The sequence below is a fragment of the Procambarus clarkii genome, chromosome 30 (genome assembly GCF_040958095.1).
Source record: "Procambarus clarkii isolate CNS0578487 chromosome 30, FALCON_Pclarkii_2.0, whole genome shotgun sequence".
In the NCBI taxonomy this organism is placed as follows: Eukaryota; Metazoa; Arthropoda; class Malacostraca; order Decapoda; family Cambaridae; genus Procambarus; species Procambarus clarkii.
In genome coordinates, this window is record NC_091179.1 from 23,528,656 (window position 1) to 23,600,744 (window position 72,089).

At 50.0% G+C, this 72,089-nt stretch overlaps 3 protein-coding genes across 3 annotated transcripts in view; 1 reads left to right on the forward strand and 2 right to left on the reverse strand.

Moving 5' to 3' along the window:
* LOC138369953 (paternally-expressed gene 3 protein-like) overlaps positions 1–1,519 on the reverse strand; it is a 1,551-nt gene extending 32 nt beyond the window's left edge. Inside the window, exon 1 of the mRNA XM_069333707.1 lies at positions 1–1,519. This exon is cut by the window's left edge and continues 32 nt beyond it. Within this exon, the coding sequence (XP_069189808.1) occupies positions 1–1,519 (1,519 nt within the window).
* A 1,204-nt stretch (positions 1,520–2,723) lies between these two features.
* On the reverse strand, positions 2,724–3,977 carry LOC123749676 (paternally-expressed gene 3 protein-like). Its single transcript, XM_045731797.2, has one exon. The coding sequence runs from the start codon at positions 3,975–3,977 to the stop codon at positions 2,724–2,726; it is 1,254 nt and encodes a 417-aa protein (XP_045587753.2).
* Positions 3,978–25,117: 21,140 nt separating this feature from the next.
* On the forward strand, positions 25,118–42,730 carry LOC138369954 (collagen alpha-1(IV) chain-like). The gene is made up of 16 exons (XM_069333708.1): positions 25,118–25,160; positions 29,494–29,631; positions 29,836–29,937; positions 30,268–30,369; positions 30,466–30,621; positions 30,718–30,837; positions 31,545–31,700; positions 31,905–32,006; positions 32,337–32,438; positions 32,967–33,194; positions 33,686–33,787; positions 34,316–34,543; positions 34,909–35,082; positions 35,233–35,424; positions 36,205–36,384; positions 42,489–42,730. The coding sequence occupies exons 1-16, from the start codon at positions 25,118–25,120 to the stop codon at positions 42,728–42,730; spliced, it is 2,367 nt and encodes a 788-aa protein (XP_069189809.1).
* Positions 42,731–72,089: the final 29,359 nt, after the last annotated feature.

Below are 72,089 nucleotides of genomic sequence, written 5' to 3' on the forward strand. Positions count from 1 at the left end.
CCCTAGTATGAGCAGTGTCCCTAGTATGAGCAGTGTCCCTAGCATGAGCAGTGACCCTAGAATGAGCAGTGTCCCTAGTATGAACAGTGTCCCTAGCATGAACAGTGTCTCTAGTATGAGCAGTGTCCCTGGTATGAGCAGTGTCCCTGGTATGAGCAGTGTCCCTGGTATTGGCAGTGTCCCTAGCATGAAGAGTGTCCCTAGTATGAGCATTGTCCCTAATATGAGCAGTGTCCCTAGTATTGGCAGTGTCCCTAGTATGAGTAGTGTCCCTAGTATGAGCAGTGTCCCAAGTATGAGCAGTGTCCCTAGTTTGAGCAGCATCCCTAGCATGAGCAGTGTCTCTAGTATGAGCAGTGTCCCTAGTATGAGCAGTGTCCCTAGTATGAGCAGTGTCCCTAGCATGAACAGTGTCCCTAGTATGAGCAGTGTCCCTAGTATGAGCAGTGTCCCTAGTATGAACATTGTCCCTGGTATGAGCAGTGTCCCTAGTATGAGCAGTGTCCCTAGTATGAGCAGTGTCCCTAGTATGAGCAGTGTCTCTAGTATGAACATTGTCCCTGGTATGAGCAGTGTCCCTAGTATGAGCAGTGTCCCTAGTATGAGCAGTGTCCCTAGTACGAGCAGTGTCCCTAGTATGAGCAGTGTCCCTAGCATGAACAGTGTCCCTAGTATGAGCAGTGTCCCTAGTATGAGCAGTGTCCCTAGTATGAGCAGTGTCCCTAGTATGAGCAGTGTCCCTGATATTGGCAGTGTCCCTAGTATGAGCAGTGTCCCTAGCATGAACAGTGTCCCTGGTATGAGCAGTGTCCCTGGTATGAGCAGTGTCCCTGTTATTGGCAGTGTCCCTAGCATGAAGAGTGTCCCTAGTATGAGCAGTGTACCTAGTATGAGCAGTGTCCCTAGTATGAGCAGTGTCCCTAGTATGTGCAGTGTCCCTAGTATGAGCAGTGTCCCTGGTATGAGCAGTGTCTCTAGTATGAGCAGTGTCCCTAGTATGAGCAGTGTCCCTAGTATGAACATTGTCCCTGGTATGAGCAGTGTCATTAGTATGAGCAGTGTCTCTAGTATGAGCAGTGTCCCTAGCATGAACAGTGCCCCTAGTATGAGCAGTGTCCCTGGTGTTGGCAGTGTCCCTGGTATGAGCAGTGTCCCTGGTATGAGCAGTATCCCTAGCATGAACAGTGTCCCTAGTATGAGCAGTGTCCCTGGTATGAGCAGTGTCCCTGGTATGAGCAGCATCCATAGCATACGTGTCCCTGGTATGAGCAGTCTCCCTGGCATGAACAGTGTCCCTAGCATGAACAGTGTCCCTAGTATGAGCAGTGTCCTTAGTATGAGCAGTATCCCTAGCATGAACAGTGTCCCTAGTATGAGCAGTGTCCCTGGTATGAGCAGTGTCCTTAGTATGAACAGTGTCCCTAGTATGAGCAGCATCCCTAGCATGAGCAGTGTCCCTATTATTAGAAGTGTCCTTAGTATGATCAGTGTCCCTAGTATGAGCAGTGTCCCCTAGCATGAACAGTGTCCCTAGTGTGAGCAGTGTCCCTGGTATGAGCAGTGTCTCTGGTATGAGCAGTATCCCTAGTATGAGCAGTGTCCCTAGTATGAGCAGTGTCCCTGGTATGAGCAGTGTCCCTGGTATGAGCAGTGTCCCTAGCATGAACAGTGTCCCTAGTATGAGCAGTGTCCCTGGTATGAGCAGTGTCCCTGGTATGAGCAGTGTCTCTAGTATTGTAACACCATTGTAACACCTACTATATAATATGAACCAATAATGTAAGTAACACTACTATTTATCCTGAGTAACACTTCCCATAGGTTGCACTTGGTAACACTGTTATTGAACACTGTAATATGAGCTGACATATGCTGGTTACACCGGAACCAAAGGTACACTGCCAACAAGGAAATGCTACACAGGATTAAATACGCTGCCACCATCTGCCTTTGACCATTGAGACTATATCAAGCAACGAGGCAAGAAACATTGCTTGACTTGGAGAGTACTTTCTATGACTGTCATTAATTAAGGGACGGTTGTCAGCCACTATATCCAAAAGGCTAAGAGGATTCAACAATTGAGACAGACGGGAAATTTAACATGAGTTTATTGAGAACCAAATTATGCTAATCACCACTATAAATCCTACTCTAACACTGGCCAATAGTTAAGAAATTTAGACACGGAACAAAACCCTCAGAGATCACACTTTACCTTAAGACCTCTGTCTCTCCCTCCGGTGGATTCACTGTCACTCCCTGGCTATGCGATGTTCTCACAGATCCACTCTGGACCCTGGTGTCCAGCACTCTGTCTCTAAGTCTCTACAGGAACAATATATACACCCCAAAAGGGGGGGTGGGGGAGATTTGCTGTTGCTACCTACACCAAAGATGCAAGAGGTCGGCCACACGTGCACAAACACTCAAGAATTTTCCATCAAGCTTGTGTGACATTCACCATACACTGTTCAAGAGAGGAGTTATTAATTACGTGTGTGACTGACCTTTGACCTGGCCAAAAGGGGAGATCCATGGATGTTTACACATAAGAATCTGGGGTGTAATTCCATTGCAATGTTTGACAAGAGTATCATGAAATATTACATACTTGAAACTAGCTGACTAAGACTAACCCAGGAATTTTTTAATTAACATATAAGATAATCCGGAGGTCATCTGGGCTGACCTCTTGGAGAAGGCTTCCCTGGGTGAGAACTCTAGGGGAGGGGGGGGGTCATGGGTGTTACAGTATGAGCAGTGTCCCTGGTATTGGCAGTGTCCCCAGCATGAATAGTGTCCCTAGTATGAGCAGTGTCCCTAGTATTGGCAGTGTCCCTAGTATGAGCAGTGTCCCTGGAATGAGCAGTGTCCCTAGTATGAGCAGTATCCCTAGCATGAGCAGTGTCCCTAGTATGAGCAGTATCCCTAGTATGAGCAATGTCCCTAGTATGAGCAGTGTCCCTAGTATAAACAGTGTCCCTAGCATGAGCAGTGTCCCTAGTATAAACAGTGTCCCTAGCATGAGCAGTGTCCCTAGCATGAGCAGTGTCCCTAGTATGAACAGTGTCCCTAGCATGAGCAGTGTCCCTAGTATGAGCAGTGTCCCTAGCATGAGCAGTGTCCCTAGTATGAGCAGTGTCCCTGGTATGAGCAGTGTCCCTGGTATGAGCAGTGTCCCTAGCATGAGCAGTGTCCCTAGCATGAGCAATGTCCCTAGTATGAACAGTGTCCCTAGCATGAGCAGTGTCCCTAGTATGAGCAGTGTCCCTAGCATGAGCAGTGTCCCTAGTATGAGCAGTGTCCCTGGTATGAGCAGTGTCCCTAGTATGAGCAGTGTCCCTGGTATGAGCAGTGTCCCTAGTATGAGCAGTGTCCCTAGTATGAGCAGTGTCCCTATTATGAGCAGTGTCCCTAGTATGAGCAGTGTCCCTAGCATGAGCAGTGTCCCTAGTATGAGCAGTGTCCCTAGTATGAGCAGTGTCCCTAGTATGAGCAGTGTCCCTAGCATGAGCAGTGTCCCTAGTATGAGCAGTGTCCCTAGTATGAGCAGTGTCCCTAGTATGAGCAGTGTCCCTAGCATGAGCAGTGTCCCTAGTATGAGCAGTGTCCCTGGTATGAGCAGTGTGCCTAGTATGAGAAGTGTCCCTAGCATGAGCAGTGTCCCTGGCATGAGCAGTGTCCCTGGTATGAGCAGGGACCCTGGCATGAGCAGGGACACTGGCATGAGCAGTGACCCTGGCATGAGCAGTGACCCTGGCATGAGGAGTGACCCTGGTATGAGCAGGGACCCTGGCATGAGCAGGGACACTGGCATGAGCAGTGACCCTGGCATGAGCAGTGTCCCTAGTATGAACAGTGTCCCTGGCATAAATAGTGTCCCTAGCACGAGCAGGGACCAAGGCATGAGCAGGGACACTGCTCATGCCAGGGACACCATTTTCTGAAGTGTGTTTAGTCCTCATAAACAACATTACCCCTTGGTCGTCTCTCAGTGCCAGCTGCTGCCTGACCTCTGCAATAATACATCAGATTTCATCGACAAAATTCCCCCAACATCAAAATATGATGTATTATACATCACAGCGGCTGGCCAAGACGGCCGGGCTGGGACCTGAGACGCTGGTGGCCAAACCATTTATGTTTGTTAAGATGCAAGAACTTCTTCATAATTCTCACTGTCCTGCTCGCCTCTCTCAGACCTTAATAATTCCTCGTCTGCTGATCAGTCCCATATTCCTGTCTAACTGTTGAAGCTGTTATCGTTGTGCTGTGGTACTCTAGTACCACAGCACAACGGTACTCCAGCTCTGTGGTACTCCAGAGTACTGGAGTAATGGAGTACTGTACTCCAGTACTCCCTGCGATGTATATGGGTCAGATTCTCTCAAACAAATCGTCTTTCACAGAACATTTATCGCGCTAAGCTGTTTACTTTAATAATAATAACACCATTGGTGCCCTAAGGGCGCGTGGCCGGGGTCGTCTGAGCCCCTCGGGGACAGCATCAGAGTCGGTAGACCTTAATATGGGTCAGGGAGCTTCTTATACCTTATCCCAGACACTTGGCTTGCTTCCCTGCTCAGCTGACCCCTCCACGCTCTCTCAGCTCTTAGTAAACATGTAAATGATTTTAACGGCGGCAGAGTTCTCTGCGGAAGCAGAATAAATATGAGCACGATATAGCCTCCAAAGCTGAGGACCAACCCACACCGATACATGATCACATAGAATATTTTCTAGTAGACTGTAATATGTATATATATGGAGGGTTAAGAGTAGGGTGCCAAACAGGCTTGACAGTGAAGCCTGAACACCTACTGGACACAACAGGGGCTGGAGACTAGACACATGTCAATATTAGTAACTTAGCATAAGGGTCCATCACACTCGTGGACTTTACAAAATATAATCTGTGGCACCTGGCATGATCTTATAACAATGGATCATATAAGAAGCTGTTAAGACCTTGCAAATCACATTCAATGATCTTGAAAGATACCAGTGTACTAGTATCATACCAGTGTACTAGTATCATACCTGTGTACTAGTATCATACCTGTGTACTAGTATCATACCTGTGTACTAGTATCATACCTGTGTACTAGTATCATACCTGTGTACTAGTATCATACCTGTGTACTAGTATCATACCTGTGTACTAGTATCATACCAGTGTACTAGTATCATACCAGTGTACTAGTATCATACCAGTGTACTAGTATCATACCTGTGTACTAGTATCATACCAGTGTACTAGTATCATACCTGTGTACTAGTATCATACCAGTGTACTAGTATCATACCAGTGTACTAGTATCATACCTGTGTACTAGTATCATACCAGTGTACTAGTATCATACCTGTGTACTAGTATCATACCAGTGTACTAGTATCATACCTGTGTACTAGTATCATACCTGTGTACTAGTATCATACCAGTGTACTAGTATCATACCTGTGTACTAGTATCATACCTGTGTACTAGTATCATACCAGTGTACTAGTATCATACCTGTGTACTAGTATCATACCTGTGTACTAGTATCATACCAGTGTACTAGTATCATACCAGTGTACTAGTATCATACCTGTGTACTAGTATCTTACCAGTGTACTAGTATCATACCAGTGTACTAGTATCATACCTGTGTACTAGTATCATACCTGTGTACTAGTATCATACCTGTGTACTAGTATCATACCAGTGCACTAGTATCATACCTGTGTACTAGTATCATACCAGTGTACTAGTATCATACCTGTGTACTAGTATCATACCTGTGTACTAGTATCATACCAGTGTACTAGTATCATACCTGTGTACTAGTATCATACCTGTGTACTAGTATCATACCAGTGTACTAGTATCATACCTGTGTACTAGTATCATACCTGTGTACTAGTATCTTACCAGTGTACTAGTATCATACCTGTGTACTAGTATCATACCAGTGTACTAGTATCATACCTGTGTACTAGTATCATACCTGTGTACTAGTATCATACCTGTGTACTAGTATCATACCTGTGTACTAGTATCATACCAGTGTACTAGTATCATACCAGTGTACTAGTATCATACCTGTGTACTAGTATCATACCAGTGTACTAGTATCATACCAGTGTACTAGTATCATACCTGTGTACTAGTATCATACCTGTGTACTAGTATCATACCTGTGTACTAGTATCTTACCAGTGTACTAGTATCATACCTGTGTACTAGTATCATACCAGTGTACTAGTATCATACCAGTGTACTAGTATCATACCAGTGTACTAGTATCATACCTGTGTACTAGTATCATACCAGTGTACTAGTATCATACCAGTGTACTAGTATCATACCTGTGTACTAGTATCATACCTGTGTACTAGTATCATACCAGTGTAGTAGTATCATACCTGTGTACTAGTATCATACCTGTGTACTAGTATCATATCTGTGTACTAGTATCATACCTGTGTACTAGTATCATACCAGTGTACTAGTATCATACCAGTGTAGTAGTATCATACTAGTTTGCAACATGTGAGATATGCAGGGATTGCACAACCATGTGCCGGCGTCCTTGCAGGTGAGCCTTGCAAGTTACTAAGCACAATTTTCCAACCAGTGAATGAAGGCAATTAATATTAAATATTAAGAGTGTTGGTATTTGACAAAGTAATTGTTACCTTTGACTCAACACCTTCCACTGGTTCCAGCAAGATTACCTAACTTTACCTGTATGTTTAGAGGGATTATTTAAGTTCTGGTTTTATTAATAAAACTTAGTCAGGTAATAATCTAATTTGGAAGGAAAAAGGGAACACAAACTAATGGACATAAAATTCATAAAGCATAAATTTAGATAAATTTATTATTAAAATAAATATATTTATTACTAGCATTACCCAGCCGCGTGTTGCTGTGGCTCAGCAATGCATGTGCTTTGCTGAGCCACAGCAACTTTCCCTGTACCCCAGTCCTCCTCACCGTTCCCCCCTCACCCGTCTCCACGTCATCCCCACCATTCCCCACTCCCTCGTCCGATGTCTTCCCAAACGGTCTGATGTTCCCATCAGAAAATTGGGAACATTAAGTGATCTGATGTTCCCATCACTGAAATTTAAGAAAAGCAGTTAAAAATGAAATGAAAATATGAAAAATAAAAAAATAAACTATACTCACGAAATGAACGGTATGGTAAACAACACAGCTCAATTCCACCTCAATTCACGCAAAATAGTTAAATCAAAATGAAAATAAATCAAAATCTGAAAATTCAATTTATCAATGCAATCAAAAACATTGAAATGGAATTGTAACATATTTAGTATAGCATGTGTGTTGCTCTTACATGCAACAGATGGCGCTGTTTTTCAAGAAAAACATAGTTTTACCTGTCACAGGTGTGGCATCTATACTTATACTTTTTATTAAAAAATAAAATAAATCGAAATCTATGAAAATAAAATTTATCAATGCAATCGAAAACATTGAAATGGAATTCGTGACATATTTAGTATAGCGTGAATGTTGCTATTATGTGCAACGGATGGCGCTGATTTTCAAAAACACATGTTTTTACCTGTCACAGGTGTGGTATCTATATAGTAGGTCTATAAAAAGACACGCCTATTCGAATGCAATGTTGTGTCAAAATTTCAAAGCACTCGGTGAATAACTTTTAGAGATTACAGTGTGCGTTGCTCTTACGTCCAACAGATGACGCTGTAAAAAAAAAAACATGTTTTTTCCTGTCACGGGTGAGACATGTATATAGTAGATATATAAAAAGACGCGCCTATTCGAATGCAACATTGTGTCAAAATTTCAAAGCAATCGGTAAAGAGGCTTCGAAGATTTTCCTCACATGAAAAACATGAAAAACACAGTTTTTCAGAAAAAGCATGTTTTTTTTTTTTACTGTCACAGATGGGACATCATATATATAGAATGTATATAAAAAACCTGGCCGGATGCGAATAGAACGTTGTGTGAAAATTTAAAAGCAATCAGTGAAGAACTTTCGAAGATTAGCGGTTATGCACAAACGAACATTTCCATTTATATAGATTAAAAAAAAATATTAAATAAATTAATAAATTGATTTATTAAGTAAATTAATAAATTTATTTATTAAATAAATTAATAAATTTATTTATTAAATAAATTAAATAAATTTATATTGAAGCCAACAAACTATACTACAGAATAAAGAATTAAACGGTGATTGCGGGCCGCTCCAAGCAACATCCTGGTGGGCCAAGCTCTCACAAGTCAAGTAGAAGAACTCCCAGAACCCCATCAACCAGGTTTCAAGCAGGTTTCAAGCAGGTTTCAAGCAGGTATCGAGCAGGTATTGTGACGGGAAAAGTTGGGGGTCGTGCAGTCTCTGTAATGCCAGTCACAAAATATTAAAAAAAAAGAAAAAAAGTTTAACTGCAAAGGTGTCTTCACAGTGAGATAAACTGTAGGATAAAGCAGAGGGAAAAACATTTAAAAATACTTTACTTTGATAAAAAAATGAATTTAAACAAATTACAAAAAATATCCAGGCTTGGCTCTAATACAAAGTGTGCAAAACAAACAAGATGAACAATCAAATATACGTTATGTTAAGGTGCAAAATAAAATATGGTGCGGAATACTGTGAGCTAGTCTGACTAAATTCGTTACCACACCGAGATGTGTTAACAGGTCTACTCAGTTGAGCACACAGGAGTAATCTAACTCATGGTGGGCGAGGTCGCTCTATTTATACAGAATGTCGGCCGGGTAGATGGGGCTGGTGACTTCTTTAACTATTAACCGGCTGTTAAACTGCTTGTTTCGGGGGGCGTGGTCTCCCAGCGACCCAGGTGCGAGGTGGGGTGACGGGCAGTGGTGTAGGTAGACTGGTGGTGTAGGTAGACTGGTGGTGTAGGTAGACTGGTGGGGCAGGTAGACTGGTGGTGTTGTCTAGACGTCTGGAGGTAGTTGTTGTTGTTGTTCTTGGCTGTAGTTCTTGATTAAATAGACGTGAATGAGTAAAATAGGTGATAATGGAGCAGGCCGAATTTTTTACTAGAGATTTTACCGTGACAGTATCGATCAGGTATCACTCAGGGTTCAAACAGGTTTCAAGCAAGTTTCAAGCAGGTGTGCAGGAGGTGGTACTAACTGTACACAATGGATAACCATTACACCATGCACGCCATCACACAAGGTCATCACTAATCTATATCTATAAAATCGATTGTTTGTCTGAGGTTGCAGGCCAGAGGCACTTGGCTAGCCTCACCAAACCTTCCATAGTGATTGCTGATGGGTTCGTGCTGTGGGAAAACCCGACACCTTTTACTAATATTCAGTACGATAGGCAGACAATATTGCTGTTGGGTTGTAGTAATAAATTCACTCATAGAAGATGGAATTTTCCGTCAATAGAAAACGGAATATTATTGTCTCGTTGCTATTAATTTCACCAGCTAATTCTGTTGGAATTATTTTTAATACAGTAGTCTTTGGACTGTTAACATCATAAAAAATATCTCACTTGAATTAACTTAATTATTAGTACCAAAATAGAGTAAATGTGACCTTTCTGCCACTTATTGACATCTGGACAAGAGAGCCAGGGGGGGTGGGGGGCCAGATTCACGAAACAGTTACGCAAGCACTTACGAAACTGTACATCTTTTCTCAATCTTAAGCGGCTTTGTTTACAACTATTAAACAGTTAATGAGCTCCGAAGCACCAGGAGGCTGTTTATAACAACAACAGTTGATTGGGAAGTTTTCATGCTTGTAAACTGTTTAATAAATACAATCAAACCCGTCAAAGATTGAGGAAAGATGTACACGTTCGTAAGTACTTGCGTAACTGCTTCGTGAATCTGGCCCCCAGGGCGTCAGTGGAGAAGGGCCAGGAGTCAGCCATCATTAACTTAACAGGTCGCTGAAGCAAATTTAGCCCCTAGAATTCTCCCTTAGACAGCTGTGTTAGAGGAGTAAAGTGCTTCTGTTACCGACACACAACTCCGTCTACTATAAGGGAAGTGTATTACCCAAACCTGTTTGTTATCTTTACATTCCTGGCCAGATATGTTAGGTATATATAGGACAAACCGGTTAGCACACGAGGCAGGGACCAACCCTTGGTGAGCAATATTCTCATCTCTTTATTCAATATACCAATGTTTCCTCTGATATAGCTGTCATATATATATATATAGGATTACTGCTATTATTGCAAGTGCCCTTTGACAGGTGGAATTGAAGAGGAAGAAGAATTACTAGTTACCTAGTACTCCAGTACATGATTTGGTTTTTATTTTTTATTTTTATGTTTACATACATAGCATGCAAATTAAATACAATAAAAAACAAGATGTTACGAACCCGGATCCAGCGTCCGAGCAAGGAGCAGTGACAACCACGCCATCTGTGGGTCAGCTCCCGAAACCCCTGCCAAACGGACGACGACACCTAGTGAGGACAGCGTGTACTGGCCTCGAGGACCAGTTTCCAGTCTGGTTCAGCGCTCAACACCGCCGCTCCTGACCTCTGGTGAGGTGGTGCTCCGACGACAGCGCCATCTATGGACTGGATACGTCAGTGTTAGTATCTGAGCCTGTGAGTGTGGTGTATTAGTGTCCCAGTTATTGATGACGTGTCTGCTTACAGAGCCGACCTGGGACCACTGTGTTGAAGGTGGAGTCAGTCTACCCGAGGCAGCCAGTCTCCATACTGTGAAGTTTGCTGCAGCTGTTGTGACGTCGTCCCCCCGGAAGAACACTGTGGTGTGTTAAGCCTGCCAGTGGAGTGGCAGTGAAAGGATTTACCCGGGACCGACGGTTGGAGACGATAATCCACTGGGGTATTGAGGACAGGAGGGTGATTGGTGATATCACACGAGACTCCTGTCTAGGGCGTACCCCTTTTATCGTTCGTGGAGTGGCCGTACCAGCCTTGGTGGCTCAGTACCTGCCAGCAGACCTGCTGGACGTGTGGTTGACGGCCTCCACGACGGTGCCCCCAGTGGACCTGTGTTGTGGCTGACCTGTGGCCAGGGTAGGCTCGGCGTTCTCAGAGGACACGTCTTGAGGCCACGAAGAAAGCACCGCGGACTCAGCACCTAGCTTCTTAATCAAGAGTCTTCAGCAGAAGACTAGAATGTGCACGATCCCCTTGTAAAGTGTTAATACCCCTCCCCCTTGTGTACTCTTTTATTCAATATATTTAAACGGTGAAGGTGAACATTATATTATATTAAGTTCTTAGCTTTCTTTCCCTACTCCCTTTAAGTTACTTGCGTCACGGATCGCATCCCTTGAAAGCCTCTACTGGCTTGGGGTCGGATATATATCTTCCTCTAACGACATCAGAGTAAGAACCCCGTTGCGTCCCGAGAGGGCCGTAACATAATTGGCATCCCCAGTGGGATCCGTCCCCTTGTTAAGTATGTTTGACAGGGGTGGTGAAGTGGCGTAATCCCTGTATATAATTCCCCCTGTGTGACGATTGTGACGTTATACGTCCTGTGCGGTGCTCAGAGTGACTAAGTGCGATATTGTGCAGTGCGGTGCTCGCTGTGATTAAGCGATTAAGTGCAATATTGACTAGTGCGGTGCTCAGTGATTCAGTGCAATATTGTAGAGCGAAGTATTCGCTCGGACTCAGTGCAATATTGGGTAGTGTGGTGCCCGAAGTGATTACGTGCAATATTGGCAAGTGCAGTGTTTGGTGCGATAAAGGGCAATATTGACGTAGAACAGTGCTCGGTGCGTTAAGTGCTAACGTGTAAGCGGTGTGTTAAGTGCTAGTTGAGTGTTCCATCTGTGACAATGGCAGAAAAAGCTACCATCGATGATCTGGGCGATGTTCAGGCTTTTCTGAACAGAGTGGACTGTCTTGCCAGATTAAAATATCTGAGCAAACCAGAGCTTGTACTAGTGAGCGCCTACCTGGAGATAAAGATCCGTGCCAGTGATTCCCGTGTGGAGATCTTGTCCAAGGTTCACCGGCACCTGAAGGCAGAAGAGAAACAGGAAGGCGAGACTCCTAGTACAAGGGAAGGTGAGGAGATAGCTTCCACGGAAAAGGAAGATAAGGGCAGCGACGTTGATAGTGATGCAGGTGAGCTTAATATCAGCTTCCTAACAGTCAAAATGCGTGCCCTAGAGAACAATCGTGAAATAGAATGGAAGAAATTAGAGATGGAACGAGACTTAAAAGAAAAAGAATTGGCGATGAGGCGTTTAGAATTAGAAAGAGAAGAGAAACGAGAGAGAGAAGAGAGAGAAAGAGAAGAAAGAAGAGAAGAACGAGAAAGAGAAGAGAAACGAGAAAGAGAAGAGAAACGAGAAAGAGAAGAACGAGAAAGAGAAGAGAAACGAGAAAGAGAAGAACGAGAAAGAGAAGAAAAACAGCGAGAGAGAGAAGAAAAAGAAAGACAGAGACAACATGAACTAGAAGTATTACGGTTAGGCGGTGGTCGGAGGCTAACAACGGACACCAGCGGTTTCGATCCGGTAAGGAATATCAAAATGGTCCCCAAATTCAATGAGAGGGAAATCTCGAAGTTCTTTGCAGCCTTCGAGAAAGTCGCTGCCTCTTTGGAGTGGCCAAGGGAGAATTGGGCCATCATGATAGTCAGTCTTGACTGGGAAGGCCCAAATTGCCTACTCTACGTTATCCCTTGACGACTCCGGCGATTACGATATGGTGAAGAAAGTGGTGCTCATGGCGTACCAATTGGTACCTGAGGCTTAAAGACAGAAGTTTAGAAACCTGAAGAAGACCTCAGAGCACACTTTTACCGAATTCGCCACGATCAAGGAGCGACTTTTCCAGGAATGGTGTGCCTCTCGGAAGGTGGAGACCAGGGAAGACCTCGAACAGCTGATTCTGCTCGAGGACTTCAAGGATTGTTTGTCTGGAGACCTCAAGACGTACTTAGAGGAACAGCAGGTGGAGACCTTGAGTGCAGCAGCCACCATGGCTGAAGAGTATATCCTGACTCATAGGCCGTCTGCTAAGTACGTCCCGAGGAACTACCAGCGCCGGTTTGACAGACCTCACGACGAAGAAGAAGAAAGACCCGTCCCACAAATTGCTAAGAAGACTCCCCCAGGTAGCCCTCGAAGAACAAGTCCTAGTAGTCCGAAACACCGTAGTCCGAGGAGGAACATGGTGTGCTGGACTTGTGGGCAGAAGGGGCACATAGCTGCTAGGTGCCGAGGCAGAAGAGGTGGCAGTGCACGAAGGGAGGTGATGTTGATGAGCTGTGGAACATCACCAGCAGGAAGCCAGTCGACGACGACGCAGGAAGGACCAAGTTTGTTGACCCCTCACACTTCAACCGGGTATGTAACGAGTGATCATACTGGTAGATCAATTGTAGTGCTCAGAGATAGTGGAGCAGCCCAGTCCCTGATCGTGAAGAGCTCGTTACCCGAGGGAGTAAGTGTGGATGGGCGACAAAAGGTTGTCCTAGTTGGGTTTCCTAGGACGCAGTATATCGCCCCCTTAGTGCCAGTACATCTTGACTCGCCTTATTTCAGCGGCACATGTGAGTTGGCAGTAGTCGATACCCTCCCTGTGGCTGGGATTGACGTGGTACTAGCCAACGACTTGGTGACCGATTGGAGCAACAATCATCCCAAGATAGCGGACGAGTCAGCCAGAACAGTACAGTCAGAGGTGTCTACAGGCAATGGTAATGTCCAGGTAAAGACAGACCCGGATGTAACTATGTTTAATTTGTCCTCTCGCCTACAGATTGAGAACGATCTAGCAGTGTCTCCTGATTCTCTCGACAAGGAACATGAGGTTACGATGGCAGAAGTACCTGAGCTAGAAGAGAGGCCTTGTGTGCAGACACCCACGGATACCAACGAGTCTGGAGCGAAGGCTGAGGTGTGCTTGCGGTATGGCAAGTTACAGCGTGTAGTGGACCAGCCAGAGATTCCCCAGACGTCAGAGGTATGTGAGGTGTGTTCAAAAGGTCTAGTGCCCTCTTCTGTCCAAGCCAGGCTAGTGGATGGTGCCGGCTATGGACATGACAAGCTCAGGAAACTTATCCCTCGACTTACCAAATGTTTCCTACCGGTATTTTGTTTTGTTCTCCTATGTGTTCTCTGTGTTCTCAGTAAGGACCGGTGGACGACCCGACGAATGATGGCTCCCATGAACATCGTGAAGAGGTCCCAGGGATTGGAGATTTGTACTGCAGGTGTTGCAGTTGAAGGAGGGACCTGGAAGGTGATGGTTGATACAGGAGGTACGACAAATGATAATATGAGTGACTGTTTCCGACAGGTTGACACCCCCCGCGTGATTGCTGAGCCTCAACACAGCGTTATGCGAAACGTTGGTCGACCTGACGGCGGCAGAGCGAATGCCACCTGCGACGTACGAACAGCCCCGTTGGGACTAGGTGTGGACCTAGTAGAGTATGCTGTAAGTACTGTTTTACCCGCTGTCGCTATCATTCTGAATTATCAGACCCCTGTATTCCAGGTTCCTGTCTCCCTGAAGGACCATCGGACCGGCACCAGAAATGCCGTCTGTGGTCAGCCATCATCGGTGCCACGACATAGGGAAGTGTCGAGTCACCCCAAATCGTGTCGAAACCAATCCTTACTCGAGAAGTGTGAGATGATGTCCCTGTTTGCCATCGCAGAGGAGGTGTGGAAGATTATGTCAGGCAGGTCATCGCCTGCCATTTTCAAGGTCCCTTTGTGCCAGGAATTTTCTTTAGTACAATTCAGTAGACGTGACAGCCTCGCAATTCCAGATCATAAAGCATGCGTGTCCATTTGGAGTTGTGTCGTCGTACTAATTTGGTTTGTGTTTCTTTTTATAGAACCTCAAACCAAATTCTTTTTGGTGGGGAGGTGTTACGAACCCGGATCCAGCGTCCGAGCAAGGAGCAGTGACAACCACGCAATCTGTGGGTCAGCTCCCGAAACCCCTGCCAAACGGACGACGACACCTAGTGAGGACAGCGTGTACTGGCCTCGAGGACCAGTTTCCAGTCTGGTTCAGCGCTCAACACCGCCGCTCCTGACCTCTGGTGAGGTGGTGCTCCGACGACAGCGCCATCTATGGACTGGATACGTCAGTGTTAGTATCTGAGCCTGTGAGTGTGGTGTATTAGTGTCCCAGTTATTGATGACGTGTCTGCTTACAGAGCCGACCTGGGACCACTGTGTTGAAGGTGGAGTCAGTCTACCCGAGGCAGCCAGTCTCCATACTGTGAAGTTTGCTGCAGCTGTTGTGACGTCGTCCCCCCGGAAGAACACACTGGTGTGTTAAGCCTGCCAGTGGAGTGGCAGTGAAAGGATTTACCCGGGACCGACGGTTGGAGACGATAATCCACTGGGGTATTGAGGACAGGAGGGTGATTGGTGATATCACACGAGACTCCTGTCTAGGGCGTACCCCTTTTATCGTTCGTGGAGTGGCCGTACCAGCCTTGGTGGCTCAGTACCTGCCAGCAGACCTGCTGGACGTGTGGTTGACGGCCTCCACGACGGTGCCCCCAGTGGACCTGTGTTGTGGCTGACCTGTGGCCAGGGTAGGCTCGGCGTTCTCAGAGGACACGTCTTGAGGCCACGAAGAAAGCACCGCGGACTCAGCACCTAGCTTCTTAATCAAGAGTCTTCAGCAGAAGACTAGAATGTGCACGATCCCCTTGTAAAGTGTTAATACCCCTCCCCCTTGTGTACTCTTTTATTCAATATATTTAAACGGTGAAGGTGAACATTATATTATATTAAGTTCTTAGCTTTCTTTCCCTACTCCCTTTAAGTTACTTGCGTCACGGATCGCATCCCTTGAAAGCCTCTACTGGCTTGGGGTCGGATATATATCTTCCTCTAACGACATCAGAGTAAGAACCCCGTTGCGTCCCGAGAGGGCCGTAACACAAGACAAGAACATAGAAAACATAACAAAACAAAACAAGAAACCACCGGCCAGAAGGGCTGACAGCACAGTACAACATATTACAAACACGGTAAATGCACCAGAAATGTAGCATACACCAAGACACAAAAAACAAAACAATGGCAAACAAGCAAGCACAGTAACAGTACAAAACAAAACATCACAAAACAAATCAAACATCACGAATAACAATATAAAATATAACAAGAAAATCCCAACATACAACAAAACAAAACAAAAATAACAAACAAGTACAACATATAATGCAAGCAAAAAACACCAGTGCAAATGTACATCACAGAAACAAGACATGAATAAAAACACTCACACCACCACACCAACCGCCTCGCAACAAACAAAGGAGGAGGCCCAAAATATACAATAATAACGAACTAGCACTCCATGCAATCAAGAAACAAAACATAGTGACATATACAACAAACAAACACGCACCGGCCTGAAGGACCGAGAACTAAAACACAACATAAAGGACATCATGAAAATAGATACAAGAAAAACGCACAGCACACAACAAGCCAAAAATAAAAACAAAAAACAATAATAAAAACAAATAAAAACATAAAAACAAATAAAAACAAATAAAAATAAACACAAAAACAAAAAACAACACAATATAGCAATGCATAAGTAGAACACACATGGCAAAGTAACAATACAAAAGCAAATACAGGAATAAAAACGCCCTCACCAAAACACCTGCCTCGCAACAAATAAGGGGTAGGAACGGGTACAAAAGACAATAGGGCAAACAAAAGGCTATAGGGGCACACAACTCTACAGTAACATTGAATCAGCTGACATATTTGCCCGGGAACAAGACCCGGGGGAACCGCACATTGAACGCCTCCCAAATCAGCCAATTCTCGCAAGTGGTCTGACCTTCCACTGGGGGCGCCATGTTATCTGGAACCCCAGCAACAAACACCTGCATACAGGGAACTCAGATGGTGTCACACCGGAGGCGAGTAACCGCCACTCTACGCCATACATCGGGAACCCGCCCATCTTGAAAGTCCTCCGGTACTTCAGATCGCAGGAACTCGGCAACTATGTCCTCCAGAGCCTCAAGTCGCAACCCCACAGGAAAGGGCTGGGCAGTGGGCACCACCACAGGGGCACCAGCGGCCACAAGCGCACCACCAGACGACCGCAGGGAACCAGGGCGGCACGCATCCTTCCGTAAAGTCACTACCAGGCCACGCTCAGCACCAGCATCCGCACTATCCCTGGCAGCGGAAGCCACCACACCCCACTGCAGAGAGCCCCCTGGCAGGAAAGGAACAGAAGGCACACCCGAGACACGGGCATCAGCACCAGCAGGCACATGAACCTCCGCCACCACCACCCGCGGAAACAACGACGCATCCGGATCCACGCCGTCAACACCTGAAGAACCACAGTCACTGAAGTCCCCAACATCGGCCCAGGCAGTAGACGAACGCCTGGAACGTTTGGGCTCCGGCCGGATATTGTCAGAGCCGGAAGCGGACCCAGAAACACGGGCACTACTAGCCGGACGAACCAACGCCCAACGCAGAACGGCAGCAGCCTCTACCACAGGGGGAATCGGACCACACATAGCAGGAGGCTCCGCAGCCACCCCAGCACCCAGCACAGTAGGGACCCGAGGTGAGGCTGCAGGGCCAGGTCTAGCAGCCGAAGACGAGGAAGCAGATGACAACGTCCCACAGGGAGTACCAGGAAGACCCACGGGAGCAGCAGGGCCAGAGACAGGAGCAGGAGTAAAATCCGACGGCACCGCAACATCCGGAGGAGGGCCGGCGACAACCGGGGGAACAACGAGCGACGCTGGGTGATCCTCAGCAGCGAACGGGACGCTCACCTCCTCACCCGAGGAGTCCTCCTCCAGAGGGAGCGGCGGGAAATCCTCTTTACGGAAAAAATTCACGGGAGCGACCGGATCAGCAGTACACCCGACAGCTTGATGCCCCAACAAAGCCACACCGGAAACAAGTACGGGGTTGTCGGGCATAAAGCACCTGCACGTAGTATCCTAACAGCCGGACAGATGACGGAATGTCCGACCTCTGTCGCATCCCGAGGGTCCGAATGTTGGTCTTCTCACCCGAATACGTTCCAGACGATAGCGAGTTCATCCGCACACTGACGACGGAGCCGTACCTCTGGAAGAAATGCCGGAGGAGAGTCTCGGGAAACTCCATGGACACTTACATATGTCACAGCACCACCATGGTCCGAAATGGTCACAGACCCGGTGCCGTCCTGCAGCTGTAAAGTACGCCCCTCGTACCTCCGGAGAAAATCACGGTACACTGCCTCACCCACAAACTTGATGACACGGCGAGCAGTGACCACCTCGACACCATATACGTCCTGGACCGGGACCCTGAGCATGTCACTCAAGACCAAGTCCACAAGCGGGTAACCTGCACGGCCAGTAAACTCCAAACCTATGGAGTTTATCCTCACGACAGCTGAAATAGGGCTGCCCATCGCAAACACGCCACGTCCCCACCACCAGGAACAGCAGGGAGGGTAGAGACACCCACACCCCCTGCCGGCGAAAACGGCAACTACCACCAGTATATGAGTTGGAGGCCAGCCTCACCCTCAAGGTGTATGGACTGGCTTGTTCATACTGGTTGTGCAGAATATTACAACAAAAAGATAAGGGGCCAGATTCACGAAGCAGTTATGCAAGTTCTTACGAACGTGTACATCTTTCCTCAATCTTTGACGGCTTTAGTTACATTTATTAAACAATTAACAAGCATAAAAACTTCCCAATCAACTGTTGTTATTGTTATAAACAGCCTCCTGGTGCTTCGGTGCTCATTAACTGTTTAACAATTGTAAACAAAGCCGCCAAAGATTAAGAAGTACAGGTTCGTAAGTGTTTGTGTAACTGCTTCGTGAATCTGGCTCCTGGTTTCCCAATTGTAATTACTAATATGTGTAGTCTAATACTGTAGTGAATGACTGCTAATCAATAAATTTGACTAACTACATATATCAACCATAAACTCCTCATAATGTGTAAGGGAAGCGATTCGTGAGACATTTGAAGAAATACAGTCCACTAAAAATCATACCATTTGTTACCGAAATATATAAATTAACGTAAAATATATATTCTATATAAATGAATATAAATTAAATAAATATAAATCTCACAGGTCAACTCGCCCACACGTGTCCATCATGGGCGGGTCGAGGCAAGCCCAACAGCTTCCACTCACGGATGGCACTAGTACCTAAACTTCTCCCTATCATCAACCACAGAAACTTGAACAAATCTGACTATTTTGTAAAACATTATGCACTGATCTCGCTAATTTTGTTAATACAATTTTGGTTGTAATAAATATAATTGTTAATACAATTATTCATAATTGTTTACCCATGTTAAGGAAAAAAAATGATATGTCTTAGAAAGCACAGAGTCGTCTTGGGCCGCAAAGAGAGAGAGAGAGAGGGAGAGAGAGAGAGAGAGAGAGAGAGAGAGAGAGAGAGAGAGAGAGAGAGACAGACAGACAGACAGAGACAGACAGAGACAGACACTAACATACAGATAGACAGACATAAACAGGGAGACAAACATTCAGAGACAGACAGACAGATAATAAGAAGGTATGAGAGAGGACGATAAACATAATACTGGACTATGTGACTCACCAAGAGCACCTCCCTCCACTCACAGCACCTCCAACTATCATACAGCACATGCTGAAGACTGGAGCACCACTGGAGCACCTTTCCTGTGGCCAGAGGGTCAACTCCACCTGCAGGTCGATGGTGCGACAATGGGGTCCCCATTGTGGGTCTTGTTCATTCATGTCTCATGTTGAGTCGTCCATCATGCAGAGGGAAGGGCTGAACCCCTAGTAGCTACTGCAGATATGTCGACGACATATTCGTGTGTGTTGACAATGATAACACATTGGAGAGGCTTCGTGGCCAGCCACAGGAAGTCTCAGGCTTGCAGTTCACTGTTGATAATAGTGAAGGAGGCAGGATTCCATTCCTCGATGTTCTCCTTGTCGGTAATTCGTGTGGACTCATCACCAAATAAGAAGCTCGGCCGCTACGCCCTCTGACTGAGGGGAATGAGGCCACAGGAGTGGAAAATTGGCCCCCAAGAGAAGACGTCGAAGTGTATTATAAAAATATATTCACTCGGGCATACAGGAAGGGTGCGAAGGTGATAGGAGACATAACTGACAGGAATTGCAAACCTTGTAGTGGACGCAATGATCCGTCCTGCCATTTATTATAACAACCCTCCTACATCTTCCCCCATTATGAGCAGTAACATCTCTGCCTCCTGTGATACACTGAGGTGTGTCACAGGAATGTAGTGATACACTTAGTGTACAGGCCAATGTAGTGAATCATTACAGGTGCAGTTCTGGGGCCAGATTCACGAAGCAGTTACGCAAGCATGTACGAACCTGTACATCTTTTCTCAATCTTTGGCGGCTTTGTTTACAATTATTAAACAGTTAATGAGCTCGGAAGCACCAGGAGGCTGTTTATAACAATAACAACAGTTGATTCTGAAGTTTTCATGGTTGTAAACTGTTTAACAAATGTAACCAAAGCCGTCAAACATTGAGGAAAGATGTACACGTTCGTAAGTACTTGTGTAACTGCTTCGTGAATCCGGGGCCTGGAGACTGTGCGCTCCGATATATACGCACCATTGGACATACCACGAATACATTGAGTAGACGTCTTACTCTTCATTTGCAAGAGGGAGGTATTAAGCAACATCATCCTCAACATCACAACACCGTCCTGAACCACTAAGACATAGTGAAAGATACAACAATAAGGGCCGACGACCGCACGAGGCTCCGTCCGCTTGACACTGTTCACTCGGGAGCTGACACCAGTAATCATCATCCAGATGAATTCGACTTCGAGCATATAACTGTTCGATGGTCCTCCATTGACCCAGAGGGAAGATGTGAAGAAAATCTCATATTTTTTACCGAGGCGTTAGAAGTCTGTCTCATAAATAATATATGTAGCCTCGAATTGACGCACTAGTTTGGTAAGCGGAAGGATAAACAAAACCAGTTGTCCTGCGTCTGTGACGTATGTCAACTCGTGTTAAGGCGCCGTCAGAGCCCTAACGCGGAACAGAGCACCAACTTTCTTCCATGTCATGGGAAGGCTGAACAAAAACACTGTGGTCGCCTCTCTCCACCAACGAGGTGGCGCCAAGCTACACGTCACCTCGGATGCCTTTCCGATGATTCCTATATAAAAAGTGTGACGCCGAGGAAAATAAGACTCACGTCCCTACCTACCAAATTCACGAAGCAGTTACGCAAATACTTACGAACGTGTACATCTTTCCTCAATCTTTGACGGCTTTGGTTACATTTATTAAACAGTTTACACGCATGAAAACTTGCCAATCAACTGTTGTTATTGTTATAAACAGCCTCCTGGTGCTTCGGTGCTCATTAACTGTAGAATAATTGTAAACAAAGCCGGCAAAGATTGAGAAAAGATATACAGGTTCGTAAATGCTTGCGTAATTGCTTCATGAATCTGGTCCCAGGACTTGTTCCAGATGGAGTGTACAGATTGAGGGAAGAGAGGGGAATTATCAAGAAAAATCGGCAAGCCATTACGATTATATAGCACTGGGAAGGGGTCAGGATAAGGATTTGGGATAGACCGGAGGAAAGGAATGGTGCCCAACAACTTATGGACGGTCGGGGATTGAACTCCGACCTGCATGAAGCGAGACCGTCGCCCTACCGTCCAGCTCAAGTGGTTCGTCGTTAAGAAAGTGAATGAGTTTAGGGAACTGAGAAAGAAGGATAAGCTGCATATAACTGCACTGATAAAAATGAAAAGTATCAGGTATGATAACTAATGCAGTGTTACCCCAACAGTGTCGTTGTGTGAGAGAGAAGAGGGAGGAAGGAAGGAAGGAGTGAAAGAAGGAGTATTCCCACTGATAAGAAAGAACTGGACATTGAAGGAACTGTCACTCCCTGGCTGTCAAGGACTGACGAACCATGACAACTCCTGGAGTTCCAGGCGTCGAACCCCAGGCATTGTGTAGGGTCATGTTATCATGTTATCTTATGTTGTGCTTGCCTTAATGTTATCCCACCCCGCCCCCCACTATACACCCCCCCCACCAGACACTCCCCCCCCACCTTCGCCAAAGAGCCCCCCCCCCCTGTGGTTGAGGCCACAGTAGAGGGTCGTGTGAGGGGCCGCCGCGCCCCAGACCTGTTGATGGAGCAACAACATCCTGGTGGCCTGCCAGGGGGGAGGGGGGGGGGGGGGGGGCGGAGCAGGTTGTGCAACCCGTTCCTACGCCGCCTTCTCCTCCTCCTCCTTCTCCTCCACCTCCTCCTCCTCCTCCTCCTCCTCCTCCTCCTCCTCCTCCTCCTCCTCCTCCTCCTTCTCCTCCTCCTCCTTCTCCTCCTCCTCCTCCTCCTCCTTATGACCATATATGAAGGGAATATATTTCACAACCAAGAGGAAAGGAAAGGCATAGGTTATTTTTTTGGGCAGGGATATTCCTGCGCGGGCCCTAAGCCTCTGGCTGGCCCACTGGGCGGGCCCTAAGCCTCTGGCTGGCCCACTGGGCGGGCCCTAAGCCTCTGGCTGGCCCACTGGGCGGGCCCTAAGCCTCTGGCTGGCCCACTGGGCGGGCCCTAAGCCTCTGGCTGGCCCACTGGGCGGGCCCTAAGCCTCTGGCTGGCCCACTGGGCGGGCCCTAAGCCTCTGGCTGGCCCACTGGGCGGGCCCTAAGCCTCTGGCTGGCCCACTGGGCGGGCCCTAAGCCTCTGGCTGGCCCACTGGGCGGGCCCTAAGCCTCTGGCTGGCCCACTGGGCGGGCCCTAAGCCTCTGGCTGGCCCACTGGGCGGGCCCTAAGCCTCTGGCTGGCCCACTGTGTGGGCCCTAAGCCTCTGGCTGGTCCACTGGGCGGGCCCTATATAAGCCTCTGGCTGGCCCACTGGGCGGGCCCTAAGCCTCTGGCTGGCCCACTGGGCGGGCCCTAAGCCTCTGGCTGGTCCACTGGGCGGGCCCTAAGCCTCTGGCTGGCCCACTGGGCGGGCCCTAAGCCTCTGACTGGCCCACTGGGCGGGCCCTAAGCCTCTGGCTGGCCCACTGGGCGGGCCCTAAGCCTCTGGCTGGCCCACTGGGCGGGCCCTAAGCCTCTGACTGGCCCACTGGGCGGGCCCTAAGCCTCTGGCTGGACCACTGGGCGGGCCCTAAGCCTCTGACTGGCCCACTGGGCGGGCCCTAAGCCTCTGGCTGGCCCACTGGGCGGGCCCTAAGCCTCTGACTGGCCCACTGGGCGGGCCCTAAGCCTCTGGCTGGACCACTGGGCGGGCCCTAAGCCTCTGGCTGGTCCACTGGGCGGGCCCTAAGCCTCTGGCTGGCCCACTGGGCGGGCCCTAAGCCTCTGACTGGCCCACTGGGCGGGCCCTAAGCCTCTGGCTGGACCACTGGGCGGGCCCTAAGCCTCTGGCTGGCCCACTGGGCGGGCCCTAAGCCTCTGACTGGCCCACTGGGCGGGCCCTAAGCCTCTGGCTGGACCACTGGGCGGGCCCTAAGCCTCTGGCTGGCCCACTGGGCGGGCCCTAAGCCTCTGACTGGCCCACTGGGCGGGCCCTAAGCCTTTGGCTGGCCCACTGGGCGGGCCCTAAGCCTCTGGCTGGCCCACTGGGCGGGCCCTAAGCCTCTGACTGGCCCACTGGGCGGGCCCTAAGCCTCTGGCTGGACCACTGGGCGGGCCCTAAGCCTCTGGCTGGCCCACTGGGCGGGCCCTAAGCCTCTGACTGGCCCACTGGGCGGGCCCTAAGCCTCTGGCTGGCCCACTGGGCGGGCCCTAAGCCTCTGGCTGGTCCACTGGGCGGGCCCTAAGCCTATGGCTGGCCCACTGGGCGGGCCCTAAGCCTCTGGCTGGCCCACTAAGTGTTGCTTGTTTCTGTTTTACTTGGGCGGAGTATGAGTATTTACGACTCGTATGGTTGCTTCAGTAAGATTTTGTCCCACGTGTTTAACAACTTCTTCTGCTCTGTTGAATCTAAGTTGAAATCTTAATGGGTTTGTAACTGTGCACTGTGTTAGATAATGTTCCAGTGGTCTGTCGGGCATTTCAACATAGTGCTGACATTTCCTCTCATCTTCCGGAACCTGTAAGCCTGTTTCCCATGCACATGGGAATCCAAGCCTGATGCGATGTAAGTGTACTTCTGTTGCTCTACTGCTCCCTTTCATCAAAATAAGTGGTTCGTAGTTGGTTGAATTCTTGTATCAACCTACAGATCCTGATGTTGCAACTGCTGTGTTGTGGTCACTGTACATCATCTACATTGCTCTACTTCTAATTACTTTCTTAATCTGTGATAGACTCTGTGGTATATAAATGTTTATATTTCTTCTCTTAGTTGCAAGTTTTGCAGCTTCGTCTGCAATGTCATTTCCTATTATTCCCACATGACTTGGCACCCAGTTGATAAGTACCCGTCGGCCTTGTCGTTTGAGTGTTTGCATGAATGATATGACCTTTGTTATCAGATGTATGTTATCACATATGTGTTCTTGTTGCAAGGTTTCAATGGCGGTTCTCGAATCTGTATGTATGATAACATGTTGTTGGTGCTCAGCAAGAGCATGTTCCAAAGCCTTTTGAATGGCTAGCATCTCTGTTTGTAAAGTCGAACACCCATTTGAGAGTCTCCAACTATTTACAGAGTTTCCTGCTTTAACTGCAGCTCCGGTTTCTTGTCCCTGCTGGTCTACTGATCCATCTGTGAAGTGTGTAAAGCTGTCGGATGCCAAGTTTGCTTCTGTTTGCATCTGTGCAATGTTACGTAGCAGATGAGGCTTAGTCTGGTTCTTTTTTTCCTTCAAGAGCCATAATCTTAAAGACTGCTGGCGGAGATGCCCAAGGGGCTTGCATAACAAAGTCTGCATGTATTTCGTCGACACCCTTCTCAGTGACTGTGTTTGTTATATCGAATGTATTGATGGTGTTTATCGCACAATGGGTCCACCTGTTGCTATTGGAGGCTCTTCTGTCCAGAGTTAGTGCTCCAGTGATTATATCTTTAAGTGAACTGATTCTAGGTCTAGTCAATATCTTGGTCAGTAGAAGGTTATGATCACTACATACAAGATCCTGAGGATGGACAGCCGAGATGGACAAGGACAAGCCACTTTATACTGAGCAACACAAGGACAGTCACTTTATACTGAGCGACACAAGGACAGGCCACTTTATACTGAGCGACACAAGGACAGCCACTTTATATTGAGCAACACAAGGACAGTCACTTTATACTGAGCGACACAAGGACAGTCACTTTATACTGAGCGACACAAGGAGAGTCACTTTATACTGAGCGACACAAGGACAGTCACTTTATACTGAGCGACACAAGGACAGTCACTTTATACTGAGCGACACAAGGACAGGCCACTTTATACTGAGCGACACAAGGACAGCCACTTTATACTGAGCGACACAAGGACAGGCCACTTTATACTGAGCGACACAAGGACAGGCCACTTTATACTGAGCGACACAAGGAGAGCCACTTTATACTGAGCGACACAAGGACAGTCACTTTATACTGAGCGACACAAGGAGAAGGGGACATAGACGGAACTGGAAGTGTAAATGAGTTATAAATGAACAATTGTTAAATTGAACACAAATGTTACATTCCATATATGTTCATGAATGATGGGCACACTCCCAGGTACCTTTTACTTTTAGGTGAACAGGCGCATCAGGGTAAAAAAAACTCTGCACATTTGTTTCCGCCTTCACCGGGGATCGAACCCGGAACCGCAGGCCTACGAATCCCGAACGCTGTCCACTCAACCCTCAGGCCCCCCCACCGAGGGGGGGAGGCAATGTAAGAAGCTGGGGAAGCCACCTCCATGCTGAACTTAAATGATACATGCGACACAAAATTCAAACATGTGAATAGTCAAATTATTATACACAACAGGGACACAAAGTCAGTAGGCGGGGTACAGGGAGCTAGACCTCACTTTTAGTCACTGATACCTAAGTTCCGTTAGGTAGGCATTCTCTCTCTCTCTCTCTCTCTCTCTCTCTCTCTCTCTCTCTCTCTCTCTCTCTCTCTCTCTCTCTCTCTCTCTCTCTCTCTCTCTCTCTCTCTCTCCTCCATTCATTCTCCCCTACTTTCTCACCTCCCATCTCCTCGCACTGCTCTTCCCTTCACCAGGTCTTCCGTGTCAAGCGGCAGGTTTACCTCTGGAGTTTACCCAGGTCTACACTACCCAGCGATGGTCCTGGGAGAGAATGTCTCACAACAACACGTCCAGCCTCGCTAATAATGGTATAAACCAATTTATATAACTTTACCACCGAGGGCCCTCATTTATAGTGAGTTTTGGCCGTGTGGAATACCTGGCTTGTGTGTGTGAGGCGTTGTGAGGCCTTGTGAGGCGTTGTGAGGCCTTGTGAGGTGTTGTGAGGCGTTGTGAGGCGTTGTGAGGCCTTGTGAGGTGTTGTGAGGCGTTGTGAGGCGTTGTGAGGCGTTGTGAGGCGTTGTGAGGCGTTGTGAGGCGTTGTGAGGCGTTGTGAGGCGTTGTGAGGCCTTGTGAGGCGTTGTGAGGCCTTGTGAGGTGTTGTGAGGCGTTGTGAGGCGTTGTGAGGCGTTGTGAGGCGTTGTGAGGTGTTGTGAGGCGTTGTGAGGCGTTGTGAGGCGTTGTGAGGCGTTGTGAGGCGTTGTGAGGCGTTGTGAGGCGTTGTGAGGCGTTGTGAGGTGTTGTGAGGTGTTGTGAGGTGTTGTGAGGCGTTGTGAGGCGTTGTGAGGCGTTGTGAGGTGTTTTGAGGTGTTGTGAGGCGTTGTGAGGCGTTGTGAGGCGTTGTGAGGCGTTGTGAGGTGTTGTGAGGCGTTGTGAGGCGTTGTGAGGCGTTGTGAGGAGTTGTGATGCGTTGTGAGGAGTTGTGAGGCGTTGTGAGGCGTTGTGAGGCGTTGTGAGGCGTTGTGAGGCGTTGTGGGGCGTTGTGAGGCGTTGTGAGGCGTTGTGAGGCGGTGTGAGGCGTTGTGAGGCGTTGTGAGGCGTTGTGAGGCGGTGTGAGGCGTTGAGAGGTGGTGTGAGGCGTTGTGAGGCGTTGTGAGGCAGTGTGAGGCGTTGTGAGCCGTTGTGAGGCGTTGTGAGGCGTTGTAAGGAGGTGTGAGGCGTTGTGAGGCGTTGTGAGGCGTTGTGAGGCGTTGTGAGGCATTGTGAGGCGGTATGAAGCGTTGAGAGGCGTTGTGAGGCGCTGTGAGGCGTTGTGAGGCGTTGTGAGGCGTTGTGAGGCGTTGTGAGGCTTTGTGAGGCGTTGTGAGGCGTTGTGAGCCGTTGTGAGGCGTTGTGAGGCGCTGCGAGGCGTTGTGAGGCGGTATGAGGCGTTGTGAGGCGGTATGAGGCGTTGTGAGGCGCTGTGAGGCGTTATGAGGCGTTGTGAGGCGTTGTGAGGCGTTATGAGGCGTTGTGAGGCGTTGTGAGGCGTTGTGAGGCGTTGTGAGGCGTTGTGAGGAGTTGTGAGGCGTTTTGAGGCGTTGTGAGGCGGTGTGAGGCGGTGTGAGGCGTTGTGAGGCGTTGTGAGGCGTTGTGAGGCGTTGTGAGGAGTTGTGAGGCGTTTTGAGGCGTTGTGAGGCGGTGTGAGGCGGTGTGAGGCGTTGTGAGGCGTTGTGAGGCGTTGTGAGGCGTTGTGAGGCGTTGTGAGGCGTTATGAGACGTTGTGAGGCGTTGTGAGGAGTTGTGAGGCGTTGTGAGGCGTTGTGAGGCGTTTTGAGGCGTTGTGAGGCGTTGTGAGGCGTTGTGAGGAGTTGTGAGGCGTTGTGAGGCGTTGTGAGGCGTTGTGAGGCGTTGTGGGGCGTTGTGAGGCGTTGTGAGGGGTTGTAAGGCGTTGTGAGGAGTTGTGATGCGTTGTGAGGCGTTGTGAGGCGTTGTGAGGAATTGTGAGGCGTTGTGAGGCGTTGTGAGGCGGTATGAGGCGTTGTGAGGCGTTGTGAGGAGTTGTGAGGCGCTGTGAGGCGTTATGAGGCGTTGTGAGGCGTTGTGAGGCGTTGTGAGGCGTTGTGAGGCAGTATGAGGCGTTGTGAGGCGTTGTGAGGCGGTATGAGGCGTTGTGAGGTGGTATGAGGCGTTGTGAGGAGTTGTGAGGCGTTGTGAGGAGTTGTGAGGCGTTGTGAAGCGTTGTGAGGCCTTGTGAGGGGTTGTGTTGGGTTGTGAGGCGTTGTGAGGCGCTGTGAGGCGTTGTGAAGCGTTGTGAGGCGTTGTGAGGGACAATTACTGCTTCTGAGAACGATTAGATCTCTGGGGCTGGGTCAGGGAAACCCCCGCCTGCATTGTTGAGAGAGTGCAAGGTGTTGCAACCCGCACTGACCTCACGGCTGGTGTACGCGCAGTGGAAGGCAGCATCTCTGGCTGACCTCACGGCTGGTGTCCAGGACTTGATAATTGTCCAGGACTTGATAATGGTCCTGAACTTGATAATTGTCCAGGACTTGATAATGGTCCTGGACTTGATAATTGTCCATGACTTGATAATGGTCCTGGACTTGATAATTGTCCATGACTTGATAATGACCCAGGACTTGATACCGGCCCAGGACTTGATAATTGTCCAGGACTTGATAATTGTCCAGGACTTAATAATGGTCCAGGACAAGATCATTATCCAGGACTTGATAATTGTCCAGGACTTGATAATTGTCCAGGACTTGATAATGGTCCTTGACTTGATAATGGTCCAGGACTTGATAATTGTCAAGGACTTGATAATGGTCCAGGACTTGATAATTGTCAAGGACTTGATAATGGTCCAGGGCTTGATAATGATCCAGGACATGATAATGGTCCAGGACTTGATAATGGTTCAGGACTTGATAATGGTCCAGGATTTGAAAATGGTCCAGGACTTGATACCAGTCCGGGACTTGATAATTGCCCAGGACTTGATAATGGTCCAGGACTTGATAATGGTCCAGGACTAGATAATGGTCCTGGACTTGATAATTGTCCAGGACTTGATAATGGTCCTGGACTTGATAATGGTCCAGGACTTGATAATGGTCCAGGACTTGATATTGGCCAGGACTTGATAATTGTTCAGGACTTGATAATGGTCCTGGACTTGATAATTGTCCAGGACTTGATAATGGTTCTGGACTTGATAATTGTCCAGGACTTGATAATGGTCCTGGACTTGATAATTGTCCAGGCCTTGATAATTTTCCAGGACTTGATAATTGTCCAGGACTTGATACCGGTCCAGGACTTGATAATTGGCCAGGACTTGATACTGGTCCAGGACTTGATACCGGTCCAGGACTTGATACCAGTCCAGGACATGATAATGGTCCTGGACTTGATAATGGTCCAGGACTTAATAATGGTCCAGAACTTGATAATGGTTCAGGTCTTGATAATGGTCTAGGACTTGATAATGGTCCAGGACTTGATAATGGTCCAGGACTTGATAATGGTCCAGGACTTGATAATGGTCCAGGACTTGATAATGGTCCAGGACTTGATAATGGTCCAGGACTTGATAATGGTCCAGGACTTGATAATGGTTCAGGACTTGATAATTGTACAGGACTTGATAATGGTGTAGGACTTGATAATGTTACAAGACTTGATAACGGTACAAGACTTGATAATGGTACAAGACTTGATAATGGTACAGGATTTGATAATGGTTCAGGACTTGATAATGGTCCAGGACTTGATACTGGTTCAGGACTTGATAATAGTCCAGGACTTGATAATGGTTCAGGACTTAATAATTGTCCAGGACTTGATAATAGTTCAGGACTTGATAATGGTCCAGGACTTGATAATGGTACAACACTTGATAATGGTTCAGGACTTGATAATGGTCCAGGACTTGATAATGATTCAGGACTTGATAATGGTACAAGACTTGATAATGGTCCAGGACATGTTACTTGTACAGGACTTGATAATGGTTCAGGACTTGATAATGGTACAGGACTTGATAATGGTCCTTGACTTGATAATGGTCCAGGACTTGATAATTGTAAAGGACTTGATAATGGTACAAGACTTGATAATGGTTCAGGACTTGATAATGGTCCAGGACTTGATAATGATCCAGGACTTGATAATGGTTCAGGACTTGATAATGGTCCAGGACTTGATACTGGTTCAGGACTTGATAATGGTCCAGGACTTGATAATGGTTCAGGACTTAATAATTGTCCAGGACTTGATAATAGTTCAGGACTTGATAATGGTCCAGGACTTGATAATGGTACAAGACTTGATAATGGTTCAGGACTTGATAATGGTCCAGGACTTGATAATGATTCAGGACTTGATAATGGTACAAGAGTTGATAATGGTCCAGGACATGATACTTGTACAGGACTTGATAATGGTTCAGGACTTGATAATGGTACAGGACTTGATAATGGTCCTTGACTTGATAATGGTCCAGGACTTGATAATTGTAAAGGACTTGATAATTTTACAAGACTTGATAATGGTTCAGGACTTGATAATGGTCCAGGACTTGATAATGATCCAGGACTTGATAATGGTTCAGGACTTGATAATGGTTCAGGACTTGATAATGGTCCAGGACTTGATATTGGTTCAGGATTTGATAATGGTCCAGGACTTGATAATGGTCCAGGACTTGATAAAAGTCCAGGATTTGATAATTGTCCATGACTTGATAATGGTCCTGGACTTGATAATTGTCCATGACTTGATAATGACCCAGGACTTGATACCGGTCCAGGACTTGATAATTGTCCAGAACTTGATAATTGTCCAGGACTTAATAATGGTCCAGGACAAGATCATTATCCAGGACTTGATAATTGTCCAGGACTTGATAATTGTCCAGGACTTGATAATGGTCCTTGACTTGATAATGGTCCAGGACTTGATATTTGTCAAGGGCTTGATAATGGTCCAGGACTTGATAATTGTCAAGGACTTGATAATGGTCCAGGGCTTGATAATGATCCAGGACATGATAATGGTCCAGGACTTGATAATGGTTCAGGACTTGATAATGGTCCAGGATTTGATAATGGTCCAGGACTTGATACCAGTCCGGGACTTGATAATGATCCAGGACTTGATAATGGTCCAGGACTTGATAATGGTCCAGGACTTGATAATGGTCCTGGACTTGATAATTGTCCAGGACTTGATAATGGTCCTTTACTTGATAATGGTCCAGGACTTGATAATGGTCCAAGACTTGATATTGGCCAGGACTTGATAATTGTTCAGGACTTGATAATGGTCCTGGACTTGATAATTGTCCGGGACTTGATAATGGTTCTGGACTTGATAATTGTCCAGGCCTTGATAATTTTCCAGGACTTGATAATTGTCCAGGACTTGATACCGGTCCAGGACTTGATAATTGGCCAGGACTTGATACCAGTCCAGGACTTGATACCGGTCCAGGACTTGATACCAGTCCAGGACATGATAATGGTCCTGGACTTGATAATGGTCCAGGACTTAATAATGGTCCAGAACTTGATAATGGTTCAGGTCTTGATAATGGTCTAGGACTTGATAATGGTCCAGGACTTGATAATGGTCCAGGACTTGATAATGGTCCAGGACTTGATAATGGTCCAGGACTTGATAATGGTTCAGGACGTGATAATTGTACAGGACTTGATAATGGTGTAGGACTTGATAATGTTACAAGACTTGATAACGGTACAAGACTTGATAATGGTACAAGACTTGATAATGGTACAGGATTTGATAATGGTTCAGGACTTGATAATGGTCCAGGACTTGATACTGGTTCAGGACTTGATAATAGTCCAGGACTTGATAATGGTTCAGGACTTAATAATTGTCCAGGACTTGATAATAGTTCAGGACTTGATAATGGTCCAGGACTTGATAATGGTACAACACTTGATAATGGTTCAGGACTTGATAATGGTCCAGGACTTGATAATGATTCAGGACTTGATAATGGTACAAGACTTGATAATGGTCCAGGACATGTTACTTGTACAGGACTTGATAATAGTTCAGGACTTGATAATGGTACAGGACTTGATAATGGTCCTTGACTTGATAATGGTCCAGGACTTGATAATTGTAAAGGACTTGATAATGGTACAAGACTTGATAATGGTTCAGGACTTGATAATGGTCCAGGACTTGATAATGATCCAGGACTTGATAATGGTTCAGGACTTGATAATGGTCCAGGACTTGATACTGGTTCAAGACTTGATAATGGTCCAGGACTTGATAATGGTTCAGGACTTAATAATTGTCCAGGACTTGATAATAGTTCAGGACTTGATAATGGTCCAGGACTTGATAATGGTACAAGACTTGATAATGGTTCAGGACTTGATAATGGTCCAGGACTTGATAATGATTCAGGACTTGATAATGGTACAAGAGTTGATAATGGTCCAGGACATGATACTTGTACAGGACTTGATAATGGTTCAGGACTTGATAATGGTACAGGACTTGATAATGGTCCTTGACTTGATAATGGTCCAGGACTTGATAATGATCCAGGACTTGATAATGGTTCAGGACTTGATAATGGTTCAGGACTTGATAATGGTCCAGGACTTGATAATGGTTCAGGATTTGATAATGGTCCAGGACTTGATAATGGTCCAGGACTTGATAATAGTCCAGGATTTGATAATTGTCCATGACTTGATAATGGTCCTGGACTTGATAATTGTCCATGACTTGATAATGACCCAGGACTTGATACCAGTCCAGGACTTGATAATTGTCCAGAACTTGATAATTGTCCAGGACTTAATAATGGTCCAGGACAAGATCATTATCCAGGACTTGATAATTGTCCAGGACTTGATAATTGTCCAGGACTTGATAATGGTCCTTGACTTGATAATGGTCCAGGACTTGATATTTGTCAAGGGCTTGATAATGGTCCAGGACTTGATAATTGTCAAGGACTTGATAATGGTCCAGGGCTTGATAATGATCCAGGACATGATAATGGTCCAGGACTTGATAATGGTTCAGGACTTGATAATGGTCCAGGATTTGATAATGGTCCAGGACTTGATACCAGTCCGGGACTTGATAATTATCCAGGACTTGATAATGGTCCAGGACTTGATAATGGTCCAGGACTTGATAATGGTCCTGGACTTAATAATTGTCCAGGACTTGATAATGGTCCTTTACTTGATAATGGTCCAGGACTTGATAATGGTCCAAGACTTGATATTGGCCAGGACTTGATAATTGTTCAGGACTTGATAATGGTCCTGGACTTGATAATTGTCCGGGACTTGATAATGGTTCTGGACTTGATAATTGTCCAGGCCTTGATAATTTTCCAGGACTTGATAATTGTCCAGGACTTGATACTGGTCCAGGACTTGATAATTGGCCAGGACTTGATACCAGTCCAGGACTTGATACCGGTCCAGGACTTGATACCAGTCCAGGACATGATAATGGTCCTGGACTTGATAATGGTCCAGGACTTAATAATGGTCCAGAACTTGATAATGGTTCAGGTCTTGATAATGGTCTAGGACTTGATAATGGTCCAGGACTTGATACTGGTTCAGGACTTGATAATGGTCCAGGACTTGATAATGGTTCAGGACTTAATAATTGTCCAGGACTTGATAATAGTTCAGGACTTGATAATGGTCCAGGACTTGATAATGGTACAAGACTTGATAATGGTTCAGGACTTGATAATGGTCCAGGACTTGATAATGATTCAGGACATGATAATGGTACAAGAGTTGATAATGGTCCAGGACATGATACTTGTACAGGACTTGATAATGGTTCAGGACTTGATAATGGTACAGGACTTGATAATGGTCCTTGACTTGATAATGGTCCAGGACTTGATAATGATCCAGGACTTGATAATGGTTCAGGACTTGATAATGGTTCAGGACTTGATAATGGTCCAGGACTTGATAATGGTTCAGGATTTGATAATGGTCCAGGACTTGATAATGGTCCAGGACTTGATAATAGTCCAGGATTTGATAATTGTCCATGACTTGATAATGGTCCTGGACTTGATAATTGTCCATGACTTGATAATGACCCAGGACTTGATACCAGTCCAGGACTTGATAATTGTCCAGAACTTGATAATTGTCCAGGACTTAATAATGGTCCAGGACAAGATCATTATCCAGGACTTGATAATTGTCCAGGACTTGATAATTGTCCAGGACTTGATAATGGTCCTTGACTTGATAATGGTCCAGGACTTGATATTTGTCAAGGGCTTGATAATGGTCCAGGACTTGATAATTGTCAAGGACTTGATAATGGTCCAGGGCTTGATAATGATCCAGGACATGATAATGGTCCAGGACTTGATAATGGTTCAGGACTTGATAATGGTCCAGGATTTGATAATGGTCCAGGACTTGATACCAGTCCGGGACTTGATAATTATCCAGGACTTGATAATGGTCCAGGACTTGATAATGGTCCAGGACTTGATAATGGTCCTGGACTTAATAATTGTCCAGGACTTGATAATGGTCCTTTACTTGATAATGGTCCAGGACTTGATAATGGTCCAAGACTTGATATTGGCCAGGACTTGATAATTGTTCAGGACTTGATAATGGTCCTGGACTTGATAATTGTCCGGGACTTGATAATGGTTCTGGACTTGATAATTGTCCAGGCCTTGATAATTTTCCAGGACTTGATAATTGTCCAGGACTTGATACTGGTCCAGGACTTGATAATTGGCCAGGACTTGATACCAGTCCAGGACTTGATACCGGTCCAGGACTTGATACCAGTCCAGGACATGATAATGGTCCTGGACTTGATAATGGTCCAGGACTTAATAATGGTCCAGAACTTGATAATGGTTCAGGTCTTGATAATGGTCTAGGACTTGATAATGGTCCAGGACTTGATAATGGTCCAGGACTTGATAATGGTCCAGGACTTGATAATGGTCCAGGACTTGATAATGGTTCAGGACTTGATAATTGTACAGGACTTGATAATGGTGTAGGACTTGATAATGTTACAAGACTTGATAATGTTACAAGACTTGATAACGGTACAAGACTTGATAATGGTACAAGACTTGATAATGGTACAAGACTTGATAATGGTACAGGATTTGATAATGGTTCAGGACTTGATAATGGTCCAGGACTTGATAATGGTTCAGGACTTGATAATGGTCCAGGACTTCATAATGGTTCAGGACTTAATAATTGTCCAGGACTTGATAATAGTTCAGGACTTGATAATGGTCCAGGACTTGATAATGGTACACGACTTGATAATGGTCCAGGACTTTATAATGATTCAGGACTTGATAATGGTACAAGACTTGATAATGGTTCAGGACTTGATAATGGTCCAGGACTTGATAATAATTCAGGACTTGATAATGGTACAAGACTTGATAATGGTCCAGGACATGATACTTGTACAGGACTTGATAATGGTTCATGACTTGATAATGGTACAGGACTTGATAATGGTCCTTGACTTGATAATGGTCCAGGACTTGATAATTGTAAAGGACTTGATAATGGTGCAAGACTTGATAATGGTTCAGGACTTGATAATGGTCCAGGACTTGATAATGATCCAGGACTTGATAATGGTTCAGGACTTGATAATGGTACAGGACTTGATAATGGTCCAGGACTTGATAATGGTTCAGGACTTGATAATGGTCCAGGACTTGATAATGGTCCAGGACTTGATAATGGTCCAGGACTTGATAATGGTCTAGGACTTGATAATGGTCCAGGACTTGATAATGGTCCAGGACTTGATAATGGTCCAGGACTTGATAATGGTCCAGGACTTGATAATGGTTCAGGACTTGATAATGGTTCAGGACTTGATAATGGTCCAGGACTTGATAATGGTCCAGGACTTGATAATGGTCCAGGACTTGATAATGGTCCAGGACTTGATAATGGTTCAGGACTTGATAATGGTTCAGGACTTGATAATGGTCCAGGACTTGATAATGGTTCAGGACTTGATAATGGTTCAGGACTTGATAATGGTTCAGGACTTGATAATGGTCCAGGACTTGATAATGGTCCAGGACTTGATAATGGTCCAGGACTTGATAATGGTCCAGGAATTGATAATGGTCCAGGACTTGATAATGGTCCAGGACTTGATAATGGTTCAGGACTTGATAATGGTCCAGGACTTGATAATGGTTCAGGACTTGATAATGGTCCAGGACTTGATAATGGTTCAGGACTTGATAATGGTCCAGGACTTGATAATGGTTCAGGACTTGATAATGGTTCAGGACTTGATAATGGTCCTGAACGACAACAGAAGGAACAAATTACCTCATTCGTCATGTACAATAGAAGGGAAGAGAACTATCAGAAGAAAGCACCAAACCATTTCGGCTATATAGCACTTGGAGGGGGTCAGGATAAGGATTTGGGATGGGTCGGGGGTAAGGAATGGTGCCCAACAACTTATGGACAGTCGGGGATTGAACGCTGACCTGCACGAAGCGAGACCGTCGCTGTACCGTCCATCCCAAGTGGTTGGTAAACAGGCGACGCAAGGAGCAGCAGCCGCGTCGACGCTCTGTGGAGAGTCAGCAACATGTACACGACGCTCAACATGTATATAAGGGCCGGGAACAACTATACTATGGCCGGGAACAACTATACTATGGCCGGGAACAACTATACTATGGCCAGGAACAACTATACTATGGCCGGGAACAACTATACTATGGCCAGGAACAACTATACTATGGCCGGGAACAACTATACTATGGCCTGGAACAACTATACTATGGCCGGGAACAACAATACTATGGCCAGGAACAACTATACTATGGCCAGGAACAACTATACTATGGCCAGGAACAACTATACTATGGCCAGGAACAACTATACTATGGGCGGGAACAACTATACTATGGCCGGGAACAACTATACTATGGCCGGGAACAACTATACTATGGCCGGGAACAACTATACTATGGCCTGGAACAACTATTCTATGGCCTGGAACAACAATACTATGGCCAGGAACAACTATACTATGGCCAGGAACAACTATACTATGGCCAGGAACAACTATACTATGGCCAGGAACAACTATACTATGGTCAGGAGCAACTATACTATGGCCAGGAACAACTATACTATGGCCAGGAACAACTATACTATGGTCAGGAACAACTATACTATGGCCAGGAACAACTATACTATGGCCAGGAACAACTATACTATGGTCAGGAACAACTATACTATGGCCAGGAACAACAATACTATGGCCAGGAACAACTATACTATGGCCAGGAACAACTATACTATGGCCAGGAACAACTATACTATGGCTAGGAACAACTATACTATGACCAGGAACAACTATACTATGGCCAGGAACAACAGAACTATGGCCAGGAACAACTATACTATGGCCAGGAACAACTATACTATGGCCAGGAACAGAACTATGGCCAGGAACAACTATACTATGGCCAGGAACAACTATACTATGGCCAGGAACAACTATACTATGGCCAGGAACAACTTTACTATTGCCAGGAACAGAACTATGGCCAGGAACAACTATACTATGGGCAGGAACAACTATACTATGGCCAGGAACAACTATACTATGGCCAGGAACAACTATACTATGGTCAGGAACAACTATACTATGGCCAGGAACAACAATACTATGGCCAGGAACAACTATACTATGGCCAGGAACAACTATACTATGGCCAGGAACAACTATACTATGGCTAGGAACAACTATACTATGGCCAGGAACAACTATACTATGGCCAGGAACAACAGAACTATGGCCAGGAACAACTATACTATGGCCAGGAACAACTATACTATGGCCAGGAACAGAACTATGGCCAGGAACAACTATACTATGGCCAGGAACAACTATACTATGGCCAGGAACAATTAACTATACTATGGCCAGGAACAACTATACTATGGTCAGGAACAACTATACTATGGCCAGGAACAACAGAACTATGGCCAGGAACAACTATACTATGGCCAGGAACAACTATACTATGGCCAGGAACAACTATACTATGGCCAGGAACAACTATACTATGGTCAGGAACAACTATACTATGGCCGGGAACAACTATACTATGGCCGGGAACAACTATACTATGGCCAGGAACAACTATACTATGGCCAGGAACAACTATACTATGGTCAGGAACAACTATACTATGGCCAGGAACAACTATACTATGGCCAGGAACAACTATACTATGGCCGGGAACAACTATACTATGGCCAGGAACAACTATACTATGGCCAGGAACAACTATACTATGGCCAGGAACAACTATACTATGGCCAGGAACAACTATACTATGGCCAGGAACAACTATACTATGGCCAGGAACAATTAACTATACTATGGCCAGGAACAACTATACTATGGTCAGGAACAACTATACTATGGCCAGGAACAACAGAACTATGGCCAGGAACAACTATACTATGGCCAGGAACAACTATACTATGGCCAGGAACAACTATACTATGGCCAGGAACAACTATACTATGGTCAGGAACAACTATACTATGGCCGGGAACAACTATACTATGGCCGGGAACAACTATACTATGGCCAGGAACAACTATACTATGGCCAGGAACAACTATACTATGGTCAGGAACAACTATACTATGGCCAGGAACAACTATACTATGGCCAGGAACAACTATACTATGGCCGGGAACAACTATACTATGGCCAGGAACAACTATACTATGGCCAGGAACAACTATACTATGGCCAGGAACAACTATACTATGGCCAGGAACAACTATACTATGGCCAGGAACAACTATACTATGGCCAGGAACAACTATACTATGGCCGGGAACAACTATACTATGGCCAGGAACAACTATACTATGGCCGGGAACAACTATACTATGGCCAGGAACAACCATACTATGGCCGGGAACAACTATACTATGGCCAGGAACAACTATACTATGGCCGGGAACAACTATACTATGGCCAGGAACAACTATACTATGGCCGGGAACAACTATACTATGGCCAGGAACAACTATACTATGGCCGGGAACAACTATACTATGGCCAGGAACAACTATACTATGGCCGGGAACAACTATACTATGGCCAGGAACAACTATACTATGGCCGGGAACAACTATACTATGGCCAGGAACAACTATACTATGGCCGGGAACAACTATACTATGGCCAGGATCAACTATACTATGGCCGGGAACAACTATACTATGGCCAGAAACAACCATACTATGGCCGGGAACAACTATACTATGGCCAGGAACAACTATACTATGGCCAGGAACAACTATACTATGGCCGGGAACAACTATACTATGGCCAGGAACAACTATACTATGGCCGGGAACAACTATACTATGGCCAGGAACAACTATACTATGGCCGGGGACCTATATAATCCTTCTGCCGTGTCCTCACAATCTATGATGGCCTATGAGACTAAGCCCCGGGACGTGTTGAGAGAGGCGGCTCACACTGCACGGAGGAGAGGCACCAGCCCGTGTTGACGTGACCCCCGGAGGTGAATGCACAAGCCCAGGCTGACCTCCCCTTAATATGGGGGTGGGAAGGGTGGCTGCCTCACGCTCACCTTCACCCTCGCTACCACCAGGGGGAGGGGGGGGGGCCCTAGCGGCCACCTGGGGGGCAGTAAGACGTGCTGGAACTACACAGCCACTCCGGGGACGGGACACCACGCAGCCATTCAACTCTCGCGACTAAAAGGCAGTGATGCATGAGAGAGAGAGAGAGAGAGAGAGAGAGAGAGAGAGAGAGAGAGAGAGAGAGAGAGAGAGAGAGAGAGAGAGAGAGAGAGAGAGAGAGAGAGAGAGAGATAGAGAGATAGAGAGATAGAGATAGAGAGAGAGAGAGAGAGAGAGAGAGAGAGAGAGAGAGAGAGAGAGAGAGAGAGAGAGAGAGAGAGAGAGAGAGAGAGAGAGAGAGAGAGAGATAGAGAGATAGAGAGAGAGAGAGAGATAGAGAGATAGAGAGATAGAGTGAGAGAGAGAGAGAGAGAGAGAGAGAGAGAGAGAGAGAGAGAGAGAGAGAGAGAGAGAGAGAGAGAGAGAGAGAGAGAGAGAGAGAGATAGAGAGATAGAGAGAGAGAGAGAGAGATAGAGAGATAGAGAGATAGAGAGAGAGAGAGAGAGAGAGAGAGAGAGAGAGAGAGAGAGAGAGAGAGAGAGAGAGAGAGAGAGAGAGAGAGAGAGATAGAGAGATAGAGAGAGAGAGAGAGAGAGAGAGAGATAGAGAGATAGAGAGATAGAGAGAGAGAGAGAGAGAGAGAGAGAGAGAGAGAGAGAGAGAGAGAGAGAGAGAGAGAGAGATAGAGAGATAGAGAGATAGAGAGAGAGAGAGAGAGAGAGAGAGAGAGAGAGAGAGAGAGAGAGAGAGAGAGAGAGAGAGAGAGAGAGAGAGAGAGAGAGAGAGAGAGAGAGAGAGAGAGAGAGACACCACCCCATACCTGTCCATAATGGAGACACATCTAGTGTTTACCCAGAACCTTATAACCACAACAGACTTCTCTCATCCGTTCCTCACCACACTGCCCTTGTGCTCCCGACCTCCCCATGTCAACACTGGCTAACACAACCAGTCTGGGTCACGCTCACATGCCTCCCAACAACTGCACCTCTGACACAACAGTAAATATTACCATCTCCAAGCTGGCATTAATTAGGAATTAGAGGATTATAAAAGTAAGAAAAGAGATAAAAAGAAAGAGAAGAGAGAGTAGCAATCAAGAAGGTAATATGTAGAAGGATAAGGTAAGGAACGGTGTGAGGGGAGAATATTGTGAGGGAAATAGAAAAATAAGTAGAGGTTAAGGAGAGACAATATATAGCTTTAAAGCATGAAGCAAGTTAATAGAGAGGAATGGAAGTAAAGAAGCAGAGAATATAGGAGCGGATGGAAGGAAAGGATGGAGAATATGGAGGAGGAGAGGAGTAGTAATAATGGAGTAGAGGAAGGAAGTCAGGCAAGAGGAAAAAGGAAAAAAGATTAAGTGGGAAGCAGAATGAAGTAAGTTTGGAAGGAAAAAGGGAAAAAGTTAATGAAAAAGAGGAAACCAGCTGAGAACTTCAGACCTGGTGTGATCCCCCTTCAGTCCTCCTGAAATAATAGTACATATAGTAACTATTTCGTACAAAGTTGTAATATGTAGTGATGGACCCCCCAAGGGACGCCTGACAGCTGGGTGGACAGCGCTTCGGATTCGTAGTCCTGAGGTTCCGGGTTCGATCCCCGGTGGAGGCGGAGAAAAATGAGCAAAATGTTTCTCTCACCCTGATGCCCCTGTTACCTAGCAGTTAATAGGTACCTGGGAGTTAGACAGCTGCTACGGGCTGCTTCCTGGGAGGGGGGTGTAACAAAAAGGAGGCCAGGTCGAGGACCGGGCCTCGGGGACGCTAAGCTCCGAAATCATCTCAAGATAACCTCAAGAAGATAAGCCACTTTTTGTTCTATTCATTTTATAGAGCCTAGACAAAATAAATCGTAAACCAAAGTACAATATTCCGATACTCAGTATAACATATATCTTCTATATTAGACCTAAGTGTATATTGGATTACAAGGAGAGCTTAGGTTAGGTCTCATGTATGTTGCATGCAGAATACATACTTAGAATGCTGAAACATCCATCATAAACAACATTATTAATGCATAGAGCACTCTTGCTACTTAGGGCAAGAGTTTCAGAGAGTCATGTGTATGGAGAGCATCTCACACAGGTGTTTATCACGTGTTGGGGTGTAGTGTGGTCGTGTAATTTTAATGTTGTCTAGGGGGGGGGGGAAGAGAGGCTTTTACTTGAGCCAAGGGGGAATTGAAGGTGTAGTAGATTAATGACACAAATATATATTTATAACACATGCGACAATACATTTTTCACGCCTTGCAACTCAAAGGTCATTCTGAAGGTCACACATGGATAAAAATGATGACTACCACATCTCTCAACAGGTGCCACACATATATATAAACCTCTAGGGAACCTGGGCTCTCAAGAATACTGCTCAGAAGACTGTCAGTGTACTCTACCCTCCCTTGCAACCCTGTTGCTATTATAGAAAGGCTTATCTGATTGCATGGCGGGAGAAATCCCTGAAAAAACAAGGGCAGGTCAGACAGCTGGTGCTCCGCGTCAAGAAAAGATGGCGTCTGCCCCTCTTACGCCATCGCCCCTTAATACTTTATTCTTTAACATTACCAATCAATCCTTTTATTGATTTCATTTACCATATTCCCAAACGCAGGATTTTTCATTGAGTCCATTTTTCCCACACATAGTTTAACTTTTCCAATACTCGTTATTCCTATACAATTTCCAGGTGAAGGGCACTACTTTTATTGGCGGAGTGTTACTGGTCACTCGCGGCCTCCCAGTTACCAGCTGCAGATTTATTTCAAAACCATTCTCTAACCAACCCCTTTAATAGGAACTAACCCCCACAGGAGGTAAGGTTCGTAACAGTGTTGTCCAGCACGACGACACAGACATGGCAGCTAAAACTCCATATGATAAGCCTGAAGTTGAGTTGGATCTGGGCTTTCCCATCGCTGCTGTAAAAGCCGCAATATTTCATGAAATTAGGGAAGACAGAAGAGCAGTCACTGACCCACAATGGCCTGAAACCACGAGTATAAAAAGCTATGGCATGTTTAGAACCGAGAATTATATGTACGGACAGCATTAAACATCCACTAGAGAGTGTGACATTGTAATGGCCAGAATTAGGCTGGGACAGCGATATCTGTGGCAGGTGGCTGCAGGTAAGGCATCTCCCCAATGGTGAACATTCCAAGTGTAAACTATGTGAACAAGAGCTGGGACATGCTCTCCAACACTATATCTGTGATGGCCCCTGTTATAAGTGCCTTCAGACCTAATGGTATGAGGTACTTTGAGCTCTGTAATTACTTCATACACTCAGGAATATTGGAAGATATTCTTGTGCTGCACCCAGACGGTGATAATGGAGGCTAATAGATCAGCCTCACACCTCATGTTCTCTCCCGACTCCATGTATGACTAACCAACCTTTAAGATGGGGACATTGGATGATATAGCTAGTTTTCTATTACACTATGTAATATTTCATATAGAATATGGTAGCATCACATTGCTGTGTATACCTAAGCTTGCTAATAATAATAATAATAATAAAGAAAAAACGGTTAAAAAACTTTCACGTTTGTCAAAAATTAATAAAACAAAAGTGAACTTTCTGCTGATCCATCTCTACATATTGTACTTTCCACCAAATACAAGTACTTTCATTTTGGGCAGAAATCTGAACATCCCCCAAAAATTGGCTTGCAAGAAAATGGGTCAACGTTCACCATTCCTTAACTGGCATTAAGTGCATTATTCCAGTGACTAATTAGTGCTGAATCTATCCAATTAGCCCGCAAGGAACCCATTGTTGTAAGTAGCACACGTCACCGGCTCCCACATGACTGACAAGTGTGACATATAAACATTTTGCATTCGATTCCCGCCCATTTCTTATTGAATATTTATGTTGCACGAGACGATAAGCGTTATCACAACAACAACAACAATGGTTCATGGTCTCTCTAGCCTCCCAGTGTGTGAGGTGACCCCAGACACTGTGAGGTGACCCCAGACACTGTGTGTGGTGACCCCAGACACTGTGAGGTGACCCCAGACACTGTGTGTGGTGACCCCAGACACTGTGTGTGGTGACCCTAGACACTGTGAGGTGACCCCAGACACTGTGAGGTGACCCCAGACACTGTGTGTGGTGACCCCAGACACTGTGAGGTGACCCCAGACACTGTGTGAGGTGACCCCAGACACTGTGTGAGGTGACCCCAGACACTGTGTGTGGTGACCCCAGACACTGTGTGAGGTGACCCCAGACACTGTGTGAGGTGACCCCAGACACTGTGTGAGGTGACCCCAGACACTGCCTGTGGTGACCCCAGACACTGTGTGAGGTGACCCCAGACACTGCCTGTGGTGACCCCAGACACTGTGTGAGGTGACCCCAGACACTGTGAGGTGACCCCAGACACTGTGTGTGGTGACCCCAGACACTGTGTGGTGACCCCAGACACTGTGTGAGGTGACCCCATACAGTGTGTGAGGTGACCCCAGACACTGTGAGGTGACCCCAGACACTGTGAGGTGACCCCAGACACTGTGTGAGGTGACCCCAGACACTGTGTGGTGACCCCAGACACTGTGAGGTGACCCCAGACACTGTGAGGTGACCCCAGACACTGTGTGAGGTGACCCCAGACACTGTGTGGTGACCCCAGACACTGTGTGAGGTGACCCCATACAGTGTGTGAGGTGACCCCAGACACTGTGAGGTGACTCCAGACACTGTGTGGTGACCCCAGACACTGTGTGAGGTGACCCCATACACTGTGTGAGGTGACCCCAGACACTGTGTGGTGACCCCAGACACAGTGTGGTGACCCCAGACACTGTGAGGTGACCCCAGACACTGTGTGAGGTGACCCCAGACACTGTGTGGTGACCCCAGACACTATGTGAGGTGACCCCAGACACTGTGTGGTGACCCCAGACACTGTGTTGTGACCCCAGACACTATGTGAGGTGACCCCAGACACTGTGTGAGGTGACCCCCAGACACTGTGTGAGGTGACCCCAGACACTGTGTGGTGACCCCAGACACTGTGTGAGGTGACCCCAGACACTGTGTGAGGTGACCCCAGACACTGTGTGGTGACCCCAGGCACTGTGTGAGGTGACCCCAGACACTGTGTGAGGTGACCCCAGACACTGTGTGTGGTGACCCCAGACACTGTGTGAGGTGACCCCAGACACTGTGTGAAGTGACCCCAGACACTGTGTGAGGTGACCCCAGACACTGTGTGAGGTGACCCCAGACACTGTGTGGTGACCCCAGACACTGTGTGAGGTGACCCCAGACACTGTGTGAGGTGACCCCAGACACTGTGTGGTGACCCCAGACACTGTGTGGTGACCCCAGACACTGTGTGGTGACCCCAGACACTGTGTGGTGACCCCAGACACTGTGTGGTGACCCCAGACACTGTGTGAGGTGACCCCAGACACTGTGTGAGGTGACCCCAGACACTGTGTGTGGTGACCCCAGACACTGTGAGGTGACCCCAGACACTGTGTGGTGACCCCAGACACTGTGTGAGGTGACCCCAGACACTGTGTGAGGTGACCCCAGACACTGTGTGAGGTGACCCCAGACACTGTGTGAGGTGACCCCAGACACTGTGTGTGGTGACCCCAGACACTGTGTGTGGTGACCCCAGACACTGTGTGTGGTGACCCCAGACACTGTGTGAAGTGACCCCAGACACTGTGTGTGGTGACCCCAGACACTGTGTGGTGACCCCAGACACTGTGTGAGGTGACCCCAGACACTGTGCGAGGTGACCCCAGACACTGTGTGAGGTGACCCCAGACACTGTGTGAGGTGACCCCAGACACTGTGTGGTGACCCCAGACACTGTGTTGAAAGTGACCCCAGACACTGTGTGGTGACCCCAGACATGTGTGAGTGACCCAGACACTGTGTGGTGACACCAGACACTGTGTGTGGTGACCCCAGACACTGTGATGGTGACCCCAGACACTGTGAGTGACCCCAGACACTGTGTGAGTGACCCCAGACACTGTGTGTGGTGACCCCAGGACACTGTGTGGTGACCCCAGACACTGTGAGGTGACCCCAGACACTGTGTGAAGTGACCCCAGACACTGTGTTGTGTGACCCCGGAGACACTGTGTGGTGACCCCAGACACTGTGGTGAGGTGACCCCAGAGCACTGTGTAAGAGGTGAGACCCAGACACTGTGTGAGGTGACCCCAGACACTGTAGTGGTGAACCCTAGGACCTGTATGGTGACCCCAGGCACTGTGTGAGGTGACCCCAGACACTGTGTGAGGTGACCCCATACAGTGTGTGACGTGACCCCAGACACGTGTGGTGACCCCAGACACTGTGTGGTGACCCCAGACACTGTGTGGTGACGCCCAGCACTGTGTGGTGACCCAGACACTGTGTGGTGACCCCAGGCACTGTGTGAGGTGACCCCAGACACTGTGATGAGGTGAACCCCATACAGTGTGGTGAGTGACCCCAGACACTGTGATGGATGACCCCCAGACACTGTGACGGTGACCCCAGACACTGTGTGATAGGTGACCCCAGACACTGTGTGAGATGACCCAGGACACTGTGTAAGGTGACCCCAGACACTGTGAGGTGACCCACTGTGTGAGGTGACCCCAGACAACTGTGTGAGGTGACCCCAGAACACTGTGTGAGGTGACCCCAGACACTGTGTGAGGTGACCCCAGACCACTGTGTGAGGTGACCCCAGACACTGTGTGGTGACCACAGACACTGTGTGAGGTGACCCCAGACACTGTGTGGTGACCCCAGGACACTGTGTGAGGTGACCCCAGACACTGTGTGAGGTGGACCCCAGACACTGTGTGTGGTGAAACAGACACTGTGTGGTGACCCCAGACACTGTGTAAGGTGACCCCAGACACTGTGTGAGGTGACCCCAGACACTGTGTGTGGTGACCCCAGACACTGTGTGGTGACCCCAGACACTGTGTGGTGACCCCAGACACTGTGTGGTGACCCCAGACACTGTGTGAGGTGACCCTAGACACTGTGAGGTGACCCTAGACACTGTGAGGTGACCCCAGACACTGTGAGGTGACCCCAGACAGTGTGTGAGGTGACCCCAGACACTGTGAGGTGACCCCAGACACTGTGTGGTGACCCCAGACACTGTGTAAGGTGACCCCAGACACTGTGTGGTGACCCCAGACACTGTGTGGTGACCCCAGACACTGTGAGGTGACCCCAGACGGTGTGAGGTGACCCCATACACTGTGTGAGGTGACCCCAGACACTGTGTGAGGTGACCCCAGACTGTGTGAGGTGACCCCAGACCACTGTGTGAGGTTGACCCCAGACAGTGTGTGAGGTGACCCCAGACTCTGTGTGGTGCCCCAGACACTGTGAGGTGCCCCATACACTGTGTTGTGAACCCAGACACTGTGTGAGGTGACCCCAGACACTGTGAGGTGACCCTAGACACTGTGAGGTGACCCCAGACACTGTGAGGTGACCCCAGACAGTGTGTGAGGTGACCCCAGACACTGTGAGGTGACCCCAGACACTGTGTGGTGACCCCAGACACTGTGTGAGGTGACCCCAGACACTGTGTGGTGACCCCAGACACTGTGTGGTGACCCAGACACTGTGAGGTGACCCCAGACAGTGTGAGGTGACCCCATACACTGTGTTGAGGTACCCCAGACACTGTGTGAGGTGACCCCAGACTGTGTGAGGTGACCCCAGACACTGTGTGAGGTGACCCCAGACAGTGTGTGAGGTGACCCCAGACTCTGTGTGGTGACCCCAGACACTGTGAGGTGACCCCATACACTGTGAGGTGACCCCAGACACTGTGAGGTGACCCCGGACACTGTATGAGGTGACCCCAGACACTGTGTGGTGACCCCAGACACTGTGTGAGGTGACCCCAGACACTGTATGAGGTAACCCCAGACACTGTGTGTGGTGACCCCAGACACTGTGTGGTGACCCCAGACACTGTGAGGTGACCCCAGACACTGTGTGAGGTGACCCCAGACACTGTGTGAGGTGACCCCAGACACTGTGTGAGGTGACCCCAGACACTGTGTGGTGACCCCAGACACTGTGTGAGGTGACCCCAGACACTGTGTGAGGTGACCCCAGACACTGTGTGTGGTGACCCCAGACACTGTGTGTGGTGACCCCAGACACTGTGTGGTGACCCTAGACACTGTGTGGTGACCCCAGACACTGTGTGGTGACCCTAGACACTGTGTGGTGACCCCAGACACTGTGAGGTGACCCCAGACACTGTGTGAGGTGACCCCAGACACTGTGTGAGGTGACCCCAGACACTGTGTGAGGTGACCCAGACACTGTGTGGTGACCAACCGACACTGTTGTGAGGTGACCCAGACACTGTGTGCGGTGACCCCAGACACTGTGTGGTGACCCAGACACTGTGTGTGGTGACCCCAGACATTGTGTGGTGACCCTAGACACTGTGTGGTGACCCCAGACACTGTGTGGTGACCCTAGACACTGTGTTGTGACCCCAGACACTGTAAGGTGACCCCAGACACTGTGTGAGGTGACCCCAGACACTGTGTGAGGTGACCCCAGACACTGTGTGAGGTGACCCCAGACACTGTGAGGTGACCCCAGACACTGTGTGTGGTGAAACACTGTGTGGTGACCCCAGACACTGTGTAAGGTGACCCCAGACACTCTGTGAGGTGACCCCAGACACTGTGTGTGGTGACCCCAGACACTGTGTGTGGTGACCCCAGACACTGTGTGGTGACCCCAGACACTGTGTGAGGTGACCCCAGACACTGTGTGAGGTGACCCCAGACACTGTGTGAGGTGACCCCAGACACTGTGTGAGGTGACCCCAGACACTGTGAGGTGACCCCAGACACTGTGTGGTGACCCCAGACACTGTGTGAGGTGACCCCAGACACTGTGTGAGGTGACCCCAGACACTGTGTGAGGTGACCCCAGACACTGTGTGAGGTGACCCCAGACACTGTGTGAGGTGGACCCCAGGACACTGTGAGGTGACCCCAGACACTGTGTGAGGTGACCCCAGACACTGTATGTGGTGACCCCCAGACACTGTGTGTGGTGACCACTAGACACTGTGTGAGGTGACCCCAGACACTGTGTGTGGTGACCCCAGACACTGTGTGTGTGACCCCAGACACTGTGTGAGGTGACCCCAGAGACTGTGAGGTGACCCCAGACACCTGTATGAGGTGACCCCAGGACACTGTGTGAGGTGACCCTCAGACACTGTGAGGGTGACCCCAGACACTGTGTGAGGTGACCCCAGACACTGTGTGTGGTGACCCCAGACACTGTTAGGTGACCCCAGACACTGTGTGAGGTGACCCCAGAAACTGTGTGTGGTGACCCCAGACACTGTGTGGTGACCCCAGACACTGTGTGAGGTGACCCCAGACACTGTGTGGTGACCCCAGACACTGTGTGGTGACCCCAGACACTGTGTGAGGTGATTCCCAGACACTGTGTGTGGTGACCCCAGACACTGTGTGAGGTGACCCCAGACACTGTGTGTGGTGACCCCAGACACTGTGTGAGGTGACCCCAGACACTGTGTGAGGTGACCCCATACACTGTATGAGGTGACCCCATACACTGTGTGAGGTGACCCCAGACACTGTGTGAGGTGACCCCAGACACTGTGTGGTGTGAGGTGACCCCAGACACTGTGTGAGGTGACCCCAGACACTGTGTGAGGTGACCCCAGACACTGTGTGAGGTGACCCCAGACACTGTGTGTGTGACCCAGACACTGTGTGAGGTGACCCCAGACACTGTGTGAGGTGACCCCGACACTGGCTGAGGTGGAACCCCTACCACTGTGTGAGGTGACCCCAGACACTGTGTGAGGTGACCCCAGACACTGTGAGAGGTGACCCCAGACACTGTGTGAGGTGACCCCATACACTGTGTGAGTGACCCCAGACACAGTGTGAGGTGACCCCAGACACTGTGAGGTGACCCCAACACTGTGTGAGGTGGACCCCAGACACTGTGTGGTGGACCCCAGACACTGTGAGGTGACCCCAGACACTATGTGAGGTGACCCCAGGACCACTGTGTGGTGACCCCAGACACTGTGAGGTGACCCCAGGACACTGTGAGGTGGACCCCCAGACACTGTGAGGTGACCCCAGACACTGTGAGGTGACCCCAGACACTGTGAGGTGACCCCCAGGACACTGTGAGGTGACCCCAGACACTGTGTGGTGGCACCCAGACACTGTGTGAGGTGACCCCAGACACTGTGAGGTGACCCCAGACACTGTGTGGTGACCCCAGACACTTTGAGGTGCCCCAGACACTGTGAGGTGACCCCAGACACTGTGAGGTGACCCCCAGACACTGTGAGGTGACCCAGACACTGTGAGGTGACCCCAGACACTGTGAGGTGACCCCAGACACTGTGTGGTGACCCCAGACACTGTGTGAGGTGACCCCAGACACTGTGAGGTGACCCCAGACACTGTGTGAGGTGACCTAAGACACTGTGAGGTGACCCCAGACACTGTGAGGTGACCCCAGACACTGTGAGGTGACCCCAGACACTGTGAGGTGACCCCAGACACTGTGAGGTGACCCCAGACACTGTGTGAGGTGACCCCAGACACTGTGTGAGGTGACCCCAGACACTGTGTGAGGTGACCCCAGACACTGTGTGAGGTGACCCCAGACACTGTGTGAGGTGACCCCAGACACTGTGTGGTGACCCCAGACACTGTGTGTGGTGACCCCAGACACTGTGTGGTGACCCCAGACACTGTGTGGTGACCCCAGACACTGTGTGAGGTGACCCCCAGACACTGTGAGGTGACCCCAGACACTGTGTGGTGACCCCAGACACTGTGAGGTGACCCCAGACACTGTGAGGTGACCCCAGACACTGTGAGGTGACCCCAGACACTGTGAGGTGACCCCAGACACTGTGTGGTGACCCCAGACACTGTGTGAGTGTGACACCCAGACAATGTGAGGTGACCCCAGACACTGTGTGAGGTGACCCCAGACACTGTGAGGTGACCCCAGACACTGTGGGTGACCCCAGACACTGTGTGAGGTGACCCCAGACACTGTGTGTGGTGACCCCAGACATCTGTGTGGTGACCCCAGACACTGTGTGGTGACCCCAGACACTGTGTGAGGTGACCCCAGACACTGTGTGGTGACCCCAGACACTGTGTGGAAGGTGACCCCAGAACTGTGTGGTGACCCCAGACACTGTGTGAGGTGACCCCAGACACTGTGTGAGGTGACCCCAGACACTGTGTGTGGTGAAACAGGACACTGTGTGGTGACCCCAGACACTGTGTAAGGTGACCCAGACACTGTGTGAGGTGACCCCAGGACACTGTGTGTGGTGACCCCAGACACTGTGTGGTGACCCCAGACACTGTGTGGTGACCCCAGACACTGTGTGGTGACCCCAGACACTGTGTGAGGTGACCCCAGACACTGTGAGGTGACCCCAGACACTGTGAGGTGACCCTAGACACTGTGAGGTGACCCCAGACACTGTGAGGTGACCCACTGACAGTGTGTGAGGTGACCCCAGACACTGTGAGGTGACCCCAGACACAGTGTGGTGACCCCAGACACTGTGTGAGGTGACCCCAGACACTGTGTGGTGACCCCAGACACTGTGTGGTGACCCCAGACACTGTGAGGTGACCCCAGACAGTGTGAGGTGACCCCAGGACACTGTGTGAGGTGACCCCAGACACTGTGTGAGGTGGACCCCCAGACACTGTGTGAGGTGACCCCAGACACTGTGTGGTGACCCCAGACACTGTGTGGTGACCCCAGACACTGTGTGAGGTGACCCCAGACACTGTGTGGTGACCCCAGACACTGTGTGGGTGACCCCAGACACTGTGTGGTGACCCCAGACACTGTGTGAGGTGACCCCAGACACTGTGTGAGGTGACCCCAGACACTGTGTGTGGTGACCCAGACACTGTGGGTGACCCCAGACACTGTGTAGGTGACCCCAGACACTGTGTGAGGTGACCCCAGACACTGTGTGAGGTGACCCCAGACACTGTGTGGTGACCCCAGACACTGTGTGAGGTGACCCCAGACACTGTGTGGTGACCCCAGACACTGTGTGAGGTGACCCCAGACACTGTGAGGTGACCCCAGACACTGTGAGGTGACCCCAGACACTGTGAGGTGACCCCAGACACTGTGAGGTGACCCCAGACAGTGTGTGAGGTGACCCCAGACACTGTGAGGTGACCCCAGACACTGTGTGGTGACCCCAGACACTGTGTGAGGTGACCCCAGACACTGTGTGGTGACCCCAGACACTGTGTGGTGACCCCAGACACTGTGAGGTGACCCCAGACAGTGTGAGGTGACCCCAGACACTGTGTGAGGTGACCCCAGACACTGTGTGAGGTGACCCCAGACACTGTGAGGTGACCCCAGACACTGTGAGGTGACCCCAGACACTGTGTGAGGTGACCCCAGACACTGTGTGAGGTGACCCCAGACACTGTGTGGTGACCCCAGACACTGTGAGGTGACCCCAGACACTGTGTGAGGTGACCCCAGACACTGTGAGGTGACCCCAGACACTGTGTGAGGTGACCCCAGACACTGTGTGGTGACCCCAGACACTGTGTGAGGTGACCCCAGACACTGTGAGGTGACCCCAGACACTGTGTGAGGTGAGGTGACCCCAGACACTGTGAGGTGACCCCAGACACTGTGAGGTGACCCCAGACACTGTGTGGTGACCCCAGACACTGTGAGGTGACCCCAGACACTGTGTGAGGTGACCCCAGACACTGTGAGGTGACCCCAGACACTGTGAGGTGACCCCAGACACTGTGAGGTGACCCCAGACACTGTTGAGGTGACCCCAGACACTGTGTGGTGACCCCAGACACTGTGAGGTGACCCCAGACACTGTGAGGTGACCCCAGACACTGTGTGAGGTGACCCCAGACACTGTGAGGTGACCCCAGACACTGTGTGAGGTGACCCCAGACACTGTGTGGTGACCCCAGACACTGTGTGAGGTGACCCCAGACACTGTGTGGTGACCCCAGACACTGTGTGAGGTGACCCCAGACACTGTGAGGTGACCCCAGACACTGTGTGAGGTGACCCCAGACACTGTGAGGTGACCCCAGACACTGTGAGGTGACCCCAGACACTGTGAGGTGACCCCAGACACTGTGTGAGGTGACCCCAGACACTGTGTGGTGACCCCAGACACTGTGAGGTGACCCCAGACACTGTGTGAGGTGACCCCAGACACTGTGGAGGTCGACCCCAGACACTGTGTGGTGACCCAGGGTACACTGTGAGGTGGGTATGTGTGCCCAGACACTGTGAGGTGGACCCCCAGAACCTGTGAGGTGACCCCAGGGGGGATACTGTGAGGGGACCCCAGACACTGTGTGTCGAGGTGAACCCCAGGGACAACTGTGGTGAGGTTGACCCCAGACACTGTGAGGTGACCCCAGGATACACTGTGCTCTGTACGGGTGGACCCCAGACACTGTGGTGAGGTGACCCCAGGACACTGTCTGAGGTGGACTCCCACGACCACTGTGTGAGGCTACCCCCAGACACTGTGTGAGTGTGAACCCCCAGACACTGCTGTGGCTCTGACCCCAGACACTGTGTGAGGTGCCCCAAGCCACTGTGGTGTAGGTGACCCATCAGGACCACTGTGTGTGTGGACCCCAGACCACGTGTGAGTGGGGACCCCCGGACCACTTTTGTGAGGTGACCCCCTAGACACTGTGTGAGGTGACCCCAAGACACTGTGATGGTGCACCCCAGACACTGTGAGGTGACCCTAGACACTGTGTAGGTGACCCAGATGTGAGGTGAACCCGAGGACACTGTGCATGTGACCCAAGACACTGTGATGAGGTGACCCACGAACGACTTGTGTGGTTAGAACCCAGACCACTGTGTGAGGTGACGAGGCAGGACACTGTGATGTGACCACAAGACCACGGTGTGTAGGTGACACCAGACACTGTGAGGTGACCCCAGACACTGTTGAGGTGACCCCAGACAACTGTGTGAGGTGACCCCAGACACTGTGTGATGTGACCTCCAGACACTGTGTGGTGACCCCAGACACTGTGAGTGGTGACGCCCAGACAACTGTGTGAGGTGACCCAGACACTGTGAGTGTGACCCCAGACACTGTGTAGTGGTGGACGCCCAGGTGGGGGCAGCTGGAGGTGGGGAACCCCAGACACTGTGGTGAGGTGACCCCAGAAACTGTGTGAAGTGACCCCAGAACACGGTAGTGTGGTGAAACCAGCAACTGTGCAACTGTTGTAGGTGACCCCAGACACTGTGTGAGGTGACCCCCAGACACTGTGTGAGGTGGACCCCAGACACTGTGTGAGGTGACCCAGACACTGTGTGAGGTGACCCCAGACACTGTCTGAGGTGACCCCAGACACTGTGAGGTGACCCCAGACACTGTGTGAGGTGACCCCAGACACTGTGTGTGGTGACCCCAGACACTGTGGTGACCCCAGACACTGTGTAGGTGACCCCAGACACTGTGTGAGGTGACCCCAGACACTGTGTGAGGTGACCCCAGACACTGTGTGGTGACCCCAGACACTGTGGTGACCCCAGACACTGTGTGGTGACCCCAGACACTGTGTGAGGTGACCCCAGACACTGTGAGGTGACCCCAGACACTGTGAGGTGACCCCAGACACTGTGAGGTGACCCCAGACACTGTGAGGTGACCCCAGACACTGTGTGAGGTGACCCCAGACACTGTGAGGTGACCCCAGACACTGTGTGGTGACCCCAGACACTGTGTGAGGTGACCCCAGACACTGTGTGGTGACCCCAGACACTGTGGTGACCCCAGACACTGTGAGGTGACCCCAGACAGTGTGAGGTGACCCCAGACACTGTGTGAGGTGACCCCAGACACTGTGTGAGGTGACCCCAGACACTGTGTGGTGACCCCAGACACTGTGTGAGGTGACCCCAGACACTGTGTGGTGACCCCAGACACTGTGTAGGTGACCCCAGACACTGTGTGAGGTGACCCCAGACACTGTGGTGGTGACCCCAGACACTGTGTGGTGACCCCAGACACTGTGTGAGGTGACCCCAGAACACTGTGTAGGTGACCCCAGACACTGTGTGGTGACCCCAGACAATGTGTTGGTGACCCCAGACACTGTGAGGTGACCCCAGACACTGTGTGAGGTGACCCCAGACACTGTGTGTGGTGACCCCAGACACTGTGTGGTGACCCCAGACACTGTGTGGTGACCCAGACACTGTGTGGTGACCCCAGACACTGTGTGAGGTGACCCCAGACACTGTGAGGTGACCCCAGACACTGTGAGGTGACCCCAGACACTGTGAGGTGACCCCAGACACTGTGTGAGGTGACCCCAGACACTGTGTGGTGACCCCAGACACTGTGATGGTGACCCCAGACACTGTGTGGTGACCCCAGACACTGTGTGAGGTGACCCCAGACACTGTGTGAGGTGACCCCAGACACTGTGTGAGGTGACCCCAGACACTGTGAGGTGACCCCAGACACTGTGTGAGGTGACCCCAGACACTGTGTGAGGTGACCCCAGACACTGTGTGAGGTGACCCCAGACACTGTGTGAGGTGACCCCAGACACTGTGAGGTGACCCCAGACACTGTGTGAGGTGACCCCAGACACTGTGAGGTGACCCCAGACACTGTATGAGGTGACCCCAGACACTGTGTGGTGACCCCAGACACTGTGTGAGGTGACCCCAGACACTGTATGAGGTGACCCCAGACACTGTGTGAGGTGACCCCAGACACTGTGAGGTGACCACAGACACTGTGTGAGGTGACCCCAGACACTGTGTGGTGACCCCAGACACTGTGAGGTGACCCCAGACACTGTGAGGTGACCCCAGACACTGTGAGGTGACCCCAGACACTGTGTGAGGTGACCCCAGACACTGTGAGGTGACCCCAGACACTGTATGAGGTGACCCCAGACACTGTGTGGTGACCCCAGACACTGTGAGGTGACCCCAGACACTGTTGAGGTGACCCCAGACACTGTGAGGTGACCCCAGACACTGTGAGGTGACCCCAGACACTGTGTGAGGTGACCCCAGACACTGTGTGAGGTGACCCCAGACACTGTGAGGTGACCCCAGACACTGTGTGGTGACCCCAGACACTGTGAGGTGACCCCAGACACTGTGAGGTGACCCCAGACACTGTGTGAGGTGACCCCAGACACTGTGAGGTGACCCCAGACACTGTGAGGTGACCCCAGACACTGTGAGGTGACCCCAGACACTGTGTGAGGTGACCCCAGACACTGTGTGGTGACCCCAGACACTGTGAGGTGACCCCAGACACTGTGTAGGTGACCCAGACACTGTGAGGTGACCCCAAGACACTGTGGTGGTGACCCCAGACACTGTGGAGGTACCCCAGACACTGTGTGAGGTGACCCCAGCAGTACTGTGATGGTGACCCCATACACTGTGATGGTGGACCCCAGACACTGCTGTGAGGTGACCCCAGACACTGTGGTGAGGTGACCCCAGACACTGTGAGGTGACCCCAGACACTGTGTGAGGTGACCCCAGGACACTGTGTGAGGTGACACCAGACACTGTCTGAGAGTGACCCCAGTACCACTGTGTGAGGTGACCCCAGACACTGTGTGATGGTGAACACCAGACCACTGTGGTGTGACCCCAGCACTTGTGTAAGGTGACCCCCAGGACACTGTGTGTAGGTGGCCCCCAGGACCACTGTTGTGTGGACCCCAGACACTGTGTGTTGACCCCAGACACTGTGTGCGGTGACCCCAGACACTGTGAGGTGACCCCAGACACTGTGTAGGTGACCCCAGACACTGTGAGGTGACCCCAGACACTGGTGAGGTGACCCAGACACTGTGAGTGGTGACCCCAGACACTGTGTGAGGTGACCCCAGACACTGTGTAGGTGACCCCAGACACTGTGTGAGGTGACCCCCAGACACTGTGATGGGTGACCCCAGACACTGTGTGGTGACCCCAGACACTGTGAGGTGACCCCAGACACTGTGAGGTGACCCCAGACACTGTGTGAGGTGACCCCTAGACACTGTGTGAGGTGATCCCAGACACTGTGTGGGTGACCCATAGACACTGTGTGGTGACCCCAGACACTGTGTGAGGTGACCCAGACACTGTGTGAGGTGACCCCTGACACTTTGTGAGGTGACCAGACACTGTGTGGTGACCCTCCAGACACTGTGTGAGGTGACCCCAGACACTGTGTGAGGTGACCCCAGACACTGTGTGGTGACCCCAGACACTGTGTGGTGGACCAGACCTGTGTGGTGACCCCAGACACTGTGAGGTGACCCCAGACACTGTGTGGTGACCCCAGACACTGTGTGGGTGACCCCAGACACTGTTTGAGGTGACCCCAGACACTGTGTGTAGGTGACCCCAGACACTGTGTGGGTGAAACAGACACTGGTGTGGTGACCCCAGACACTGGTGGTAAGGTTGACCCCAGACCCGACTGTGTGAGGTGACCCCTAGACACTGTGTGTGGTGACGCACCATGACACTGTGTGGTGGGTAGCCCCGAGACACTGGGGGTGTGGTGACCCCAGACACTGTGTGTGTGACCCCAGACACTGTGTGAGTGGTGTGACCACCCAGACAGCTGTGAGGTGAACCCCATGACACTGTGTGAGTTGACCCTATGACACTGTGTAGGTGACGCCCAGACACTGTGAGGTTGACCACCTGACAGTGTGTGAGGTGACCCCTGACAGCTGTGGAGTGACCCCAGACACTGTGTGGTGACCCCAGACACTGTGTGAGGGTGACCCCAGACACTGTGTGGTGACCCCAGACACTGTGTGGTGGACCCCAGACACTGTGAGGTGACCCCAGACAGTGTGAGGTGGACCCCAGACACTGTGTGAGGTGACCCCAGACACTGTGTGAGGTGACCCCAGACACTGTGTGTGGTGACCCCTAGACACTGTGTGGTGACCCCAGACACTGTGTGGTGACCCCAGACACTGTGTGAGGTGACCCCAGACACTGTGTGGTGACCCCAGACACTGTGTGAGGTGACCCCAGACACTGTGTGGTGACCCCAGACACTGTGTGAGGTGACCCCAGACACTGTGTGAGGTGACCCCAGACACTGTGTGTGGTGAAAACAGACACTGTGTGGTGACCCCAGACACTGTGTAAGGTGACCCCAGACACTGTGTGAGGTGACCCCAGACACTGTGTGTGGTGACCCCAGACACTGTGTGGTGACCCCAGACACTGTGTGGTGACCCAAGACACTGTGTGGTGACCCCAGACACTGTGTGAGGTGACCCCAGACACTGTGAGGTGACCCAGACACTGTGAGGTGACCCTAGACACTGTGTAGGTGACCCCAGACACTGTGAGGTGACCCCAGACAGTGTGTGAGTGGACCCCAGACACGTGTGAGGTGACCCCAGACACTGTGAGGTGACCCCAGACACTGTGTGAGGTGAACCCCAGACACTGTGTGGTGACCCCAGACACTGTGTGGTGACCCCAGACACTGTGAGGTGGACCCCAGACAGTGTGAGGTGACCCCAGACACTGTGTGAGGTGACCCAGACACTGTTGAGGTGACCCCAGACACTGTGTGAGGTGACCCCAGAACTGTGGAGGTGACCCCAGACACTGTGTGAGGTGACCCCAGACAGTGTGTGAGGTGACCCCAGACTCTGTGTGGTGACCCCAGACACTGTGAGGTGACCCCATACACTGTGTGAGGTGACCCCAGACTCTGTGTGGTGACCCCAGACACTGTGAGGTGACCCCATACACTGTGTGGTGACCCCAGACACTGTGTGAGGTGACCCCAGACACTGTATGAGGTGACCCCAGACACTGTGTGAGGTGACCCCAGACACTGTGAGGTGACCCCAGACACTGTGTGAGGTGACCCCAGACACTGTGTGGTGACCCCAGACACTGTGAGGTGACCCAGAACACTGTGGTGAGGTGACCCCAGACACTGTGAGGTGACACCCATACACTGTGTGAGGTGACCCAGACACTGCGAGGTGACCCCAGATACTGTATGAGGTGACCCCAGACACTGTGTGGTGACCCAAGACACTGTGTGAGGTTGACCCCAGACACTGGTATGAGGTGACCCCAGACACTGTGAGGTGACCCCAGACACTGTGAGGTGACCCCAGACACTGTGTGAGGTGACCCCAGACACTGTGTGGTGACCCCAGACACTGTGTGAGGTGACCCCAGACACTGTGTGGTGACCCCATACACTGTGTGAGGTGACCCCAGACACTGTGAGGTGACCCCAGACACTGTGTGAGGTGACCCCAGACACTGTGAGGTGACCCCAGACACTGTGTGGTGACCCCAGACACTGTGTGAGGTGACCCCAGACACTGTGTGAGGTGACCCCAGACACTGTGTGGTGACCCCAGACACTGTGTGGTGACCCCAGACACTGTGTGAGGTGACCCCAGACACTGTGTGAGGTGACCCCAGACACTGTGTGTGGTGAAACAGACACTGTGTGAGGTGACCCCAGACACTGTGTGAGGTGACCCCAGACACTGTGTGTGGTGAAACAGACACTGTGTGGTGACCCCAGACACTGTGTAAGGTGACCCCAGACACTGTGTGAGGTGACCCCAGACACTGTGTGTGGTGACCCCAGACACTGTGTGGTGACCCCAGACACTGTGTGGTGACCCCAGACACTGTGTGGTGACCCCAGACACTGTGTGAGGTGACCCCAGACACTGTGAGGTGACCCCAGACACTGTGAGGTGACCCTAGACACTGTGAGGTGACCCCAGACACTGTGAGGTGACCCCTGACAGTGTGTGAGGTGACCCCTGACACTGTGAGGTGACCCCAGACACTGTGTGGTGACCCCAGACACTGTGTGAGGTGACCCCAGACACTGTGTGGTGACCCCAGACACTGTGTGGTGACCCCAGACACTGTGAGGTGACCCCAGACAGTGTGAGGTGACCCCAGACACTGTGTGAGGTGACCCCAGACACTGTGTGAGGTGACCCCAGACACTGTGTGTGGTGACCCCATACACTGTGTGGTGACCCCAGACACTGTGTGGTGACCCCAGACACTGTGTGAGGTGACCCCAGACACTGTGTGGTGACCCCAGACACTGTGTGAGGTGACCCCAGACACTGTGTGGTGACCCCAGACACTGTGTGAGGTGACCCCAGACACTGTGTGAGGTGACCCCAGACACTGTGTGTGGTGAAACAGACACTGTGTGGTGACCCCAGACACTGTGTAAGGTGACCCCAGACACTGTGTGAGGTGACCCCAGACACTGTGTGTGGTGACCCCAGACACTGTGTGGTGACCCCAGACACTGTGTGGTGACCCAAGACACTGTGTGGTGACCCCAGACACTGTGTGAGGTGACCCCAGACACTGTGAGGTGACCCCAGACACTGTGAGGTGACCCTAGACACTGTGAGGTGACCCCAGACACTGTGAGGTGACCCCAGACAGTGTGTGAGGTGACCCCAGACACTGTGAGGTGACCCCAGACACTGTGTGGTGACCCCAGACACTGTGTGGTGACCCCAGACACTGTGAGGTGACCCCAGACAGTGTGAGGTGACCCCAGACACTGTGTGAGGTGACCCCAGACACTGTGTGAGGTGACCCCAGACACTGTGTGAGGTGACCCCAGACTGTGTGAGGTGACCCCAGACACTGTGTGAGGTGACCCCAGACAGTGTGTGAGGTGACCCCAGACTCTGTGTGGTGACCCCAGACACTGTGAGGTGACCCCATACACTGTGTGAGGTGACCCCAGACACTGTGAGGTGACCCCAGACACTGTGTGAGGTGACCCCAGACACTGTGTGGTGACCCCAGACACTGTGTGAGGTGACCCCAGACACTGTATGAGGTGACCCCAGACACTGTGTGAGGTGACCCCAGACACTGTGAGGTGACCCCAGACACTGTGTGAGGTGACCCCAGACACTGTGTGGTGACCCCAGACACTGTGAGGTGACCCCAGACACTGTGTGAGGTGACCCCAGACACTGTGAGGTGACCCCATACACTGTGTGAGGTGACCCCAGACACTGTGAGGTGACCCCAGACACTGTATGAGGTGACCCCAGACACTGTGTGGTGACCCCAGACACTGTGTGAGGTGACCCCAGACACTGTATGAGGTGACCCCAGACACTGTGAGGTGACCCCAGACACTGTGAGGTGACCCCAGACACTGTGTGAGGTGACCCCAGACACTGTGTGGTGACCCCAGACACTGTGTGAGGTGACCCCAGACACTGTGTGGTGACCCCATACACTGTGTGAGGTGACCCCAGACACTGTGTGAGGTGACCCCAGACACTGTGTGAGGTGACCCCAGACACTGTGAGGTGACCCCAGACACTGTGTGAGGTGACCCAGACACTGTGTGAGGTGACCCCAGACACTGTGTGAGGTGACCCCAGACACTGTGTAGGTGACCCCAGACACTGTGATGGTGACCCCAGACACTGTGTGAGGTGACCCCAGACACTGTGTAGGTGACCCCAGACACTGTGTGAGGTGACCCCAGACACTGTGAGGTGACCCAGACACTGTGTGAGGTGACCCCAGACACTGTGTGAGGTGACCCAGACACTGTGTGAGGTGACCCCAGACACTGTGTAGGTGACCCCAGACACTGTGTGAGGTGACCCCAGACACTGTGTGGTGACCCCAGACACTGTGTGAGGTGACCCCAGACACTGTGTGGTGACCCCAGACACTGTGTGAGTGACCCCAGACACTGTGTGAGGTGACCCCAGACACTGTGAGGTGACCCCAGACACTGTTGAGGTGACCCCAGACACTGTGTGAGGTGACCCCAGACACTGTGTAGGTGACCCCAGACACTGTGTGAGGTGACCCCAGACACTGTGAGGTGACCCCAGACACTGTGTGAGGTGACCCCAGACACTGTGTGAGGTGACCCCAGACACTGTGTGGTGACCCCAGACACTGTGTAGGTGACCCCAGACACTGTGTGAGGTGACCCCAGGACACTGTGAGGTGACCCCAGACACTGTGTGAGGTGACCCCAGACACTGTGAGGTGACCCCAGACACTGTGTGAGGTGACCCCAGACACTGTGTGAGGTGACCCCAGACACTGTGTGAGGTGACCCCAGACCACTGTTGAGGTGACCCCAGACACTGTGTGGTGACCCCAGACACTGTGAGGTGACCCCAGACACTGGTGAGGTGACCCCAGACACTGTGTGAGGTGACCCCCAGACACTGTGTGAGGTGACCCCAGACACTGTGTGAGGTGACCCCAGACACTGTGTGAGGTGACCCCAGACACTGTATGAGGTGACCCCAGACACTGTGTGAGGTGACCCCAGACACTGTGTGGTGACCCCAGACACTGTGTGTGGTGACCCCAGACACTGTGTGGTGACCCCAGACACTGTGTGAGGTGACCCCAGACACTGTGAGGTGACCCCAGACACTGTGAGGTGACCCCAGACACTGTGTGAGGTGACCCCAGACACTGTGAGGTGACCCCAGACACTGTGTGAGGTGACCCCAGACACTGTGAGGTGACCCCAGACACAGTGTGAGGTGACCCCAGACACTGTGTGAGGTGACCTAAGACACTGTGAGGTGACCCCAGACACTGTGAGGTGACCCCAGACACTGTGAGGTGACCCCAGACACTGTGAGGTGACCCCAGACACTGTGTGAGGTGACCCCAGACACTGTGTGAGGTGACCCCAGACACTGTGTGAGGTGACCCCAGACACTGTGTGAGGTGATCCCAGACACTGTGTGGTGACCCCAGACACTGTGAGGTGACCCCAGACACTGTGAGGTGACCCCAGACACTGTGTGAGGTGACCCCAGACACTGTGTAAGGTGACCCCAGACACTGTGTGAGGTGACCCCAGACACTGTGTGAGGTGACCCCAGACACTGTGTGAGGTGACCCCAGACACTGTGTGGTGACCCCAGACACTGTGTGTGGTGACCCCAGACACTGTGTCGTGACCCCAGACACTGTGTGGTGACCCCAGACACTGTGTGACGTGACCCCAGACACTGTGAGGTGACCCCAGACACTGTGTGGTGACCCCAGACACTGTGAGGTGACCCCAGACACTGTGAGGTGACCCCAGACACTGTGAGGTGACCCCAGACACTGTTAGGTGACCCCAGACACTGTGTGGTGACCCCAGACACTGTGTGAGGTGACCCCAGACACTGTGAGGTGACCCCAGACACTGTGTGAGGTGACCCCAGACACTGTGAGGTGACCCCAGACACTGTGAGGTGACCCCAGACACTGTGTGAGGTGACCCCAGACACTGTGTGTGGTGACCCCAGACACTGTGTGGTGACCCCAGACACTGTGTGGTGACCCCAGACACTGTGTGAGGTGACCCCAGACACTGTGTGGTGACCCCAGACACTGTGTGAGGTGACCCCAGACACTGTGTGGTGACCCCAGACACTGTGTGAGGTGACCCCAGACACTGTGTGAGGTGACCCCAGACACTGTGTGAGGTGACCCCAGACACTGTGTGTGGTGAAACAGACACTGTGTGGTGACCCCAGACACTGTGTAAGGTGACCCCAGACACTGTGTGAGGTGACCCCAGACACTGTGTGTGGTGACCCCAGACTCTGTGTGGTGACCCCAGACACTGTGAGGTGACCCCATACACTGTGTGAGGTGACCCCAGACACTGTGAGGTGACCCCAGACACTGTATGAGGTGACCCCAGACACTGTGTGGTGACCCCAGACACTGTGTGAGGTGACCCCAGACACTGTATGAGGTGACCCCAGACACTGTGTGAGGTGACCCCAGACACTGTGAGGTGACCCCAGACACTGTGTGAGGTGACCCCAGACACTGTGTGGTGACCCCAGACACTGTGAGGTGACCCCAGACACTGTGTGAGGTGACCCCAGACACTGTGAGGTGACCCCATGCACTGTGTGAGGTGACCCCAGACACTGTGAGGTGACCCCAGATACTGTATGAGGTGACCCCAGACACTGTGTGGTGACCCCAGACACTGTGAGGTGACCCCAGACACTGTGAGGTGACCCCAGACACTGTGAGGTGACCCCAGACACTGTGAGGTGACCCCAGACACTGTGAGGTGACCCCAGACACTGTGAGGTGACCCCAGACACTGTGTGAGGTGACCCCAGACACTGTGAGGTGACCCCAGACACTGTGTGAGGTGACCCCAGACACTGTGAGGTGACCCCAGACACTGTGAGGTGACCCCAGACACTGTGAGGTGACCCCAGACACTGTGAGGTGACCCCAGACACTGTGAGGTGACCCCAGACACTGTGTGAGGTGTCCCCAGACACTGTGAGGTGACCCCAGACACTGTGTGAGGTGTCCCCAGACACTGTGAGGTGACCCCAGACACTGTGTGAGGTGACCCCAGACACTGTGTGAGGTGTCCCCAGACACTGTGAGGTGACCCCAGACACTGTGTGAGGTGTCCCCAGACACTGTGAGGTGACCCCAGACACTGTGTGAGGTGACCCCAGACACTGTGTGAGGTGTCCCCAGACACTGTGAGGTGACCCCAGACACTGTGTGAGGTGTCCCCAGACACTGTGAGGTGACCCCAGACACTGTGTGAGGTGTCCCCAGACACTGTGAGGTGACCCCAGACACTGTGTGAGGTGACCCCAGACACTGTGAACTGACCCCAGACACTGTGAGGTGACCCCAGACACTGTGTGAGGTGACCCCAGACACTGTGTGAGGTGACCCCAGACACTGTGTGAGGTGTCCCCAGACACTGTGAGGTGACCCCAGACACTGTGTGAGGTGTCCCCAGACACTGTGAGGTGACCCCAGACACTGTGTGAGGTGACCCCAGACACTGTGTGAGGTGTCCCCAGACACTGTGAGGTGACCCCAGACACTGTGTGAGGTGTCCCCAGACACTGTGAGGTGACCCCAGACACTGTGAGGTGACCCCAGACACTGTGAGTTGACCCCAGACACTGTGAGGTGACCCCAGACACTGTGAGGTGACCCCAGACACTGTGAGGTGACCCCAGACACTGTGAGGTGACCCCAGACACTGTGAGGTGACCCCAGACACTGTGAGGTGACCCCAGACACTGTGAGGTGACCCCAGACACTGTGAGGTGACCCCAGACACTGTGAGGTGACCCCAGACACTGTGAGGTGACCCCAGACACTGTGAGGTGACCCCAGACACTGTGAGGTGACCCCAGACACTGTGAGGTGACCCCAGACACTGTGAGGTGACCCCAGACATAACAACAAGGGACTCAGCAAGTAACTGCGACAGACAGTTTTGTATATGGCATTTCACAGGTGTTAAAAATATTTCGTGAGGCGCAAGTCTTAGGCATAAATATTCTCCAAGATCACTGGGTGTTAGGGTATGGGTGCTGGGATCACTGGGTGTTAGGGTATGGGTGTTGGGATCACTGGGTGTTAGGGTATGGGTGCTGGGATCACTGGGTGTTAGGGTATGGGTGCTGGGATCACTGGGTGTTAGGGTATGGGTGCTGGGATCACTGGGTGTTAGGGTATGGGTGCTGGTGATCATTGGGTGTTAGGGTATGGGTGCTGTGATCACTGGGTGTTAGGGTATGGGTGCTGGGATCACTGGGTGTTAGGGTATGGGTGCTGGGATCATTGGGTGTTAGGGTATGGGTGCTGGTGATCATTGGGTGTTAGGGTATGGGTGCTGTGATCACTGGGTGTTAGGGTATGGGTGCTGGGATCACTGGGTGTTAGGGTATGGGTGCTGGGATCACTGGGTGTTAGGGTATGGGTGCTGGTGATCATTGGGTGTTAGGGTATGGGTGCTGTGATCACTGGGTGTTAGGGTATGGGTGCTGGGATCACTGGGTGTTAGGGTATGTGTGCTGGGATCATTGGGTGTTAGGGTATGGGTGCTGGGATCACTGGGTGTTAGGGTATGGGTGCTGGGATCACTGGGTGTTAGGGTATGTGTGCTGGGATCACTGGGTGTTAGGGTATGGGTGCTGGGATCACTGGGTGTTAGGGTATGGGTGCTGGGATCACTGGGTGTTAGGGTATGGGTGCTGGGATCACTGGGTGTTAGGGTATGGGTGCTGGGATCACTGGGTGTTAGGGTATGGGTGCTGGGATCACTGGGTGTTAGGGTATGGGTTCTGGGATCACTGGGTGTTAGGGTATGTGTGCTGGGATCACTGGGTGTTAGGGTATGGGTGCTGGGATCACTGGGTGTTAGGTTATGGGTTCTGGGATCACTGGGTGTTAGGGTATGTGTGCTGGGATCACTGGGTGTTAGGGTATGGGTGCTGGGATCATTGGGTGTTAGGGTATGGGTGCTGGGATCACTGGGTGTTAGGGTATGGGTGCTGGGATCACTGGGTGTTAGGGTATGGGTGCTGGGATCACTGGGTGTTAGGGTATGGGTGCTGGGATCACTGGGTGTTAGGGTATGGGTGCTGGGATCATTGGGTGTTAGGGTATGGGTGCTGGGATCACTGGGTGTTAGGGTATGTGTGCTGGGATCACTGGGTGTTAGGGTATGGGTGCTGGGATCATTGGGTGTTAGGGTATGGGTGTTGGGATCACTGGGTGTTAGGGTATGGGTGCTGGGATCACTGGGTGTTAGGGTATGTTGCTGGGATCACTGGGTGTTAGGGTATGGGTGCTGGGATCACTGGGTGTTAGGGTATGGGTGCTGGGATCACTGGGTGTTAGGGTATGGGTGCTGGGATCACTGGGTGTTAGGGTATGTGTGCTGGGATCACTGGGTGTTAGGGTATGGGTGCTGGGATCATTGGGTGTTAGGGTATGGGTGTTGGGATCACTGGGTGTTAGGGTATGGGTGTTGGGATCACTGGGTGTTAGGGTATGGGTGCTGGGATCACTGGGTGTTAGGGTATGGGTGCTGGGATCACTGGGTGTTAGGGTATGGGTGCTGGGATCACTGGGTGTTAGGGTATGGGTGCTGGGATCATTGGGTGTTAGGGTATGGGTGTTGGGATCACTGGGTGTTAGGGTATGGGTGCTGGGATCACTGGGTGTTAGGGTATGGGTGCTGGGATCACTGGGTGTTAGGGTATGGGTGCTGGGATCACTGGGTGTTAGGGTATGGGTGCTGGGATCACTGGGTGTTAGGGTATGGGTGCTGGGATCATTGGGTGTTAGGGTATGGGTGTTGGGATCACTGGGTGTTAGGGTATGGGTGCTGGGATCACTGGGTGTTAGGGTATGGGTGCTGGGATCACTGGGTGTTAGGGTATGGGTGCTGGGATCACTGGGTGTTAGGGTATGGGTGCTGGGGATCATTTCCCCACAGACTAAGCTCTGTGGGAAAATGACTCGGCCGCTGGTAAAGTGAGTTAGTTTAGTTTATTCATTATGCACCCCATACCCATCCTGTGGACGATAGTGGAAAGGGTTACAGAGGCACATAATGGGCTCAGGGACTGAACCCCACAATTTATTTAGCTAAGCAAGTTACAATCTTGATGAGCTAGTTACAAAATTCAATATTAGTCGTCACATCAACAATGGGTTTGAGATCGACCACAAGTACAGGTTCTAAATTAAGCAACTGACATGTGGAGAGCTAGTGTCAAAATTTATATGTTTGTCCTGCACACCGCCCCCCATCCAGTGGGCAGCGGTGGATAGGTTACAATCACTTAGTTACTACCTACAGTTAGCAAACTGGGGATATTTGGCTAAAATTTCTGGTAGCAGATCATTTTGAATAAAATATTGACACATCGCTGGAACATTGGTTATAGAATTGTCTCTGAATTCACGTATCTTTTCGCACTCCATCACATAGTGACGGAGGGTGTGCGAATAATTTTGTTGACACAGTTTTCATTTGGTCAGGTCTACATCAGCAGATAATAATTCCCAGAGATACTTGTAGCAGAGTCTAAGCCGAGCAGTAGTAACATCTAGAAGTCTGCTGATTTTATTGGATGATCCATAGATGTGTGGCTCCTCTTGCATGATAGTATGATGATAGATGGAATTACTGGTGTCAATTTCACTTTGCCTCAGATCTACTAGATCTTGTTGAAGTTCTCAGTGTACTGCTGCTCTCAGATTGCTCATTGACAATCCAAGGTTACACTCAACGGCTCCTTTAAAGGCAGATTCTTTGGCTAACTCATCAGCTCTATCATGCATTCGGAGGCCAACATGAGATGGAGACCACATGAAATGGACTCTGTTACCATCCTTAATAATTTTGTTGTATTTGTGTCTAGCTTCGGACACGAGCATGTTACAGTTATGTCTTAAAGAGTTGAGAGCATTTAAGGATGATAAGGAGTCACTTACAATTAATGTATCAAGTTTGGAGACTTGTACACATTTCAGTGCAAGGATCAAGGCAAATAGTTCAGTCTGAAGGGTAGAGGCCCAGTTGTTTATACGGACTCCCCACTCAAAGTATAAGCCATCGCCCATTGTCAGGACAACTGCACTCCCAGCTGCACCCGTGGTGCGGTGTAGGGAACCATCAGTGTATATGATTTGAGAAACAGAATGCTCTGTGGACAGAGCATCAATATGGCTTAAGGCGTTGAGCTTTGCCTCAAGACGAAGCTTGGGCTGATCTCTAATTAGCTTCTTGGGTGGAAAGGGAGGGATTAAAACTGGAAATCTTCCACGGTGCAGGAAAGTGCCGTTGTTGTCTCGCTTGGTACAAATAATAAATCTAATATGTTTTGAATTCAGTTCCATTTTTAGTTATCCATTTGGAACAATGCTGACCTTCAATAAAGAAATTCTGGAGGGCTTCTGCAAGGGTTAGGGTGAGTTAGCCTAAGCATTTTTATACCAATCTGACAGTTTATTTCAGAAACACGATCAACAACGCTCGGAATATTAGGTTCCTTTCTCATATTAAGTATCTTTGTGGTACGAGGGCACCCAAGGATTATCCTCAAGGCTTCGTTCTGCCATTTTCAAGCCCTCCAAGCTTTCTTTCAGGCATCAAGGCAAACAGAGGTGCAGCATAATCCACTAAAGATCTGATGTATGCAAGGAACATCATTTTGACAATTCTGACATTGGCACCATAGCCTGAGTGATAACCTGCAACAGCCTTGAGAGCTCGGAGCCTCTCTTTATACTGACGACAGAGTCTGAATACAACAGGACCATACAGTGGCACCTCAAGGCCAAGGTATTTGAATCTGTTTACATAGTCAGTCTGGGAGCCATCAGACAGTTGTATCTTGCGAACAGTTCCTCCCTGCCTGGGTGGACGCCGATTGTGTATCTGTTTTCTCTGCTTAGATGACTAAACCTAGGTCCTGACATGAGTCTAATACAGAGTTAAGAGTGTTCTGCGTATTAGCATACCCAGTGGTGTGTATCATCATATCATCAGCATACCCAGTGGTGTGTATCATCATATAATCAGCATACCCAGTGGTGTGTATCATTATATCATCAGCATAGCTAATGATGTGGACGTTGGGTTTGCTTGGTACGGAGTTTAACAGCGTGTTTATTAAGATATTAAACAAGGTAGGACTGAGGACACCTCCCTGCGGGGTACCTAGTTCAAAGTCTCTTGTTACACTCCTATGCCCCTGGAAAAGTACAGATGACTTTCTGTTGGATAAGTAACCCCTGATCCAACAAAGAAGCCGACCACCAATATTCATTCTTGCAAGCTCACTCAAGATAACATGTCTATTTGCAATATCAAAGGCAGACTTAAGATCTAGGAAGGTGGTATATGTCTTTTCAGTGTGCAGGGTAAGAAAGGTGGTGATGCAATGATGCACACTCCTTCCATGCATGAAGCCATATATCTGGGGGGATAGCATGGTTCTAATTCTATGGAGGAGACGGTTTAGGACCATTCTCTCGAATGTTTTGCAAATGCAGCTAGCAAGGGAAATTGGGCGGAAAGCATTCTCTTGATTTGGCTTGGGAATTGGAATGATTATACTGTTGGTCCAAGAGATAGGAAGTTCCCTAGTAACATAGCTCATATTATACAGCTCAAGCAGGGGATTCCCTGGTACTAAAGGGAGCAGACGCAATATGTCATAAGTGATACCATCTTCACCGGGGGATGTGGCTTTACCTTTTTTTGGGGGGGGGGGGGGGGGGCCGAAAATAACTCCAACTCAGTAAATGGCACGTTGCATTCATCTTCCTTGTGGAGCATGAAGTCAACGAGCCTGTCTCGATCTCCGTAACCAGCATTTAATCTGAACTGTATGTCTGGGGGAAGATTATTGAAGCTAGAGGTGGTTGCCCAAGCATCGACTAACTCGTTTGCTCTGTGTAGAGGGTGAGGGTGTGCTACTTGGCCGATCTTATTGCCTTTAATTCTTTTAATATCCTTCCATGCCTGGGTGAGGGGGCTGTGAGAGTTGAGACTGTTAACAAAAGTTTCCCAGTTATCTTGCCTGAGCTCTGTCATGCGCTCCCTCGCCTTGGCTAAGGCTTTCTGAAAGAGCTTGAGCATTGCTGGTGTAAGTGTTTCCCTATATGCAAGCCCAAGTCTTTTGGCAGTGCGTTTCAAAGTACGCAGTTTGGGGTCATTGTAATAGGCATAGCGTTTATTACTTTTCATATCGTTCCGACTATTGGATGGTGCAGGGGGCCGACCTAAAGGGTCAGCAAACATCTGAATGCTCTGTACTAGACCGTCGTTAAATGTCTGGACTGTGGGGGGATCATAAGTGCTGTACCACTCTGACACATGAGCAACAAAGTCTTCACGTCGAGCAGGAGGAACACTGAGCCGTTTGCGTTTGAAAGACCCACCGGGCAGGATGGTATTTCCTATACATAGAGTAGTCAATCTAGGGTTATGATCTGACAACAAATCTGTTACAATAGATGATGTGCACCAGACGTGAGAGACGTTGAAACCAACACAGAGGTCTAGAATGCCTCCACAAATATGCGTGGGTTCAAGGTCACCCACAATCTGCACATCTTGGTGACTATTTAGTAGCGACAGCAGTTGATTCCCGTTACCGTTACTGAAGCGAGAGCCACCAATGTCCTTGTGTCTAGCATTGTAGTCACCAAGAATGATGGTTGGCTCTGCTTGAGCGCAGGCCGGAAGATCAATATAATTTAACTTTCCTGCTGGAGCATATAGATTAAATACATTGAGAACAGAGTTGCCCACATAGATCCTCACTCCATGATACTGTTGACCGGCAGTTTGTTTTTCTGGCAGAAGTTGATGGGGTAGGGATTGTTTGATGTACAGAATGCAAGAGTTACTGGATCTGAGGTTGTAAGAAATAAATGAGGGCAATTTCGGGGGTGAGGATCTTGCGGGAACTCTGCACTCCTGGAGACATACAATATCGATGTGTTCAGTTGTTACCTTGTGATGTAAGTCTGAGAACCTTTTTTTGAGGGATGCACAAATAACTTAGTTATTTGTGCATTTACAGTAAGCATTATATAGATTGATATTATTAGTCCACTTAATACATATTATCTATTTCAATACGATATATAAGTCCAGGAACATTTCTTAGTATATCACCAATGTCACACATTTGCCTCAATGGTCTAGTTCACGTTGTCTGTCATTTTCATCTATAGAGTCTTTTGAACACACCGTAGCACAGCTTTGGCAGTTAACCTGCGCGGAAGATTTGTTTTTTTTTCAAAATAATTTTTTTTATAATATCCCAGGCCACATGTATGTGAAATGAAATGAAAATGACAATGTTTCGGTCCGTCGTGGACCCTTATGTAACGACGTTTCGGTCCGTCGTGGACCATTATGTGACGACGTTTCGGTCCATCGTGGACCATTATGTGACGACATTTCAGTCCATCGTGGACCATTATGTGACGACGTTTCGGTCCATCGTGGACCATTATGTGACGAGGTTTCGGTCCGTCGTGGACCATTATGTGACGACGTTTCGGTCCGTCGTGGACCATTATGTGACGACATATCGGTCCATCGTGGACCATTATGTGACGACGTTTCGGTCCATCGTGGACCATTATGTGACGAGGTTTCGGTCCGTCGTGGACCATTATGTGACGACGTTTCGGTCCATCGTGGACCATTATGTGACGACGTTTCGGTTCGTCGTGGACCATTATGTGACGAGGTTTCGGTCCGTCGTGGACCATTATGTGACGACGTTTCGGTCCATCGTGGACCGTTATGTGACGACGTTTCGGTCCATCGTGGACCATTATGTGACGACGTTTCGGTTCGTCGTGGACCATTATGTGACGACGTTTCGGTCCGTCGTGGACCCTTATGTGACGACGTTTCGGTCCGTTGTGGACCCTTATGTGACGACGTTTCGGTCCGTCGTGGACCATTATG

Coding starts and splice junctions, on each gene's coding strand:
- LOC123749676 (XM_045731797.2), bottom strand. CDS start 3,977: ATGTTGTTTATGAGGACTAAACACACTTCAGAAAATGGTGTCCCTGGC.
- LOC138369954 (XM_069333708.1), top strand. CDS start 25,118: ATGGACAAGGACAAGCCACTTTATACTGAGCAACACAAGGACA. Junction 32,007..32,336: donor TAGTTCAGGACTTGATAATG/GTACAGGACTTG, acceptor ATAATGGTCCAG/GACTTGATAATGATTCAGGA. Junction 34,544..34,908: donor TGGTCCAAGACTTGATATTG/GCCAGGACTTGA, acceptor ATAATGGTCCAG/GACTTGATAATGGTCCAGGA.